General features: G+C 37.3%; 2 gene segments (V, D, J or C); both read right to left on the reverse strand.

The window, feature by feature from the left end:
* Nucleotides 1–24,758: 24,758 nt before the first annotated feature.
* Nucleotides 24,759–25,191, reverse strand: LOC119805771. The segment is given in 2 exon segments: nucleotides 24,759–25,042; nucleotides 25,146–25,191. Coding segments are annotated over 2 exon segments (330 nt in total).
* Nucleotides 25,192–70,955: 45,764 nt separating this feature from the next.
* On the reverse strand, nucleotides 70,956–71,492 carry LOC119805776. The segment is given in 2 exon segments: nucleotides 70,956–71,287; nucleotides 71,391–71,492. Coding segments are annotated over 2 exon segments (378 nt in total).
* Nucleotides 71,493–72,089: the final 597 nt, after the last annotated feature.

Raw genomic sequence — 72,089 nt, forward strand, 5'->3', positions numbered from 1 at the left:
TTATATACATGGATACTAAGAATAAAGGAAAGAAAACATCTGAGTAGTAGAGAAAGATTAAATAATTATAGATTATTTATATCATATTTGTGATATAATTCAAACTTTTATTTTATTGTGTTTTTGACCAGAGATACCACTCTACCCCATTGCTCCACAGAAGACATTATAATATAATATCAATGATTTAGAAGGATTAGCAAATTTTTATGAATGGTGAATCCAGATATGAAATTGAAGAATGGTTTTCAATGGAGCAGCTTAGTGTTGATTCTTGAAAATGCCTGGAATTTGATATCCAGTATAAAAAACAGTGATATGTATGTTACGTATGCTATGATTTTTCTGTAAATAATTTCTAAAATTTGAACTCATCTCTCAATATTTATTGCTAGTCTGATATTGGCTGTGTACGATGTACCATTACTGTATTCAGGTCAGTGTTTTTAAACTATTTGATAGTAAAAACGAAAACATAACTGAGTTCCAAAAGGTTAAGAGTATTCTATACCCTAAACTATAGGGTCCTGATCTGACTAACTTCCATCTAACAAGTACTAAACCCTCCCTGGGACATGACACTCTATATTGACTGGGGTTGAATCTCAGCATGAATATTTAAAAATTAGCTCTATAAGATACAAGAGAGTCGGGACTTAGTTCTATAATAGACCAATTTTACATTGAGATAAACTTTCTTCATGGTGACTGAGAGAGACTTTAACTGGATTGTTTCCATCATTGTAACATTCCCAGGGGAGTGTCATAGATTCTAGGAACTAACTAAACTTCTCTATTTCAGATCTTGTGTCATTATAGGAGAGGGTACTAACTGCCATAAGAGATGGTCTCCTGTTGGGGCAGCTGGCCCAATCCCTGTGTTCAGGGGCGTGGCTGCCCCAGCGGAGTAGGATACCCCTTAAATAGGATCGGGGCGCCGGAAGGAGCCCCGTTTGCTATCCCCCGCGTTACCTTCTACTCCGCTGGACCCTTGGTTCTGTAAGTTCCCTTATTTCCCCTTTTATTAAAACTGATTTATTATAAAAGGACTATCTTGGTTATTTCCTAACCCCTCCGACCGCCGGTACACACCGGTACAGTCTCCTGGGACCTGTATGTAATTAAATGAGAGGAGCAAACTGTGACTAATGTCAGGAAACACCACTGCTGGCCTTTCTGACCCTGCACCTTAGGATGTGCATACTTAGTATATTTTGGGTTTACTTTTTGCTGCCTAATGGCAAAAATATTTAGCAATGCTATTTTTCATATGGACTTTATGCAATTTTAAATTCACAACATACAATATCTGAATGTGTTTCTCTTTTTTTTTTTTTTAGTTTGACAGAACAGGATCTGCAATTGATTAATTTCACTCACATGTAGTGATTGTTTTAAAATGTTTGTGGCCACGTTTATATTCTGCCCACAATCCTGTGTCCATCAGATAGGCTGTCCTAGAAATCTTGTGTTACTGTGGTGCATCAGAGTATGCACAAGGCACAATTCTGTGAAGGATGGAAGCTTTGGCTCTTCTTGAGAATGCTAGCTTGTACCTGCAAAGGTCATCCCTATGAATCCTGCATGGGTCTACCTAGTTCAAATCTAACAAAAACCCTCCATTCATACCACTCTTATTCTTCCTGCTGACGGTTACCCAGAATTTCTAGATAAGAGAACTTGTCTTTAATTTCAGTCCTTACTTTGTATTTTATATTTGAACAGGAAAGTTCATGATGGTATTGACACATTATGTTTCACAGAAAGGCATTAGACTGTAAAAGATAAGAAATTTTTGTTAAGTTTTTCTTGGTGCAGGAGAAATTTTTTGAGTATCATGTGATCTACTAGAAAATGCCTGGAGGATAAAGAAGCATAATGATGAACTGTGAAAATATATTTCAGGAGGAAAATAAATACAGTGGCAGGAAAATAGACACTCCAATCTACAACCAACCTAGGGGTGCTCATGTATGTGAGAGAAACCATGTAAGCTGGAAAAGAAATTGGGTATTCTAGTTGCAGGTTCTTGTTTACAGAACAGTCTCTTATTTGAGATAATAAATAGATAATAATTGCATAAACACATAAATACATAAAAAGTGTTTATACCAGAGAATCCCATTGTCCACTGTGTTACTTTCATTTTTCTTTTTCTTTTAATTGTACTAATCAAAATAGCCAGATTGGGCTTGTGAACTATAGGCATAATGTCCTTGGTTTATTGCTAGAGTCCACAAATGAGTGAGTACATACCATATTCATCTTTTGGGGTCTGGGTTATCTCACTCAGGATAGTATTGTCTATTTCCATCAATTTCCATGCAAAATTCAAGATATCATTGTTTCTTACCACTGAGTAGTACTCTCATGCATATATATTCCACACTTTCTTTACCCATTCTTCCATTGAGGGACATATAGGTTGTTTCCAGATTCTGGCTATTACAAATAATGCTGCTATGGACATAGTTGAGGAAATGCTTTTGTAGTATGATTGGGCATCTCTTGGTTGTATTCCCAGGAGTGGTATTGCTGGATCCTGAGGTAGGTTGATTCACAATCCCAGAGAACCCAAATAACAAGGTGAACCAAAAGAAAAACATATATAGATCCTCCTGGAAATTGGAAGCAAACCAGATTGCCAGGCAAAAGTTGTGAGCATGGGGGTAGGGGTATGGGTGGGGGTGATGTTGAAAGAAGGGGAGAAGGGGAGAGGGAAGGGAGAAGGGAATTACCAGCAAGAATTTGGAGGAGTGGGAGGGTGGAGATGGAAGAAGGGTGCATATAGGAACAGGGAAGAAGATACCTACATTAAGGGGTCCATTTTAGGGTTGGTAAGAGACTTGGCTTTAGAAGGGTTCTTAGATGTCCTCGGGGATGTTCCCATCTAGGTCTTTGGACAGCAGAGGAGAGGGTGCTGGAACAGTTTTTGTCCCACTATCACACTGATGATTATCTCGAATATCACCATAAAATCTTAGTCTGGTGACAGATGGAGATAGAGACAGAGACCCTTATCAGAGCAACGGACTGAGCTTCCAAGATCCAGTTGAAAGGCAGAAGGAGGGATGAAGATGAGCAAGGAAGTCAGGACCATGAAGGGTTGGTCCACCAACTGAGACAGTGTACCTGTTCGAATGGGAGCTCACAGAAACCAGCAGGATTGGGTCTGAATGAGCATGTGATCAAAGTGGACTCTCAGATTGTGGCTGACAATGGGGGCTGACTGAGAATCGATTGATAAAGGCACTGGGACTTGTTTTTAAGGCATGTTCTGGCTTTTGGGGACCCTAGTCTATATGGATGCATAGTTCCCTAGGCCTGTATGTTGTGGGGAGGGCCTTGGACTTTCCAGAGGGCAGGGTTCCCTGCCCTCTGTCAAGCAGGTAGGGAGAGGGAAGAGGGGGTGTGGGGGAGTGGTAGGAGATTGGGAAGAGGGAAGGAAGTTTAAATAATTGAATGCAAACTTTAAAAAAATAATGGCAAAAAACAAGAAAGAAAACCATAAAAACAACAAAATAGCCAGATTTAGGCATGTTAACAATGGAAGTATGACTTCTGCTCCGGAATATCAGCCATTTTATAGCCAATGTATATGTGAATTCTCCTATTTAAAAAAATCAAACAAAATTTAAGAAACATACATTGTCAGAAATACTTGATTTCAGACATGTCATAGTTATGACAGAGTCAAATCAATAAAAGTCCCATGTTGATCCTGTATCTTTGTATGTGTATGTATATTTGTGTTTGTTTGTGAGACTAGTGCACTACACAATGATGTCCATTCAGTGTCAATCAATGTCAATCTAGTACTTGAGATAAAGACGATCTTATTCAGAAAACATGGTAATGAGCATGCAGGGCTCCTTATAACTTGAACAGTGCTTTACATTCCCAGTTTGGAATCCTACACCTCTGGCCCAATGTCTTCTGAGCAAGGGTAAAATGTGGTCAAAGTAGGAGACTCCACATGTGAACACTCCAGAGAATGACATGTAGGTATATTTTAATGATAAAACAATAAAAAATTTGATTAATGCTTCCAAAAGCAATTCAGGAATAGAATTAATTCTAAATAAATATATAGATTTATATTTATGAGGAAAGGTAAAATGACATCTCATAAAACTATGGAAAAAACCTCCAACAAAGAGTGTGGTATACAGGTACACCTACTGAATTTTGAAAGGGTTTTAGTTTGCCCTGATATTTTGATTTGTATTTTACTGGAGAAATTCATATTATAGTATATTCTCATTTACCCCAAATACAGTTCTAAACTCTTAGCTTTAAAGGATATATTGATAATATAATATTATAGTATGATGTCAAAGTTTGCTATGTCAGAGTTTGCTATTTTTTTGTTTCTCTAAATCAGAAGCATGTCCAAGACATTAACTGATAAAGATCTTGTCAAAGTATGGTGGACTGCATGGGACATCCAGAATCAGCATATCTTCATTTTCTGATGTTCTTTTGAAATGTTAAGAAACACTGTACAGGAATGTAAAGAAATGGTTGACAAATAGACACTCAGAATGTTTGCTTCTGATATAGTATCCAGGCTTATCTTCAATGTCATCTCAACTCCAGGGTTTTGACAGACTCACCATGTAGTTGCAACACTGTGTCTTGCACAGTAAGAGATCATAGAGTCCACAGATGTCAGGCTGTTGAGCTCTGTGTATGCTGTTCTGGACGATTTGTCTACAGTAAGGGTGGCTTTGTGTTGGAACTTCTGTTCATAAAGAATACTGCCATTTCAAGGATGAACTTCAAGCTCTGCCCGGGTCATTGATTCACACAGTGCATTTAGTAGCTAAAGTCTTGCCAGAAGTCTTGCAGGACAAATTTCCCGAGGTCCCAGGCCTCACAAGCTCAGCCCAAGATCACTGCAGATGGACCTGGGAGTGGAAACCTGTGAAGAGAAAGACAGAGTGGATATCACTGTTAACTGAGTGTGTGGATCATCTTCAAGTCTAGAACTGGGGAACCCCTTATCTTTAGCTGTTGCCATGAGAAAGAAGATAATCCAACTCCATTCCATGGTGAAGGCATGTGTACTCAGTGACTCTGGAGAAGACACTGATCAAAAGTTGTTGTAGGATGTGGACATTCCTGTATTTACCATCATAGACCCACATTTTTATATCCATGAGGTATGAATATTATTTCTTACATAAGTATCTAATCCAGATGAAGAAGAAGGAGGTACATGACCTGTATCAGGCAACAGAATGCTAAGGTCCAAATCCTCACCCTGTCTGAGTTAGTATATATTCTAGAAACCTGTGCAGACCCTGTGGACATAACACCAAGGCCTAATCTCTTAATTTAAAAATAAGTCACAACCTGAGACATTTGGTCTTCTTGGTGACAAAACTGATTTACAGGTGATGGTAGTGATGAGAATATTGTGATTGGAAATTCCCAAAACCCCTAAATTAGGAGAATTTCTAATTGTTTTTTCATGTATAAGAAATTAATATTTGCCTTTCCAGAAAGATTTAGCTATTAGTATCAGGTGACACTTTTTTCTTCTAGTCTATTTGTTTGCTTTCTATAGAAAGAAATAAAGATTGTGGAATTTAGTACTAGAAACATGGTAATGACCTAAGAGGAGTAGGGTATGGAATTTGTTCATAATACGTTTTTTGAAAAAAAAGTAAATATTCAAAAAATAAATAAATCTTAAATAAATGAGAAAACATCAGTGCAATATTTAACAATGAATTTTTACTGTGTTTGAAAATTTGATACATCACATATCAATTGTAGCATGTGTTTTTCAGCTAATAGACGTTAAGGAGTGAGTTAACAGAGTCTGTGGAATCCCCTGCATTCCTCATTTCTGTCTTGTCTATTGTTGGCTCTGTTGGGCCCTCTGCTGTTCTTGACCACCCTGCAGTTTGGCATGTCACTGTACTTACCAATACACTTTTAATATTCTTATTATTTAATACACTTATCATTCTAAAAATGAGTGTAAAAATTCATATTGTTAGCAATAAACTTGTCACAGCTTTAGTCCTTCTGTGGCTGCTTCATACTGAACTGGTTAAAATTCAGTACTCACAGACCATTCTCAGGAGACCCTGGCTTGGTAAGTAAGTACTGGCAGTCACAAGGATTGTATCAAATGTTGTAATCTCATTGTTGAAGAATTATTTTCCCTAATAATAGCCGAAAAATCTCATTTCACATTCATTAAACATGGATTATATGTTTATCTCTTCTCTTCAATTTTTGTGAAAGATATCAAGAAGTAATTCCATGGACTCCTGGAATCCAGAGTGTGTCCAACATTCAGGTTCACTGAGGCAATCATATGGCACTGGCACCAATGTGGGCTGATGTTTTTCCTCTTAGTTGGGAACAGACTGTAGATTCCTTGGTTTCACCTTACACTGTGTTGTTCATTGAGCTGTGTTTGTCTTCATCTCAGTAATTCCATATTATATAACCTCCTTGTTCTCCAAAATTTCTTTTTTTCTCATTTTTTTATTAAAGATTTCCATCTCCTCCCCTCCTCCTCTCCCTTCCCTCCCCTCCCTTCCACCCATACCCCCACTCCACCCCTCTCCAAAGACAAAGAGCCATCAGGGTTCCCTTCACTATGTTTAGTCCAAGGTCCTCCCAGCTCCCCCTAAAGTCCAGGAAGGTGAGCAACCAAACTGACAAGGCTCACAGTGAGCCTGTCCATGCTGTAGAGTTCATGTTCGTTGCAAAATTTCTTAATGTAAGTCTGAGATAACTATAATACTATCCAGAGAAGGCTCAGACCTGGACCAGGAACAAATTCCTAAAACATGTAATTCTTAATACTGGACCAACACACAACATCACTTCTCCACTAATGCTAATCTAACTGAGACAAAATACATTCCAGCTTTTCTATATTCAGCAGCAATAAAGAGTTCTACTTCAGCAATCATGCAGGAAATGTTTACAAAAAACACTAGCAAAAAGCAGAAAAATGTTGAAAGGAACACTGTTGTCATATCACCTGGCATATGCACATTGGTGACTCAGACTTCTCAACAAGATGGGGATACAAGAAACACCTCCAAACAGAAGAAGTTCAAATGGCCAAAAGACACTTAAGGTCATGCTCAACCTCATTAGAGATCAGGGAAATGCAAATCAAAACAACTTTGAGATACCATCTTACACCTGTCAGATTGGCTAAAATCAAAAACAACAATGATAGCCTTTGCTGGAGAGGTTGTGGAGTAAGGGGTTCACTCATCCATTGCTGGTGGGAATGCAAACTTGTGAAACCATTTTGGAAAGCAGTGTGGTGGTTTCTTAGGAAATTTGGAATCAAACTAATCCAAGACCGAGCAATTCTACTCTTGGGAATATACCCAAGAAATGCCTTATCATATTACAAAAGCATTTTTTCAACTATGTTCATAGCAGCATTATTTGTAATAGCCTGAACCTGGAACCAACCTAGATGCCTTTCAATGGAAGAACAGATGAATAAAATGTGGAATATATACATATTAGAGTACTACTCAGCGATAAAATACAATGACATCTTGAATTTTGCATGCAAATGGATGGAAATAGAAAACACTATTCTGAGTGAGGTAACCCAGACCCAAAAAGATGAACATGGGATGTACTCTCTCATGATTGGTTTCTAGCCATAAATAAAGGACATCTAGCCTATAATTTGTGATCCTAGAGAAGCTAAATAAGAAAGTGAACCCAAAGAAAAACATATAGTTATCCTCCTGGATATTGGAAGTAGAAAAGATTGCCAGACAAAAAATGGGAACTTGGGGGTGGGGTTGGATGGGGGTAAGGGGAGATGGGGAGTGAAAAGTGTGAATGGGGAGGATGGGGAGAGCTCGGGGGGAATGGGATGCTTGGGATATAGGAAGGGTGGATATGGGAGCAGGGAAGTATATATCTTAATTAAGGGAGCCATTTTAGGGTTGGCAAGAGACTTGAAACTAGAGGGGTTCCCAGGTGTCCAGAGAGATGCCCCCAGCTAGTTCCTTGGCCAGCTGAGGAGAGGGAGCCAGAAATGGCCAGATCCTATAGCCATACTGATGAATATCTTGCATATCACCATAGAACCTTCATCTGTTGATGGATGGAGATAGAGACAGAGCCCCCCATTGGAGCACCAGACTGAGCTCCCAAGGTCCAAATGAGGAGCAAAAGGAGGGAGACCATGAGCAAGGAAGTCAGGACCGCGAGGGGTGCACCCTCCCACCAAGATGGTGGGGCTGATCTAATGGGAGCTCACCAAGGCCAGCTGGATTGGGACTGAAAATGCACTGGATAAAACACGACTCCCTGAACATGGCAGACAATGAGGGTTGCTGAGAAGCCAAGGATAATGGCACTGGATTTTGATCCTACTACATATACTGTCTTTGGGGAGGCCTAGGCCGTTTGGATGCTCACCTTTCTAGACCTGGGTGGAGTGGGGAGGAACTTGGACTTCCTACAGGACAGGGAACCCTTACTGCTCTTCGGACAGGAGAGTTGAAGGGGAATGGAGGGGGGAGGGGGAGGTAAATGGGAGATGGTGAGGAGGTGGAAATTTTTAATAAAAAATAAATAAAATAAAATAAAATAAGAAAAATAAATAAAAAGATCATATTAAAGAAGAAGCCAAAAACAAAAAACAAAAAATAAGAAACACCTCCGGTGGAATCATTATATGGGAAATTGAGTTGTAATCTTTAGAAGCATGATAATTTTAAGTATGCATTGTGTGAAAATGTTTATTACTTCTATCTTGTTAGAGCATTAACACACTGGAATCTGGAAAAAAAGACAGCATATCTAATCACCTATCTGTGGTAATAGCATTCATTCATAGAAGATCTAAATTTTACTCACCATGAGATGAAATAAATAGAATGATTTTCAGATTTTTTAAATTTCCAAGTAGTTTCCTACTAAAACTATCATGACCAAGTCTTAAAATTATAGACATTGTAGAAAACCATGAAAAGAGATTTTTATGTTCATTTCATCTGATAACAGGTAAAAATGGTTATCTTAGATATTCCATTTGAAAATAATGATATGCTTGTTAGACATTAAGCAATTAGTAGTTGTCATAGAATATAACAAAGCAAATGTACTTTAGAAGGTTTTTTTTTTTTTTTTTTTTTTGGTTTTTTTTTCGAGACAGGGTTTCTCTGTGGCTTTGGAGCCTGTCCTGGAACTAGCTCTTGTAGACCAGGCTGGTCTCGAACTCACAGAGATCCACCTGCCTGCCGGTTTTTTTGAACAGGAAAGGAAAAACACATATTCTAAAATATAAACAGACATGTGCTTGTTTATAAGGAACCACATGATAGAAATTCAAAACTGCCTATAATATCAGTGGCACCTGTTCATTCCAAGTAGCTTCACTAGTTCTGAAAGGTCTATGCTGTTTCTGTGTTCCTGCCTATGAAGGTTTGTGTCTGAGTTCAAACTAAAATCTTCTGTCCTGTTCCTGGCACAGTAAGATATTGCACATGGTTCAAATGTAAAAAAACCTTAGCTATAGGAGTAACCCCTACTGAGAAGGATGCTTGAGTTGAAGTCCCAATTACAAACTGTCTCCAAAAGACCATAGTATGGTACCAGCATGTTCTAATAGTTCCTTTATAAAAAATATATGTGCTACTGTACATAATCAATGGGTTGCAAAAAATAATCTATAAACACAGGGAGCAGGAAAAATATTTGAAACTAATCCACTTATGTTGTGCAATATACACATATTATTCTATGGGTACATTTACCACTTCTCAATGTCTTGAGAAGATATACATCTATTATATTAATATTCTTCAGTTACTAACAGTATTTTCTTCATCTTTTATTGAAGATCAGTGGAAATTTTCATAAAAGCAAAACCAAAATGTGTTTTCCCTTCCCCAATATCTTACCCCTGTTCTCTGCTTACTTCTATTTACATGACACTTCTCTGAGACCAGTGTTTACACATTCCCCATATATATGCTGACATACAAAATGTCTGCTAGTGACCTTCTCCTCAGATTTGCCATTCATCTTGGGTACTAACTCTACTTTCCCAGAGAGGTTTCATGATACAGTCATAATATGTTATATGCAGTGGGTGCCTCACATTGAATATTTATTAACACTTGACTTATAAACAAAACTACTATCAGTTTTAACAATGTGAGAATGCTTTTAACACAGAGATTTTATGGAAAAGACATGGAGAATAGAAATATTTACTTGTCACTAGAAGCAAGGGAGCACATAAACATAGAAACCTAATTGGAAATGGCTGAAAATATCAAAAATCACAATGTGAAACAATGGGATGAACCTGCTTATGGGAAGGTTTGGTAAGAGAAGATGGAGTTGTTACAGACTCCAGTTGGAGGTGTGTTCACTCACTGGCATTAATTTTTCAGATTGTGGATTTTAGAAGACAAATTGAAAGGCATGTGTTCTGCTTTACAACCCAAAACAATGTTAGATAAAAGCATATTAAAGCTGAACTTTTACTGAATATGGATTCTATATAATCACAATCATAATGGAAGTCATTAAAAAAACAAATGATTCATTACATATGATGTCTGACTATATGGGTCTGGGTTGCCTGCTCAGGATGATTTTTAAGAGTACCCTACATTTGATTGCAAATTTCATGGTTTCTTTTTTTTTCAGCTGAGTAATATTTCATTGTATAAATATACCACATTTTCTTCATCCATTCTTTGGTTGAGAGAGATTGAGTTTGTTTCTAATTTCTTCCCATCTTGTTGTGTGTATGAATGGGAGCACAAATGATCAGGTCAGGGTAAGAAAGAGTACAGAGAAATATGACTGGAATTTGCAAACACTTAGGGGATGATGTGGAAAGAGTGAAGTGAAAATTTCCTGGAACATATGAGGGTGATGCTAGTGAAGAATCCTACTAATGGATGATGTGAAGCTTGAAATTGCCATCTTCTTTATCCAGGCAAGGCTCCCAATGTTAGATTGGGAGACCATCCCTGTCACAAAACCTCTAATACAGATGTGTCCTGCCTGTAAGATGTGCTAGGGTAATGGTGTTTCAGAGATTGAAGGAGTGACCAACCAATGGCTGGTCTAATTGAGGCCCAAGCACAAGATGAAGACCATGCAAAACAATGCCTGGATTGCCAGGAACTGGAAGGTGGATGAATCAGAGAATCTATAGTAGGATGAAATATGAGTATGGGGAAATGTCAATACAGTATTATTCTACTATTCTCATAGATTGGTATGTAACCCAGTCAATATCACAGAGGCTCTCCCTATTAGCTGATGTGAGCCTATGTAGGGACCCACAGCAAAACATTAGGCAAAATTTAGAGTGCCAAGCAGGAGGAAGGACTGTAGGAACTACTGGTTTCTAGTATTTCAGCAGAACATTGCCCATTGTATTAACTTAGTAGGGAGCATAAGGTTCACAGAGACTGACGAGACATTCATAAAATATACATGGCACTGCACTAGGTCCTCCGCATACATTCCATGGTGAACTTGGGGATTTTGTGGGAATCCTAACAGAGAGAACAGCAGTGTCTCTGACTCTTTCATCTGCTCTTGGAATTTTTTTCCTCCTAATCAGTAGCCTAGTTTAGCCTTGATAGGAGGTTTTGTACCTAGTCTTATTGAATCATGTTATACCCTAAACAGTTGATATCACCAGGAGGCCGATTTTTCTGAAGTGAAAAGGAGGAGTAGACACTGTGGAGGAAGCTGGAAGGAGGAATCTGGGAGAAATGCATGGAGAGAAAGCTGTAGTTGGTATGTATTTTATGAGAAAATTTAAATATAAAGAAAAAAGAAAAAAATGACAGTTTTTCAGAGTTATACAGAGAAGTGGCATCCTTTCTATAATGTGTATGAGTGTGCAAATTGCTCTATATGTACAGACACACACAGAAAAAATAAAATAGACTCTAAATCATAAATTCAGGTTTAACACATGACCTGGTTATTAAACCTTTGTATTTGCACCATTTGACTTTCAAGTTAATATATCACTGAAAAATTTTTGTAAGTCATTTTTATTTGGAATATTTATAGAAATAATATTGGCTCATACTAATATGAGAACACAGCATGATAACTCATGAATGTGGATGGAAATTTCCTCAGAATGTTCTAGAAAATTTTATGAATTACATTATCTAGTATTTTATTTACTACAATTTAAAGAGAATGACTTGAGGTTTGCTAACATGATTAAACATGGAAATGAACAATGTGATTGAACACCAAGGTAATATATATATATATATTATATATATATATATATATGTATATACATGTATACATATACATACACACACACACACACACACACACACACACATATATATATATATATCCAAGAATGTAGAACACATAATTCATAAAATTATACACTCAGTATAAAAACTACAAACATATTAGGAAGAAAGAAAGAAATGTATTAATGTATTTTACACTATGGGAAATTGGTGGCTGTTCTAGTTGTGCAAATATGAGGTCATGAATTAAGTTCTCCAGAAACTGTGGAAGACTTTGGTGGTGTCTTTTATCTGTAACGCTACCACTCATATTTTGAGATGACAGGTGGAGATAGGAGACTCTTGATATTCATCAGTTACCTGACCTGACATATCTAGTGATAGACAACTAGTGACCCTGTATCAAAGAAGGTGGAAAGTCTTCTAACCTCAACACACAGTATATACTTGTACCTCCATTTCCACCCTCATCCCTCTCTCTCTCCCCCTCTCTATGACACACACAAACAGAGAGACACACAGATAAATATGACTAAAATAACTTCAGAGAGAAATGATCACATGGTATAAAACAACTATAATCATAATGATCAAGAAATACCTAAAAGGATTTGTCTCTTTAATCTAGGACAATATACTTATGTCTACTTGAATAAAATTGCCTGATCATTATTTACAGAACAGAAGAGTAATCCAAAATAAAAAAATTTTCACAGATGTCATGAGTTTGTCACATAGATGACTTGTATTTTTGCACAAAAGTGTCATTCATAGATAAATCATTATTTAATAAAAGTACATGTATGTTGATCACTAGAGGATCAGGGAAGAACACATTATTTCTTTCCCACAAGAATGAATGTGGGCTTTATGAGATCAGTATTAGGGTTAGGAGTTAGCAGACCAAGGGCTCTGGGGCAGAAGAATGATTGTTTTGAATGAAAATGTGTCTTATAAGTTCAGTCCTTTGATCTTGGTCTCAGATGGTGGTTCTGTTTGGAAAGATTTGGGAGGGGTGACTTTCCTGCAGAAACAGCATCATTAAGGGTAGGTTTTGAGAGTTGATATCCTCATTCAACTTCTCTCTGCCTTATGCTTGAGATCTCTCAGATTTATGTCTACTACTTGCTACTATGGTTCCCCAATGCTGCTTTGGATTCTATCTCTGAAGTAATGAGGCAAAACAAAATTTCTTTTCTTAATTGTCTTTGGCCACAGTGTTCTATGAAAGGAAATGAAAAGTAATGAATAAACACAGACACCTTGTTCAGGCATCTACACCAGCAGAATTCAGTTATAAATTGCTAGTGATCACAAAGGGACACGATATCAAAACTCAGAGAAATCATCATTCTTACACAAACATGCACACACACACACAACACACACACACACACACACACACACACACACTTATTTGTAAAATAAGTCAACTTACTTAGGGCTAATATTTGTATATTTATCACCTATTATGGTAATTGTAGTTTGGAGAATAGTTATCCTTCACTGAACTACAATTAATTGTTTGTAACTTGATGTGGGATTTACCTCTGAATGCTGTGAATATAGTTTATTTCCATTGGTTGTTAAAAAAGCTGCTTTTTCCTATAGGAATGCAGAGTATAGTCAGATGGGAAATCCAAACACAAATATATATAGAGAGAGTAGGTGGTGACAAAGATACTATGTAGGTGCCAAAGGAAAAGCCACGAGAATCATACTGGTAAGCCACAGTTCCGTGTTTATTCATAGATTAATAGAAATGGGTTAATTTAAGTTGTAAGAGCTAACTAGGAATATGTCTGGAACATTGGCCAAACTGTGTTCAAATTAATATAGTTTCTCTGTGACAATTTGAGTCTGAATAGTCAGGAAACCAAAGCAGTTTCTCTGCTTACATGATAGCACCTAACATTCGGCAATGTACTTACACATAAAGCCTAAGAAAACTTAAAGAATAGGACTTCTAGACTCCCCTCCAAATGGAGTCAATTGGAGCATCTTCATAGTCACAGTTTTCCAGATAAACTCTTTTCTGGCCATAAGCAAAGGGTTAGCTTCTATAAAAGATAGCTTCCTGGTTCTTTCTGACAGTCCTTTCAGAAATCCCTGCTACACAGTACTTAAATAAGGTTTGTGAGCAGAGAGCTACAAGTTGCTTAATGGCAACATAGACCTGATGCATCCCTGGAACTGGGCTCCCAGAGCTGACAGTAAACATACTTCTACCATGTTGAGTGAGGTAGAATCAAAAAAGCAATGCTATAGTGTTATCCTAGTCATGCTGTTTGACATTTTAAAAGTGCTCTTGTACAAAAAAGCATTACAGATATAACAGAAATGCTGATTTAGACAGAAATAAAGCCTCTAAATGGGTCACAGTGTTGGATAAATGTACATGCCTTTAGGACTAAAGGTAATAAAATAAATATTAAAATGTAACTTAACTATCTTAATTTCTAACTGTACTATACATCTTGTCTTCATATATACAAATAGGCATAGTTATCTTTCCCCTCAAGGGAACTTCTCTTTGCAAAATTTGTAGACCATTACAGAAAAACAGATCAAAGTGCTATTTGTTAGGCAAACTGCAACTGGTATATCTACAACAAAACTGTATCATAGGCACAGAAGTTATTGTGGAAGAGGGAATGGAAAGGGGTGTGATCCAGGGTAAGTAATTTTTCTCTAATATTATATCTGTTATAAGTGTTAGAGAATCAAGATGCCTAACTGACAATGCTCCAGAAACATGACCTAATGCAGAATGAAACCAATAAACAGGCTAACATGGAAGAAGAAGTGTTTACTGTGCCTCAACTCTAGTCAAAGGATTATAGGCAGTTAAGGAGCCATGAGTAGGAGAAATAGTCTTCAAGTGATAAGAGTATACTAATACATTTTCCAATACTGTACAGTCCTGAAAACATACTTACAAGTAACATTATATGGAGTGATGGGAATGGATTTTCATAATTAGTGATGCATACATACATACACATACAGACATACACACACATTACAGGGAGAGAGGGAATCATACACATTTTCAAGGTAAAGAAAAGGCAAAGAACTTGAATGAGAACATGAGTCTACAAAGGAATCTTAGTACAGAAGAAAGAAAAGAGAAAAAAGAAGAATATTATGATCACAAAAATATTAACATGTATTTCACAATAGAAACCAAACAATTTGGTGCCTGCATGGCCAACCAAAATCACTTAAATACCTAAGAGAGCTTGAAAAGGAATTTGAGACACAAAAAATACAGAGTTTAATACAGCTTCTTGCTGTTTGCTGGTGGCACGCCAAAGCCTCTTTAAAATGTTTTCCTGTTTTAGCAGTAGCAAAAGTCAAACAAAAGGAGCCACACAGTTTTGAAATGCTGGTTTCCTGGATGATGCTGCCATCATAAACTCTCTTTTTCGGGCATTCTGGCTACTGAACATTTAGTGGGATTGAGAGAAGACCGCTGCATCTTGCTTAATGGCAGCATGAACTGGCTGTATGCTTGAGAATGGGGTTGTGGGCATGGCTATCAGAGGCAGCAAACAGCTCTGCCATGCTGAGCTGGGTGGGGCAAGCAGAAGGAACCATATATAACATAGTAATGCTGCAGCTTATGTTTTTAAGAGGCACTCAGCATTTTAAGAAGTTCTCCTGGAAAGTAAAGAATTATACATACACACAGGACAGATGTAGACATAATAGATCTCTAAATAGGTCACATTGTTGGATAAACATAAATAGGCTTAGGATAGAGAAGAAAAAGAATACAGATAGTTGTAAGAAAGAAATAGATTAAAAGGAATAAAAAATAAGCCAGTTAAAGACAGAAAATTCACAGTGAGTCTGGATTATGTATATTACTGTGTTTTCTTTGAAATTTTTGACTGTGAAGGAGCTAATTAGCCAACATACATACCTTAAAAGTATCATGACCTGGCTGGAGAGATGGCTCAGCAGTTTAGAGAATTGCCTCCTCTTCCAAAGGTCCTGAGTTCAATTCCCAGCAAGCACATGGTGGCTCACAACCATCTGTAATGAGGCCTGCAGGAAGAATATTGTATACATAATAAAAAATAAATATTTTTTAAAAAAAGTATCATGACCTCAGAATTTGAGTCAAAAGATGTTTGCTCTGTAATGAGGTTCTTCTTTTGTTTTTACAGAGGATGAGAACTTATGGAATCAGTCCAGACTAATGTAGTTTGATGAACCAAGACCTCTTGAAATGTTGCCTTAAATTCCCCTCAAAAAATGAAAAGTGACAGCTTGTTTTTTTAAGAAAAAAATGAATATGACACCAATATTCGCAAAAGTTGAAGTGGCTGCTTTTTGGTTGTTTAATGGGTTATGGGTTGGTTATATGTTGTTCTTTTCATGGTCAGGAAGAAAGTTCAACAAAGGAGATGAAATTTAGAATTCTTGTTTGAAAAAAAAAGATACTGACATTACAGAATAAAAGGGTAGATTACTGAATCTATTCTTGAAAGTAAAAAGGAAGGATATAGTTATGTTAATATAAATTGGTAGATTATTGAATATACTTTTTTTATTAAAGATTTCCATCTCCTTCCCTCCTCCTCCCCCTTCCCTCCCCTCCCCTTCACCCATACTCCCACTCCACCCCTCTCCAAGACAAAGAGCCATCAGGGTTCCCTTCACTATGTTAAGTCCAAGGTCCTCCCAGATCCCCCTAAGTCCAGGAAGGTGAGCAACCAAACTGACAAGGCTCACAGTGAGCCCGTCCATGCGAGGGGATTTTTTTTTTTTTGATCCAGTCTATTTGGTGTTCTGTAAGCTTCTTGAACCTTAATAGGAATATCTTTCTTTAGGTTTGGGAAGTTTTCTTCTATAATTTTATTAAATATGTTTTCTGGACCATTGAGCTCTAATTCTTCTCCTTCTTCTATGCCTATTATTCTTAGGTTTGGTCTTTTTATTGTGTCCCAGATTTCCTGAATGTTTTGTGATGAGAATTTGTTGGATTTGCTGTTTTCTTTGATCAGTGCCTTTATTTTCTCTATGCTATCTTCAGAATCTGAGATTCTTTCTTCTATCTCTTGTATTCTGTTGGTTATGCTTGTTTCTGTAGTCTCTGTTCGTTTACATAGATTTTCCAAATCCAGCTGGCCCTTGGGTTGTGTTTTCTTCCTTGCCTCCATTTCAGTTTTCAAGTCTTGCACTGTTTCCATTATCTGTTTGATTGCTTTTTCTTGGTTTCCTAGGATATCATTTACAGATTTACTCAATTCTTCAAACTTTTTGATATTCTTCTTGTCCATTTCCTTAAGGGAGTTTTTCACCTCCTGTTTAAGGGACTCTATTACTTTCATAAAGTCAATTTTTTCTACTTCTTCTTGATTAGTGTGTTCAAGTCCTCCTGTTATAAGTTCGCTGGGTTCTGGTGCTTTCATGTTGTTTTTCAAATTGTTAGAGGAATTCTTGCATTGGCGCCTGCCCATTTGTTCCTCTGAATAATCCCCTTTGGGTCTTCTTTTAGAAGTTCAATTCACCCCAATGAATTAAATTCACTCACCCCAATGAATGATGGATCCTCTGGCAGACTGTCAGGTCTCCTTGCAGGCCAAGCAGCTCACTGACAAAGGGCCTACCTTGCTGCAGGCAGACTAATGAAGGAGGGGACCTCCCACCGGCCTGGGTGCACTCAATTCCAGGTCCCCAGCGCCCAAACAGGCTGAGCTGTGGGATTTTGTAGCCCCAAAGACAGGAGGATGAGGGGGGTGGTTCTGGGTGCAAGCTGGGAAGGGACAGGAAGAGAGAGGCAGTATCCGGGGAGAATAACCCCTGCAGGAAGAGCAGGAAGTGTGCCGGTGGCGGGGGGAGTTGGGGAATGTCGGTGGTCCCTCTCTGGGCAGCTTCCGCAGTTCAGGCACTCACTCCTCACTCACCCCAATGAATGATGGATCCTCTGGCAGACTGTCAGGTCCCCTTGCAGGCCAAGCAGCTCGCTGACAAAGGGCCTACCTTGCTGCAGGCAGGCTAATGAAGGAGGGGACCTCCCACCGGCCTGGGTGCACTCAATTCCAGGTCCCCAGTGCCCAAACAGGCTGAGCTGTGGGATTTTGTGGCCCCAAAGACGGGAGGATGAGGCAGGGGGGGTGTTCTGGGTGCAAGCTGGGAAGGGACAGGAAGAGAGAGGCAGTATCCGGGGAAAATAACCCCTGCAGGAAGAGCAGGAAGTGTGCGGGTGACGGGGAGGGGGGAGTTGGGGAATGTCGGTGGTCCCTCTCCGGGCAGCTGCCGTGGTTCGGGCACTCACTCCTCACTCACCCCAATGAATGATGGATCCTCTGGCAGACTGTCAGGTCCCCTTGCAGGCCAAGCAGCTCGCTGACAAAGGGCCTACCTTGCCGCAGGCAGACTAATGAAGCTTGAATATACTTTTAAGAGCAACTACTAGTTTAATTGTTTAACATTGGATTTGACTTCTGTATGTTATCTACAAATTTTGTATATTGATATAAGAATGAGATTAATTTGTTAGAAAATATAGTACATACATTTATACTCTTGTTTAGAGTATGCCTATACAACTATACCTATACAACTCATTTAATAATATATAGAAACTGTTTGGGATAATAAGGAAATGTTGGTTAATAATTAATCACCTATTACAATAGAATTTGTAGTAGAATTAGGTAGGTTTTGGAGGTCAACTAAAAATATATTTTAGACAGACAGGTATCTTCCTATATTTCAGTGCTTACAGAATATAACATTAAAGATATTTTAAAGATATAGGTTTATTGTTTATGATAATGAGACCTATCTTTTCCTGGTAGCACCAATCTACATCCAAGAAGATGATAGATATTGAATAAGCTCCACACAGATATTATTTTCTTTATGATAAAAATAAGTCATTGGGCAAGAAATTGCTATTTCCTTGACTATTGACAGTATGCTGTTCTAATTGGATAAGGGAGACACACACACACAAAATGTCACTGTCAAACACTCTAAGATGAGGGACAGACCTTCAGTATATCTTGCTTCACAGAAAAGTCTTTTGGCTATGTTAGGATTTAGATTGAAGCAGGATGCCTCAATGATGCCATCAGTATCTATGTGCCTTAGGTGATCATCATGTCTCACGCAAACTTTAATGGTATTCTCTTCTCATTAATGCTCTTTCTTTTCTTGTGCACAGATCAGGGAATATAGAGATTATTTGTTTTTGGTTTAGTCAGTATTCTCATTGTTATTATTCTACTGTCTGCTCACCAGCAGCTGACAAAAATGTGACATTTATATTAAATGTGAATCTTCCCTTCTCCATTACACCTCTGGAAAAATTCTCACATCTGTTGAGTAAGAGGCTTAGGTGATCTCAAATTAAGGAAAGCTATTAGGAATGCTAATCTTCAGCAATGTTACAATAGCATCTTATACCTTCAGTTTTGATCAAAAGCAATGGAAAACTGATTTTTACAAAGTAACGGAAAACATTAAAATAAACAAAAGCTATTTTCATCAGTATGCATAGTTGTGAATTTGTTTATTCACAGAAAAAATCATATAAAATAATATAACATTAATGAACACTCACTCCACTATTGTGAATGACTGAGACATATCAAATAAAATTGTAAAGTATTTGTAGCCATGGACAGATCGCAGAATTATAGATGTTGTTTTGGAAAATAATTTTATTGCTAGACAAAGTTATAGGAAAAAATGTCAGTATTCATAACTGAGATAATTTCTGCAAGCAAGTTTCTGCACAACAGAAAGTTCATTTAAAAAGTAAAGAATATACAAAACCTTGGGAAAATGTTCTTAATTAATGTTTATTAAAATATAACTATATCCTTCTCCTTCCTCTTACAAATCCAATGTCTCTTTCATCTTTCACTTTAAAACTCATCGGCTCCTCCTTCCTAATTGCTGTTATCATTCATGTAGATATATGCATGCATAATCATGTATGCATAAATACAGACATACAGCATAGTCTGTTCAGATTAGTATGTTCATGATTTTGGGACTGCCCGCTGGGTATTGGATATTTTTAAAAGATTACACAGCATAAGTATGATTTTGAGTTTATATGCAAATGAACAGGAAACTCAAATTGTTATCATATAAGAAAAATTCACGTAAGTAGTTAAACATATTATAGAGAATTATTTTCTGAACAACATTTATACATCCTCAAAAATATATAAAATTACCCAAATTTTTAATCATCATTGAAACATAAAAGGAAATGTTCATCACACATCTTACAATAAAACAAGAATATGTCATTGATTTTACTCTATATAAGAGTGGCCACATGAAGTGTACATTTGACCAAGCAAAAACTTCATCACCATAAATTCTGCAGTCTCCAATGGCTATGTGTATCAGAAAGGAACTTGTATCAATGAGATATTTATACCAACTGACAAAATCATTACATGATTATTTACAGGAGACAAGATACAATATTTATTTCCTTAAGAAATAGGTATAGATTTGTGGGGTGTAGGAAGCCAAGAGTTTGCCAGAACAATGGCTGATGATTATTATACAAATAGATGGTATAAGTTATAAGGTAGTCAAAAGTGCAGTATAATAATTATGGAGAAATTAATCATTGTTTATGATTGAAGGGATGGATGAAGAAATACTGTTATGTGGCCATAACGGATATGAAAGAATAGAATGGACCGTAGTAAGTTACAGCAAGTGCAATAGCATAAGTAAATGAAAAGAAATCATGCCTGATTGGTTAGATGAAGTATGAAAAGGTGCGCATCCTGGAAAGGGGAACATTTTTCTAAATCGCAGAGGATGACGTGCAAAGAGGAGGTGATATTGCATGTGTGAAACTCCCAGTTTTACAGTTCACACAATACAGGTGATATTTAAATTTCAAAAGTTTTCAATAATATATATTACATATTTGAACTAGACATAATGATATGAAACAGCATATTAATTGGTTTTGCTTACGTTTCCTTACTGTGTTCATAAATTAAAACAAGATTATAACTTATATATAAGAAATTATTATTTAATAATTAATAATATTTTAAAACTAAATGTCTGACACAGGTTATAGTGTGGGAAGTCATTGTTGATATCTACTGTATTTTCTCATTTATTAAACTTGAATAGGATACATGAACATAATTCCTGATGTGTGATACGGGATTCTCTCTGTATGCTGTGAATATATTTTATTACCATTTGTTAATCAACAAGGTGATTTGGCCCACAGCCAGGCAGAATAAAGCCAGGTGGGTAATCCAAACAGGCCTCCTGGGAAAAAAATAAAAGAGTTAGGGAGATGCCACCAGAGAAGCAACATGTGTGGTAACAATTCATGTGCCTGACGGTTAAATATAAACTAATAGAAATTGCTTAATTTAAAATTAACCTGGGCAGAACTATACCCAAGTCCTGGGTCAAACAATTATAATTAATATTAAACCTCTGAATGGTTATTTTAAAAGCATTTGCAGGATTAGGTGGGATAAGAATCCTCCAGCTACAAATGGCACCCAACCTGGGGAATGGATCCACATAAGACCTTTAAATAAGAAATGATTACAGATATGCAGTAAGAGAGATACATAAAAATCCTCTAAACAGGTCACAATGTGTTTGATAAATATGTATTCCTGGGAGACAGAGGCTACAGGATAGACAGAGTCATAGATTAAAAGTGTAATTTATGTTGTTTCTAGTTTTTGGCTAAAAGAAACAATGCTGTTATGAACATAGTTTAGCACATGTCTTTGGGGCATGATTGAGCATCATTTGGATATATATCTAAAGGTTATATTACTTGCTGATGGAGGACTCTCATTGGCTAATAAAGAAACTGCCTTGGCTTTTTGATAGGGCAGGATTTAGATTGGTGGAGTAGACAGAACAGGAAGAAGGAAGTGAGGTATATGGCTCAGACAATTGACCTGCCTCTGCTCTCTGGGACAGTCACCATGAAGCCAGCCACCAGGACAGACATGCTGAATCTTTCTCATAAGACACCAATCGTGGTGTTACACAAATTATTAGATATGGGTTAGTCAAGATGTGAGTAAGAGGCTGAAACTAATGGGCCAGGCAGTGTTTAAATGAATACAGTTTGTGTGTTGTCATTTCGGGGCATAAGCTAGTCAGGCAGCCAGGAACAGGGCGGCAGGAACGCAGCCTGCTGCTCCGCACTACAACTGGCTTTTAAAGAAGGCTGTTTCCTATTTATCTATGAAATCGCCACAGCTGCACTGATATTCAAAGGGCTGTACCAGCTTGCCTTCCCACCAGTAATGAAGGAGTGTTCCCTTTACCCAATAACCACTCCAGCATAAGTTGTCATCAGTGTTTTTTATCTTGGCCATTCTTACAGATGTAAAATGGAATCTCAGGGTGTACTATGGAGTACTACACAGAAGAAAAAAATGACTTCTTGAATTTCGCAGGAAAATGGATGGAGTAAGGAAACATCATTTTGAGTGAGGTAACCCAGAGACAGAAAGACAATTATCACATGTAGCTACAGAGAGATATTTCATTGTGAGGGCTGCAAAGCTAAACCAACATAAAGGCATCTTGACTTCAAAATTTGGGTCTGAGGATATATCGCTTTGGAAAAACATTTTTGCTTTTGTTTAAACAGAAAATGAGAAACTGTGGGTTCCTTCGAGGTTAATATGGTTTGATCACATTAAAACACCGGAGATGTCTCCATAGGATCAATAGCCCAGGTGATTTAGCATCCAATACAGCTTAAAGGCAACTGACTTAGACATTCTATTCACACAGACCTACATCAAATATTTAGCCATAATTCTACATTTTCTTAGAATCAGTGTAAGACTACCAGTACCTCCAAGAAAAATAAAATATAGAAAACTACATTTCCTTCAAAAAAACTACACAGAATTTCCAATATACTATTTAGAAAGGTTTGTTTTCATTTAAATGAGGTTGGTTATAAATGGTGAGTTGTCATAGTCAATTTCCTTCTAAAGAAAACGGTGGCTGTGATGTAAAATGATAAAAATGTAGATTATTAAATCTATTTTAATCCAAAACCAACTATTAATCTCAAAATACTTTATAATAGTATAAATTTTGTTTGTTTGATACAAATTCATGACCAATTTTTATACTATATGTATATATCTACTCTAGTTTATGGTATTGTGTTTATGCAGCTCATTTAAAATGCAATATATAGTGTAGAAACACAAATCAATAGTCATTTATAATAGTGAAACATAGAGACATCTTAATTTGTCTAACTATACAAAGATAAATTTCATAAGGATAGGAAATCTTAATGCACTTCAAAGGTTTACAGAATATATCTTTTAAAAATTTAGTAACTGAGAATTCTTTGGACATGAAACTTCTGATTCTGGCAGCAACAATTACTTCAAGAGCATAATGGGCATCAAAGAAGCACCTTATGAGTCTGCCTTCAATATGGCAAGGTTAGCCATTTGGGCAAGAATCTTTTGTTGCCTGCACAGCTTTACAAAATTTTGTATAATCTTGAATGCAGGACCCATAAAACGAGGAATGTGGAACTTGCCAAAAAAGGTGAGACAATACTTCAATGATCCTGCTTCAAGGAAGAGAATGCCAGACATTCTTCAAGACACAAAAGAAAGTGACAAATTTTACATGGTAAAGATAGTACTTCAGATTCCTGCATCACCGAGAAATCTACCAGACACTGTCTCTTCTTATCCCACCCAGTCTGTACCCAGAAAAACCATCCCTTTTTCCTCCTCTCTTCGGGTTCATAACATCTCCAAATTTTGTGTTTTTGATTTTCTAGGCAGGTAGATCTCACTTCTCATGAAGTTTTCTTAACTGGATGTGTTTATATTAATTTCTATTATGAACTGAGATGAAAGACATGGAGTAATAAACCAAATGAACTAAAAGCACACCTGGGTCTCATTTGAACCTGAGTGCACCATCATCAAAAAAGAAGAGAGGAAATTCCAAATATGCTAGGATTTTTTATCTAATGATCATGGTTCCATCTTCCTTTTGGTTTTCCTTCAAACATTCATGGGGCTATAATAAAAAATGACATAACTTATTCCTAAAATATGATAATACTCAGAAATGTCCATTGTACTTTCTTCTCTTTAAATTTCAATGACTAATGTAGGGTACTTTGTGTCCCCATAGTTGTCAGTTTACAGTTTTTTCATGGGAGACTGTGCCTCATATGATAAAATAGCACAAGAAGAATATATAATGTATTGAGGAAATTGGATCCCTTCAGAAAGTACATGTGGAGAGAATTCCAGCGAAAGTGTAAAAAAAAATGCTGGTCAAACACCTGAGAGGAATGCTTAACCTAATATGTCTGCATAAATTCCTGTGATGAGCCTGTATTCTGTCAGTTTTGCACCCCCTGGTGGCCCTGAGTGGCCTAACAGTGAGGTTTATGTCTGAGTTAACACTGTGTGTATAGCACAGTAATAAGTGGCCGTGTCCTCAGATCTCACATTGATTATTTTGCAGGTACAGGTACAGAGTGTTCTTGGAATTGTCTCTGGAGATGGTGAATCGATCCATTACAGATGGTGCATATCTTATAGTATTGCTGTCTTTATTAATCTCCCCAACCCACTCCAGCCCCTTCCCTGGAGCTTGGCGAGCCCAGTCCATCCAGTAGTCACTGAAAGTGAATCCAGAGGCTAGACAGGATAGCCTCAGGGATCCCCCAGGCTTCACCAGGCCTCCTCCAGACTCCACAAGCTGCTCCTCAGTCTGGACACCTGCAAACACAAAGAATGTTGTTAGTAAATTGCCACAGAAGCTCTATCTTTTATATATCTTGTTCATGTTCACTAACACACTCAGTATCTCTTCATAAATTACCTTTTAAAAAAGCAACAAGGAAAACCCAAATCAGCACCAAATCCATTGTGTGTTTTGTTTTCAGTGCTGATCACTGAATGGAAAGAGCTGGGCATCCAAGACTGATTCCTTTGTCTGAGCTTCAGGGTCAGGGTTTATCTGGTTTTCATGAGCACAGATGGGCCTTATTTGCATACCTTCCTGCTCTATAAGTTCTGTTGTTGGAGCTAAGAGATAGCGTGTTCTAATATGTTTGTAAATGTTCTGGGGAAGTCTAGCAGTAAAGACTCTAGGATTCTAATAACAAAAGTGGACTTTAGTGTGTAAATTTGTAATAAAATATGTAAATTTAATACAAGAATAAATAAAAATATCAGCTACCATAACAAAGTAAGACTCATTCCAGAGAAGCAAGGTTTTACAAATGTAAAGTTACAAATGTAATCCATAACACAATCAGACTAAAAGACAAAATCCACATAATCATATCCTTCGACTAAAAAATGAGTTTAGCAAAATCTAATACTTCTTCATGGTAAATGCCCTGGTACTCTAGGGACACAAGGAATATACTTCACCAAAATAAATGAAATACACTGGAAGCTCTCAACAAATATCAACTGAAATTTAAAGAATTTCTAATCATTTCCTCCAAAATCAGTAACAAGTCAAGGTTATCCACTCTCTATATTCCAATTCAAAATACTACTTGAAATCTTACCTAGAACGTTAAGATTACAAAGGAGATAAAGTGAACAAAATTAAAAACGGAAGAACTGAAAGTTTCTATCCTTGTAGATGATATGATTGAATATACAAGTGACCATAAAATGCCCTCTGAAAACTTTTACAACTAAGAAATACATTTAGTAAATATTAGGACATGATATAAACGCACAAAGTTCAGTGACCTTTCTATATACATATGATAATGAAATTGAGATAGACCTCTCCAAGGAAACAATACATTCACAAGAGCCTCAAAAATATATTGTATCTCTAACTAAGTATAATATTTGTTCAATAAAATCTTTAATATACTAAAAAATAAAATTAAAAAACTAATAGAGATGTAAAGATCACCCACACACATGAATTGATAGGATTAATACAGCTAAAATTTTCGTTTTATAAATAGAATCCTACAGATTCAATACAAGCTTCAGCAAAATTCCACCACACATATTCATAATTGAAAGGACAATGTTAAGATTCATATGAAAATATCAATAACAAAAATTCAAGAAGTTAAAATAATCCTAATTAATACAATACCTATTGAAGGTATTACCATCCCTTACATCAAATAATACTATAGAGTTGTAGTAATAAAAATAGCATGGTCTTGGCATAAAACTGGCATGTTGATCAATGGAAAAAAAAATTGAAGTCCATTACTTAAGTCCAAACACCTATGGATACTTGACTTTTTTATAGAAAGAAGCCAAAATTCCAAGTAGAAATAAAAGGGCATCATCTTTAACAAATGAAGCTGGCCAAATTGTTTGGATGCATATAGAAGGATGTATAAAAATATATATTATACACACAAACACACACATGCACACAAATACATATAGATCAGGCTACAAAATGGAAAATAATTTTTACCAACTTCTCATTTATTATGAGGATAATTTCTTGAATATCTTAAAAACCCACAAAAACAGGGTATCAAGAACAGAAACAAATCAATTAAAATAGGATAGATTCAAAGTGAGCATTCTCAAAAAGGTTAAGAAGGATGAAAAGAAATATTCAAAATTCACCAACATGTAGGAAAGGCAAGTCAAATATGCTTTGAGACTTAAATATACACTATTCAGAATGTCCTAGGTCAATAAAGCAAATAACAGCTCATTATTGGGTCAAGTGGAGTAAGGAACACATAGGTTGGAATACAAATTTGTACAGCCATTATAGAATTCATAGCAGAGATTCCTTAGGAGTGCAAGGAGATCTGCCTCAAGTTTCAGCTTATTCATATATGTAGAAGATTTTGCAACCTAAGGTGAAGACACTTGCTCAAACATATTTATTTCTGCCTAGATGTCCTTCAGTGGATGGATGGAAAAAGAAAATATGGTTTGTTAACACAGTGGAAAATTAGCCAGATATTTAAATTTCATAGTCAGGAAATTTGAAGACAGAGGACTGGATCTAGGGAAAAATCCTACTGAGTGAGGTAACCCAGACCCCCAAAATACAAACATGGTATACATGCACTTACATGAGGATGGTTGCTCTTGAGGTATAGTAAATATGTTTTATTCCACATAATCACATATGTTAGGCTTAAATTATGGGATTAGGCAGTCAGGTTAAATCTATCTAGGAACAGAATGGAATGCAGAGTTATGGATTGGGATGTTGTACAATGGACTAGGATCAAAGTCTAAAGGGGTTAGAATAGGGGAACATAGAGGGTTTATGGGTATGGGAAAGTAAATCCAAAGTTCAATTGGAAGTTTATATGGAAAACAATGAAACAGAAGCTGCCTGCATACATAATAAGAAGGCAATCTAAACAGAATTCCATATAACAGGGTAGATGAAGATGTAGATGGATATTTCTCATAATCAAATGATGCCTCCAAGTCTAAGAATAAGTTATATTTAATTGGATTATTGGCCAAGCAAATCCCACACAACACACAAACAACCAAGTCTACTGCTAAATATATTACTTGGTGTCCACATAGATAAGGTCCTGTTAGTCGTGAAGAATTAGAAAATTTTATCCAAAAACTCCCTACCAAAAAGAGTCCAGGACCAGATGGTTTCAATGCTGAATTCTACCAGAACTTCCAAGAACACCTAATACCTATACTCCTTAATGTATTTCATAATATAGAAACAGAACAGTAACTCCCAATTCCTTTTATGAAGCTACAAATACTCTGATACCTAAACCACACAAAGACTCAACCAAGAAAGATATTACAGCCAATCTCACTCATGAACATCAATGCAAAAATTCTCAATAAAATACTGGCTAACAGAATCCAAGAACACATTAGAAAAATTATCCACTACAATCAGGTAGGCTTTATCCCAGAGATGCAGGGTTGGTTCAACATACGAAAATCTATCAATGTAACCCATCATATAAATAAACTGAAGTAAACAAACCACATGGTTATCTCATGATATGATGAAAAAGCATTTGACAAAATTCAAAACCCCTTTATGATAAAGGTCTTGGAGAGATTAGAGATACAAGGGTCATTCCTAAATATAATAAAGGCTATTTACAGCAAGCCGAGAGATAACATCAAATTAAATGGAGAGAAACTCAAGGCCATCCCACTAAATTCAGGAACGTGACAAGGCTGTCCACTCTCTCCTTATCTCTTCAATATAGTGCTTGAAGTTCTAGCAATAGCAATAAGACAACACAAGGGGATCAAGGGGATTCGAACTGGAAAGGAAGAAGTTAAACTTTCATTATTTGCAGATGATATGATAGTGTACATAAGTGACCCGAAAAACTCCACCAAAGAACTCGTACACCTGATAAACTCCTTTAGTATCATGGCCGGATACAATATCAACTCCAAATAATCAGTTGCCCTCCTATATACAAAGGATAAGGAAGCAGAGAAAGAAATCAGAGAAGCGTCACCTTTTACGATAGCCACAAATAGCAAAAAATATCTTGGGGTAACCCTTACCAAGGAAGTGAAAGACCTATATGACAAGAAATTTAAGTCTTTGAAGAAAGAAATTGAAGGGGATACCAGAAAATAGAAAGATCTCCCTTGCTCTTGGATTGGGAGGATCAACATAGTAAAAATGGCAATATTACCAAAGGCAGTCTATAGATTTAATGCAATCCCCTTATAGATCACATCAAAATTCTTCACAGATCTTGAGAGGACAATAATCAACTTTATATGGAAGAACAAGAAACCCAAGATTGACAAAAACAATCTTATACAATAAAGGAACTTCTGGAGGCATTACCATCCCTGACTTCAAACTATATTACAGAGCTATAGTATTGAAATCAGCTTGGTACTGGCATAAAAACAGAGAAGTTGACCAATGGAATTGAATAGAAGACACGGATCTTAACCCACAAACCTATGAACACCTGATTTTCGATAAAGGAGCTAAATATACACAATGGAAGAAAGAAAGCATCTTCAACAAATGGTGCTGGCATAACTGGATGTCAACATGTAGAAGAATGAAAGTAGATCTGTGTCTATCACCATGCACAAAACTCAAGTCCAAATGGATTAAAGACCTCAATATCAATGTGAACACACTGAACCTGTTAGAGGAAAAAGTGGGAAGTACCCTACAACATTTGGGCACAGGAGACGACTTCCTACATATAGCCCCAGCAGCACAGACATTAAGGGCAACATTGAATAAATGTGACCTCCTGAAGCTGAGCAGCTTCAGTAAAGCAAATGACACTGTCACTAAGACAAAAAGGCAGCCTACTGACTGGGAAAAGATCTTCACCATCCCCGCAACAGACAAAGGTCTGATCTCCAAAATATATAAGTAACTCAAGAGACTAGACTTTAAAATATTAATTAACCCATTTAAAAATTGGGGCACTGAACTGAACAGACAATTCTCAACAGAGGAATTTCGAATGGCCAAAAGACACTTAAGGGCATGCTCAACCTCCTTAGCAATCAGGGAAATGCAAATCAAAACAACGTTGAGATACAATCTTACACCTGTAAGATTGGCTAAAATCAAAAACACCAATGATAGCCTTTGCTGGAGAGGATGTGGAGTAAGGGGTACACTCATCCATTGCTGGTTGGAATGCAAACTTGTGCAACCGCTTTGGAAAGCAGTGTGGCAGTTTCTCAGGAAATTTGGGATCAACCTACTCCAGGACCCAGCAATTCCACTGTTGGGAATTTACCCAAGAGATGCCCAATCATATTACAAAAGCATTTGTTCAACTATGTTCATAGCAGCATTATTTGTAATAGCCAGAACCTGGAAACAACCTAGATTCCCTTCAGTGGAAGAATGGATGAAGAAAATGTGGAATATATACATATTAGAGTACTAGTCGGCAGTAAAAAACAATGACATCTTGCATTTTGCATGCAAATGGATGGAAATAGAAAACACCATCCTGAGTGAGGTAACCCAGGCCCAAAAAGATGAACATGGGATGTCCTCACTCATAATTGGTTTCTAGCAATAAATAAAGGACATTGAGCCTATAATTCGTGATCCTAGAGAAGCTAAATAGGAAGTGAATCCAAAGAAAATCATATAGTTCTCCTCCTGGATATTGGAAGTAGACAGATTGTTGGACAAAAATGGCAACTTGGGGTTGGGGTGGGATGGGGGAATGGGGGGATCGGGAGAGAAAAGTGTGAAGTGGAGAATGGGGAGAGCTTGGGGGAATAGGATGGTTGGGATATAGGAAGGGTGGATATGGGAACAATTATTTATATATCTTCATTAAGGGAGCCATTCTAGGTTGGCAGAGACTTGACTCTAGAGGGGGTCCCAGGTGTCCATGAAGTTTACCCCAGCTATTTCCTTCGGCAGCTGAGGAGAGGGAGCCAGAAATGTCCAGATTCTTTTTCCATACTCATGAATATCTTGCATATCACCATAGAACCATCACCTGGTGTTGGATGGAGAAAATGACATAGCCCCACATTAGAGCACCGGACTGAGCTCCCAAAGTCTTGATGAGGAGCAAAAGGAGGGATATCATGAGCAAGGAAGTCAGGACATGAGGGGTGCGTTCACCCATTGAAACGGTGGGACAGAACTAACGGGAGACCAAGAAGTCCAGTTGAAATTAGACTGATGGAACAGGCGACCAAACCTGATTCTCTGAACGTGGCCGATGGTGTAGCAAGACTGAGAAACCAAAGACAATGGCGATGGGCTTGGACTCTACAGCATGGACGGGCTCACTGTGAGCCTTGTCAGTTTGGTTGCTCACCTTCCTGGACTTAAACGGGAGTTGGGAGGACCTTGGACTTAACATAGTGAAGGGAACCCTGATGCCTTTGGCCTGGAGAGGGAGGAAGTGGGGGTATGGGTGGAAGGGAGGAGAAGGAAGGGGGAGGAAGAAAGGAGGAGCTGGAAATTTTTAATAAAATTAAGGAAAAAAGTCATGGCACTTATTACCTAAATGTATGTTCCTTTGAAACTATCTCATATTCTAGAAAAAAGAAAAATACCATCTTTCTGCAATTCTTTTAAGTATAAAAGCAATGTTCCAAGAATTTAGTGTGATATTGATTTATCAAGAAAGAGGTAAGGGAGAATCTTCAGAGGATGGCATACTTGGCTAAAGAACCCTATTCTATCAGTACTGAAAATCAACACTAAGGAATTTGGATAAACCAAGAGAGGTCCTAATAACTATAATCCAGAGCTCATAGCAGTATTGGTCTGCTCTTTTAATGATTTTCTCAAATCCAAATTTAGAGTAGCTTTTACTGTGGAAAATATACAAACAAGGGCAGTTATTAAACATGTTCCATGTTAAGCAAACTCCAGGTATTCTCTTATCAATAACATGTACCAGCCTTTCTTAAAGTATTACAGCACGTCATGGGAAATGGAAATAAATAATTCATGTAAGGAATAATGAGGCTAGCAGAAGTCCTGTGTAACAGAGAGGACATATCAGTGATACCATGGATATATTGAAACATCCTAGGACAGGACTGTATGGCAGAATGATATACTAATTCAATCCATGAGTAATATTGGGTGTCAAGTGAACATCTTGTTCACAGATGATGCACTGTAGACAGTGCCAGTCATCCAACATCAATGGAATATTTTACCAAAGAGGATGAAAAAGTAGCCCTATTCAACATTAATATTTTATGTATTAAACTTTATTGTAATATCCATTTAAGTATAAACACATACTCTGTTTGCTTTCAGGGTCTTATTTTCTCACTTAGGTTGGTTTTTTATAGTTCTATCCATTTGCCTATAATTTTCAGAATTTCATGTGTATTTTTACTGATGAGCAGTTCTTCATTGTATAAATGTACATTTTCTTTACTCATTCTATGGTTGAGGGTCATCTAGTTGTTTCCATATTCTTTCTATTACAGAATGCTGCTATGAACATAGGTGAGTAGATATCCTTATGGTGTGATCAGTTTGGTTGTATCCCAGAGATTCAGGGATGGTTCAACATACACACTTAATAAAGTCAACTTATAACAAAAATCCATGTCACATTATTATGAGCTGAGAAAAACTAGAAGTAATTCCAATTTCTAATTAAATTCAATAACTTCCAATAAACTTGAGATATGTGAAAATGGCTCTGTGAAAATATTTTCTGCTGTTAGGGAGGATAATGATTCTGTTTCCAGAACACAGATAACAGCCAATTCCAGAAGGAATTATAGTTCCTAGTGGTCAGAAGACCCACTTCTGTCAGATGCATACACCAGACACATATGTGATGTGTAAAAACAAATACAGAAATACACACATATACACACATACACACACACACACACACACACACACACACACACACACACACACACATATATAATCTAATTTTAAAATGTTAGAAATCAGACAGGCCTATAAATTACATGAAATATTTTCAAGATAATGTTTGTAATCTTATATACAGGAAAATAGTTGACAAAGAAATTAAAAGGATATTCTAGAAAAAATTCAAATTGATACTATTTTCATAATGAAAGACATTATGCCTAGAAATATATTTTTGCAAGAAAATTTTAGAAATAATAAACACATTAAGCAAAATAACATGAAATAAACTGAACTTAAAAAAAATAGTTGTCTTTCTGTGTGTTAATAATAAGCCTATTGAAGAAGGATAATAGAATAGTCTCATTGACAATATTCTTCCAAAACTTAAGAACACCTATGACTAATCCTAACAAAGAGGTCATGATAAAAACACTAAGCTCTGGAAAAGTGTAGGAAAACTTAGAAAATTGAATGATCCTCCATATTAATAGTTTGGTAGAACTAACTAATACTATAAAGATGGCCATTCTATCAAAGAAATTCAGAGATTAAGTACAATCCCATTCTAAATCATCATTACATTCTCTATATAATAGAAAAACAGATATTGTCTAAAGTTTAGCTTGGAATCACAATTGAACCAAGGTAGCATAAGCAATCTTGAATAAACAGAATGTTGGAGGGATTACGGTATCATTTTTCACATCATAATTTGCTATGGTAATAAAGAAAATTGGTACTGGCACAAAAATTGATGTAGATAAAAAACAAGCAAACTGGAAAATACAAATATGAATTCTGTTAACTATAATCACATGATACTCAACAGAGGCTTCAAAATTACACATTATGAAAAGATATCATTCCCAAAAATGATACTTTAAAAACAATACAGATAGAGAAGAAGAGAAATTAGACTCAGGAAAAATGTATAAGAGAAATAATTATTAAACCTGAAATATTGAACTGTTGGAAGAAACAGGCAATAATCAACAAATTGTGTGGGTTTTTTTGTTTACTTTCCATTTATTTATTTATTTATTTATTTATTTATTTAAAATTTCCATCTCCTCCCATCTTCCCATTTCTCTCCCACTCTTCCCCTCCCCCTCCCCCTCGCTGTAAAGACATAAGAGAAGTCAGGGTGCCCTGCCTTGTGGGAAGTCCAAGCCACCCCATTCATCCAGATCTAGGAAGGTGTACATCCAAACAGACTAGGCTCCCAAAAAGCCAGTACATTCAGTAGAATCAAAATCCAGTGCCATAATCATTGGGTTCTTAGTCAGCCCTCAATGTCAGCCACATTCAGGGAGTCCCGTCTGATCACGTGCTCTTTCTGTCCCAGTCCAGCTGGCCTTGGTGAGCTCCCATTAGATCAGTCCTACTGTCTCCGTGGGTGGATGCACTCCTCGCGGTCCTGACTTCCTTGCTCATGTTCTCCCTCCTTCTGCTCTTCATCTGAGCTTTCGGAGATCAGTCCAGTGCTCCAATGTGGGTCTCTGTCTCTATCTCCATCCCTTTCCAGATGAAGGTTCTATGGTGATATGCAAGATATTCATCACTGTGTCTATGGTAGAAGGCCAGTTCAGGCACCCTCTCCTATGCTGCCCAAGGACCTAGCTGGAAAAATCCCTTTGGACACCTGGGAACCCCTCTAGAGCCAAGACTCTTGCTAATCCTAAAATGGCTCCTTAAGTTAAGATATCTTTTCCCATTCAGTAGGTTGCCTTTCTGTTTTAATGACAGTGTCCTTTGCATTACAAAAGCTTCTCAGTTTCAGGAATTGCCATTTATTCATTGTTGTTCTTATTGTTTGTGCTACTGGGTTATACGTAGGAAGTTGTCTCCTGTGCCCATGTGTTCCAGACTACTTCCCACTTTCTCTTCTATCAGTTTCAGTGTAGTCAGATTTATATTGAGTTCTTTAATCCATTTGGACTTCAGTTTTGTGAATGGTAATAGATATGGATCTTTTATCATTCTTCTACAGGTTGACTTCCACTTATGCATTGTTATGTTGTCAATAAGCTCATAATACTTTTCTTTATATTTATTCTTTACAGATTTTCTTAAGGTATGCTATTTGTAACTGAAACATATTAAGCTTTTAAACATGATATTAATAGTCCTATAGAGTAATAACTAATTTTAGAAAAAGGCCTTATTAAGCTTCTTGTTCATGATTTGGGATTGAGTCTCTATTGCTTTTCAGCCATGAACCATAAGCATGTAAAACAGTGACCTTTGAATATACAAAAGGAGGATAGGGTCCCACAACTGTGATTTCCTCCAGGACTACGGTAACACCAACAAGCTGAAAAACATGACCTAAAGATCGTCTTTGAATTACAAACTTGCTCTGAACAATTTTGAAGTGGCTAGGTGTGATGATTCAGCCTAAAAGACTACTATAGCCAGGACTTGAGACAAGCACTGCACTTCCGATTACGCAAACCAGACAAAATATAGTACAGCTACCTCTATCAGGACTTGATAATTAAACAAAGTTTTTCTTTTCAGGATCCCCTAAAGACACCATTGAACCTAGGCACCAAGAGGCAAATTTAAGAATATGATGCCTGCCATGTTCAAAGCAGCATTATTTGAAATAACAAGAACATGGAAACAACCTGGATGCCCCTCAACTGAAGAATAGATAAAGAAAATGTGATACATTTACACAATAGAATACTACTCAGTGGTAAAATACAATGACATCTTGAAATTTGCATGCAAATTGATGGAACTAGAAAAAAAAATATGAGTGAGGTTACCCAGACACAGAGAGATGAACATGGTATATACTCACTCATAAATGTACACTAGCTGTAAAACAAAGGATGACAAGCCTATAATCTGTTACCCTAGAGAATCTAGGTAACAAGGTTAACCCTAAGAAAAAAACAGATATAGATCTACCTGGAAATGGGGAATAAACAAAATCTCCTGAAAAAAATGAGAACATGGAGTGGGGGGTATAGAAGGGTCAAAAGGGAAGAGTAGAGGAGAAGAGGAAGGGTGAAGAAAACTTGAGGGAAAGGGATAGTTGAGATGGAGGAAGGAGAGAGATGGAAATCAAAGAAAGGGATATTTTAATTGAGCATGCCATTGACAGGCTGGCAAGAAACCTGCCACTACAGAAATTCCAAGGAATCCGCAATGATGACCCCAGCTAAGACCCCAAGCAAAAGAGGAAGGGTACCTAAAGTAGTCTTGGGCTGTAGTCAGATTGATGAATATCATAAATATAACCATAAAAACTTCATCCAGCAATTAATTGAAACAAAGTCAGAGACTTGCAGCAGTCCAAAAGTCCAAAGTCCAGTATAAAAGAGTAGAAGGAGTGATAATATGAGCAAAGAGGTCAAGATCACAATGGGGACATCAATTGCAACAGTTTACCTGAGCTAATAGATGCTCACCAATACCAGTCAGACAGTAAAGGAACCAGCATAGTACCAAACTGAACCATCTGAATGTGAGACAGAGTTGCATGGCTGGGGCAGATTGTGGGGCCACTAGAAGTGGCAGCAGAATTTATCCCTACTTCTTATAGTGTCTTTTTGGGAACCTATTCCTTTTAGAAGGATATCTTACTCAGTTTAGATATAGTATGAAGAGCCTTGATCAATATGTCTTACTCTCTCTAAGTAGTTGATATCCAGTTATGCCAGCACCATTTGTTAAATATGCTTTCTTTTTCCATTTGATGTTTTTGTTTTTTTGTCAAAAATCAGGTGTTCAAAGATGTGTGAATTAATATCTGGGTCTTCTATTGAGTTCCATTGGTCCTCTGTGTTCTTATGCCAATACCAGGCTGTTTTAGGTACTGTAGCTCTATAGTAGAATTTTAAGTCAGAGAATGAGATGCCTCCAGAATTCTTTTTTTCAGGATTGTTTTGTCTTCTCTGGGTATCTTGCTTATCAATATAAAGTTGAGTATTGTTCTTTTATGGTCTGTGAAGTATTTTGTTGGGAGTTGGGTGGACATTGCACTGAATCTGTACATGGCTTTTATAGGACTGATATTTTTACTATGCTAATTCTAATTACCCAAGAACATAGGAGATATTTTCATTTTCTGGTGTCTTCTCCAATTTCTTACTTTAAAGATTTAAAATATGTGTTATACAAGTCTTCTACTTGTTTGGATAAATTAATCCAATATATTTTATGTTAATTGTGGCTATTTTGAAGAGTGATGTTTCTCTAACTTGTTTCTCAGCCCATTTATCATCTGTTTAAAGGAGGGCTACTAATTTTTTAGTTAATCTTGTATCCTGCTACATTACTGAAGTTGTGCTTATGAGTTGTAGAAATTCCTTGGTAGAAGTTTGGGGTCACTTATGTAAATTATAACATGAACAGCAAATGTTGAGAATTTGATTTCTTCTTTTCGGATCTGTATCCCCTTGATCTCCTTTTGTTGTCTTATTGTTCTAGTTAGAACCTCAAATACTATAATGAATAGATATGGAGAGAGTAGACAAACTTGTCTTGTTCCTGATTTCAGTGGGATTACTTTGAGTTTATTTTTATTTAGTTTGATGTTGGCTGTTGGCCTGCTGTATATTGCCTTTATTATGTTAAGTTATGTTTCTTGTATTGCTGCTTTCTCCAAAACCTTTATCAAGAAGAGATGTTGTGCCGGGCGGCGGTGGCGCACGCCTTTAATCCCAGCACTCGGGAGGCAGAGGCAGGCGGATCTCTGTGAGTTCGAGAGCAGCCTGGTCTACAAGAGCTAGTTCCAGGACAGGCTCCAAAGCTACAGAGAAACCCTGTCTCGAAAAACCAAAAAAAAAAAAAAAAAAGAGATGTATTTTATGGAAAGCCTTTACAACTTTTAATGAGATGATTATGTGATTTTGTTTCAGGTTGTGTATATGGTAGATTATACTGACATATTTTTGTATCTTGAACCATCCTTAAACTCTGGAATGAAGACTGCCATGTCATAGTGTATGATTTTTTGATATGTTCTCAAAATCAGTTTATATTATTTTATTGAGTATTTTTGCATGTATGTTTATAAGTGAGATTAGTCTGTAATTCTCTTTCTTAGTAATGTCTTTATGTGGTTTGGGTATCAAGATAATTTTAGCCTCATAAAAAGAGTTTAGCAATGTTTCCTCTATTTTTATTATGTGGAACAATTTGAGAAGTACTGATCCTAGTTCTTCATTGAAAATCATATAGAATTCTGTTCTGAAACCATCTGTTCCAGTACTTTTTTGCATGGGAAACATTTGATGACTGTTTATATTTCTTTAGCACTTAGAAGTCTGTTTAATTTGCTTATATGGCCTTGATTTAATTTTGATAAGATATATTTATCAAGGAAAGATTCCTTTTAAGTTTTATATTTTTGTTGAATACAGGTATTTAATATATGACCTGATGATTCTCTGGATTTCCTCTATGTCTGTTGTTATATCCCACTTCTCATTTCTGATTTTGTTAATATGAATATTCTCTCTCTGCTTTTTGGCTCATTTATATAATTGCTTGTCTATTTTGGTGATTTTCTTTAAAGAACAAACTCTTTGTCTCATTGGCTCTTCTCATTGTTTTCTTTATTTCTATTTTGTTGATTTCAACTCTAAATTTGATTACTTCATGTTGTCCAATCATCATGGAAGTGTTTGCTTCTTTTTGTTCTATAGTTCTCAGATATTCTGATAATTCACTAATGTAGGATGTTTCCAGCTCCTTTATAAATTTTGGTGCTATTAAATTTCCTCTAAACATTACGTTAACTGTGGCCCATAAATTTGGGTATGTTGTGTGGTCAGTTTCATTGGATTTTATGATGTCTTCAATTCATTTCTTTATTTCTTTCTTGACCCCTTGGTGATTTGAGTGACAACTGTGAACTTTCTATGTGTTTGTGGGCTTTCTAAAATTAGTGCTGCTGTTGAACTCTAATTTTAAGCCCTGGTGATCCAATAAGATACATGGGGTTTCCACTTTCTCTTTTATGAGGTACAATGTTGTTGATTTATGTAAAATTTTTGATCCATTTGGTCTCGAGTTTTGTGCATAATGATAGATATGAATCTATTTTAATTTTTCTACATGGTTATATTCAGTTATGCCAGCACTTTTATTGAATATGCTTCCTTTTTTCCATTCGACATTTTTTGCTTCTTTATCAAAAATCAGGTATTCATAGGTGTATGGATTAATATCTGGCACTTTGATTTGTTTTCATTGGTATTCCTTTCTCTATTAATGACAAAAACAAGCTGTTTGTAGTTACTGTAGCTCTGTAGTTGAGTTTGAAGTCAGTGATTGTGATACCTTCAGAAGTTCCTTTGTTTTACAGGATTAATTTGGCTAGTCTGGGTTTTTTGCTTTTGCATATGAAGATGAGTACTGCTCCTTCAAGGACTGTGAAGAATTTTGCAGGAATTTCATTGGGCATTGCATTGAATCTTTAAATTGCTTTTGGTAAGATTGCCACTTTTACTAACATAATTCTACCTAACCAAAAGCACTGGAGATCTTTCCAATTTCTGGTGTCTTCATTCAATTATTTTCTTCAAAGATTTATAGGTCTTGTCATACAGGTCTTTCACTTGTATGTTTAAAGTTGATCGAAAATATGTTATGTTGTTTGTGGCTATTGTGAAGGGTGATGTTTCTCTGATTTCATTCTCAGCTCATTGGTGCGGGAGAGCACTTCCTAAATGTAACCCTAGTAACACAGACACTGATGGGAGCTCCTGAAACTGAGAAGCTTCTGTAAAGCAAAGGACATAGTTAACAAGATAAAATAGCAGCATACAGAATGGGAAAAGATCTTCAACAACCTCATGTCAGACATAGGACTGATCTTCAAAACATACAAAGAAATCAAGAAAATCGTCATCAAAAGAACAAATAATCCAATAAAAATGGGGTACAGATCTACAGAGAGAACTCTCAACAGAGGAATCTAAAATGCCTTAAGGAAATGCTCAGAATCCTTAGCCACCAGAGAAATACAAAGCAGAAGAATTCTGAGAGTCTAAAATATACCTGAAAGATTGACCAAAATCAAAAACACTGATAACAACTTATGCTGGAGAGGATGTTGGGGGAAGGGAACATTCCTGCATTACTGGAGGCAGTGCAAACCGATACAGCCCCATTAAATATCAATATGGCATTGTCTGAGAAGATTAGGAAACAACCTTCCTCAAGACCCAGGAATACCACTTTTGGTTATATATGCAAAGAATGCTCAATTTGTACCACAAGGTCATGTACTCTACTATGTTCACAGCAACATTGTTTGTCATATCCAGAACATGGAATCAACCTCAATGCCGCTTGAGCAAGGAATGGATAAGGAAAATGTGATACCTTTACACAATAGAGAACTATATAGCAAAAAAAAAATGACATCTTGAAATTTCAAGGCAAATTGATGGATCTAGAAAACATCATATTGAATGAGGTAACCCAGACCAAGAAAGACAAATATCATATTTACTCAAAGGTGGCTTTTAGACATAAAGCAAATCAGCCTATAATTCACAATCCCAGAGAACCTAGACAACAATGAGGACCATAAGAGAGACATACGTCGATCTAATGTACAAGGGATGGAAATCAATTTTCCAGGTGACATTGAATCTAAGGCTCAGACTGCTGCTCCTTGTAGTGCAGGCAGGACCACAGTTCCAATCATCGCAGAAGTTTCATGGCACTCCCAGAGGTCACTCAGAATTACCATAGGATGGTCTGCAATCCTAGATGTCATCTGGGACTGCTTCCCCAGAGGTTTCTTGCTTGGACCTGATCCTACAGAGTTCACTGTCTTGGGTCTCCTCCTTACTCTGGCCTGTTCCTGGGAAACTGAACCCTTGTACTTGCTCCCGTGGAGGTTTCTGGTTCTGACCTGGTCCAACAGACATTACTCATTCTGTCCTGCTCACATGGAGGTGACTGGCTAGGTCCTTTTCCTACAAATGTCACTGGCTCAGGCCTGCTTCTGTAGAGGTTGCTGGCTCAGTCCTCCTTCCCCATGTTTCTATCTCAGGCCTGCAACAGCAGACAGATGTCACTGGCTAGGGCCTACTCTGCTGGAAGTTGCTGACTTGGGCTGCCTACTACATATATCCCTGGCTAGGGCCTGCTCCTACTGTGGATGCTGGCTTTGACCCAGTCACACAGAGGCCTCTGGCTCAGGCCTTCTCCCTCAGCAGTCACACAGTCATTCCTCTTCCTGCAAGGTCACTGGTTTTGGTCAAGTCCTTAGGAAGTCAATGTCTCTCTCTTGCTCTGTCAGAGGTTGCTGGCTTGGGTCAGCTATTGCAGATGTTCCTGGCTCATGACTGCTCTGGCATAGTACACTGGCTCACCCCACAGGGGTCTTTTTGTCTCAGGCTTGCTCCTTTGGTCGTTTCTCCCCCATACCTGCTGCTGTGAGGGTCCCTGCCTCAGGCCTGCTCCCAGTGATGTTTCTCCCTTGTACCTGTTTGGGCAGAGATTGCTGACTCAGGCCTTGAGCACAGTTCTAATATTAAATTGGATGCTCTTCAATGCTTTTGACTAAAGGCTATTGAATATGATTTTGTTTGTGTTATGTCAACCATTTATCATGAACACAAACAATAAGTTTGAAAAAATCTAAAATGAATATCAAAATTTGTTGATGAAATCATACAGATAATGTTTTTTAAACAGTAATGTTTGTTATAGTATTTATTACTTGAATCATTTGGAATCAGTAACAAGGGACCACCCTTGTACAACTGGTTTAAGATTTATGTAAATACCCCTCAATTTTTCCAAGAGATGCTTTCTGTGCTGTTTAATAAATACAGAGAAAAAGACTTTTGTTAAGATTTTACCCCCAATACACACATGAATATATGAACTCACTTACTCACATACACACACAGATAGGGGGAGGGAGGAAGGAAGGTGAAATAGAGGTGGGTAAATGGAAAAAGAGATTCAGATTCATGCATTAGAAAAATGTAATAAAAGTAGACACAGGGAGAATAAAGTAGAAAGTTCAAGTTGGCCTTGCTGTATGTTAAATGACATCAATGGAAAGTTTTTGACTTATTTCCTTAATGTGATATGGAAGAAGTTTTGCTTAATATGTGTTTATTATTAGTGTGTTTGAATTTTTACATTTAGAAACTTGTGTGAGGAACCATTAATGGAATAAACCTGCTTATTTGGTTGGGAATATTTAAGGTATTAGTGAAATATTTTGGAGCACTAATGGGAGTAAAGGATAGACTGAACTATTAATAAGTATGATCCTTTGTGGGAGATACTGATTTTGGTCATAATTGTCATCAAAAGCTATGATATTCTAAATATTTTCCAAAGGTTCCTCCTTCATCTTTCTGAGCTGTAGAGAGTTTCCACAGAAAGGGAAATTTGTTACTTCTCAGGTCTAAAGTATGTGGATCTATGCCCTAAAAGCCCTCTTCTTTTATTTCCTTGTTTCCCTTCTTGTAAATGGTTCTGTTGGATCCTCTTTCAACTTCAAACACAAGGAACAAGCATTTTCTATGGGATTATTTCAGAAGTCTGAGCACATGGGAAATAAATAAGCAGCCACCTACAACAAATTGGTACAATGACATGAGGCTGACTACATCCACATAAAACCTGAGAAAGCTTGGAAAGAAATTCTCGACACAGAAAAACAAAGTTTAGCCACATTTTTTGTTTGCTGTCAGCATTTGGCAGTTCCTTTAAGAGAGGTTTTCCTAATTGAACAGTAGCAGAAAAAAAGCTATGCAGTTTTGAAATGATGGCTTTCTGGGCCACGCGACCAGCACAAACTCTGACTCTTTCAGCAGGTCAAGCATTTAAAGACAGTTTGTGTGCAGCGTGATGCAAGTTACTTGTTGGCAGCATGGGCCAACTGGCTATCAGAGTTGAGGTGTTGAGGACTTCTACCTAGCAGTCTCAGAGGCAGTTAACAGACTTCCATCATGTTGGACTGGGTGGAGCAAGCAGGCAGGGTCTTGTTTGTCTCAGCAATGCCACCTCTAGGATTTTAAGAAGCACTTAGCATTTTAAGCAGCATTCCTTGACAGAAAATGATTAAAAATATACAATAAAGACAGATTAAGACTTAAAAAAGACCTCTAAATGGGTCACAGTGCTGATTAAATGCACATAGGCTTGAGAGAGAGAAGAAAAAGAATATAGACAGTTATAAAGAAAGTAAATATTTTTTAAAAAGGTTAAATCTTTAAAGAGACAGAGTACAGTCAGCCATAGATTAAAGGAGTAAAGAAAAATAAGCCTCATAAAGATGGAATATACACAGAGATTCTGGATTATGTATAGTTGTGCTTTCTTTGAATATTTTGACTGCAGAGAGACAGTTTTGGAAACTACCAAGCTAAGCAAACATATAAACTTTAAAGCTAACTTGATATCAAAGTTTGAGTCTAAGGATATGTTGCTTTGGAAAAGTGTTTTTCTTTTGTTTCCACAGAGGATGAGGACATGCGGATTAATTACTGACTAATATGGCTTGATGAAACCCCCAAAAGTTCACCATGAACACCCACAAAAATACTTCACCCCCAAAGAAGCAGGAAGTAGTTTAGAGAGAACTATGCACAGATTTCCTCATATTGTTTATAAGTGTTTGCTTTCATTTAAAGGAGGATATGCTATAGAGATTTGCATTGGTATGGATCTTAGTTTATTGATCCAAATATAAGGTGAATTTTGTTTTGTTGTGCATAGTGTATTTCTGGTCTTGATTAAGGTATTGTGTTTGTCTAGCTAATTTATAACTGTAATGCATAATTAAGAAATATAGGTTAATAGATAACCATGTTAAAACTCAAACTTGTAGTTATGTTAGTTAGGTTTTCTAGATGGATATTAATTCTTACATAAGTACCTAGTCCAGGTGGGGAAGAAGGAAATAGATGAGACCTGTGTCAAGCAACAGAATGCTGAGGTCCAAATCCTCACCCTGTGTGGGAAGTATATATTCTGGAGACCTGTCCAGACCCTGTGAACATAACACCAAGGCCTAGTCACTTAATTTAAAAATAGAATCACAACCTGAGACATTTGGGTTTCTTGGTACAAAACTGATTTACAGGTGATGGTAGTGATGAGAATAAAGTGATTGGAAATTCCCAAATCCCCTAAATTAGGAGAATTTCTAATCGTTTTTCATGTATAAGATATTAATATTTGCTTTTCCAGAAGGTTTTAGCTATTAGTATCTGGTGACTTTTTTCTTTTAGACTATTTGTTTGCTTTCTATAGAGAGAAAGAAAGATTGTGGAATTTAGTGATAGAAACATGGTAATGTCTAAGAGGAGTTGGGCATGAAATTTGTTCATAATATATTTTTTAAAAAAAAACTTGTAAATATTCAAAATATAAATAAATCTTAATGGAAGAAATGAGAAAACATTGGTGCAATATTTAACAATGAATTTTTACTGGGTTTGAAAATTTGAGACACCACATCAATTGTAGCATGTGTTGTTCAGCTAATAAACTTTAAGGAATGAGTTCACAGAGTCTATGTAATCCCTCCATTCCTTATTTCTTTGGTGATTGTTGGCTCTATTGTGCCCTCTGCTGGTCTTAAGCACCCTGCAGGTTGGCATGTCACTGAACTTACCAATACACTTTTAATATTCTTATTGTTTGATACACTTATCATTCTAAAAATGAGTGTAAAAATTCCGATTGTTAGCAATAAACTTGTCACAGCTTCAGTATTGCTGTGGCTGCTTCAGACTGAACTGCTTAAAATTCAGTACTGACAGACCATACTCAGGAAACCCTGGCTTGGTAAGTAAGTACAGGCAGTTACAAGTATTGTGTCAAATGTAGTAATATCATTGTTGAAGAATTATTTTCCCAAATACTAGCCAAAAATCTCATTTCACATTCATTAAACTTGGATCATAAGTTTATCTCCTTTCTTTAAAATACCTGGAAAATATCAGGAAGTAATTCCATGGACTCCTGGAATCCAGAATGTGCCCAACATTCAGGTTCTCTGTGGTCATCATACGTCACTGGCACCCATGTGGGCTGCTCTTTTTCCTGTCATTATGGAACAGACTGTAGATTCCTTGGTTTTCACCTTACCCTGTGTTGTTCATTGAGCTGTGTTTGTCTTCATCTCAGTAATCCCAAGTTCTAAGCCTCCTTGTTCTCCAAACTTTAATATAAATCTGAGATCACTATAATACTATCCATAGAAGGTTCAGGCCTGGACCAGGAGAGTCCCCTTTCCTTTTCCAAATTCCTAAAATGAGTAATCCTTAACACTGGACCTACACCAAACTTCACTTCTCCACTAATGCTAATCTAACTCAGACATAAAACATCCCAGCTATCCTATATTCAGCAGCAATAAAGAGTTCCACTTCATCAACCATACAGGAAATGTTTACAAAAACACTACCAAAAAGCAGAAAACTGTGATAAGAAACTCTGTCTCCATATCACCTGGCAGTTGCAATTTGGCCATTCAGACTTTTCAACAAGATGACAATGCAAAAAAAAAAAAAAAAAAAAAAAAAAAAAAACACCTCCAGTGGAATCATTATATGGGAAATTGGGTTGTAAAGTAATCTTGAGAAGGATGATAATTTTAAATATGCATTGTGTGAAAATGTTAATTACTTCTACCTTGTTAGAACCTTAACACACTGGAATCTGGAAAGAATAGACAACTTATCTTCCCACCTATCTGTGGTAATAACATTCATTCATGGAAGATCTGAATTTTCCTCAACATGAGAGGAAGTAATTAGAATGATTTTCAGATTATTTAAAATTTTCCAGTAGTTTCCAACTAAAACTATCATGACCAAGTCTTAAAATCATAGACATTGCGGAAAAACATGAAAAGTGATTTTAAGTTCATTTCATCTGAGAACAAGTAACAAATGGTTATCTTAGATGTTCCATTTGGAAATAATGATATGCTTGTTAGACATTAAACAAATAGTAATTGTCATAGAATGTAAGAAAGCAAATATACTCTAGAAGATTTCTTGAACAGGAAGGGAAAAACACAGACTCTATAATGTAAACAGACATGTACTTGATTATGAGGAATCACATGATAGAAATTCAAAACTGCCTCTAATATCAGTGGCACCTGTTCATTCCGCGTATCTTCAGTAGATGTTAAGGTTCTCTGCTGTATGAGAGCTCCTGTCTATGAAGGTTTGTGTCTGAGTTCACACTAAAATCTCCTCCCATGTTCCTGGCACAATAAGATGTGACACATGGTTCAGATTTAAGAAAACTTAGCTATAGGAGTTATCCCTTCTGAGAATGGTCCTGGAGTTGAAGTCCCAATTCAACTTTTGTGTCTGCAAAAGTCCATAGTATGGTACAGCAAATTCTAACAATTCCTTTGTAAAAATTGTATGTGCTTCTGTACAAAATCAGTGGGCTGTAAGAAATAATCTATAAACACAGGGAGAGGAAAACAAAATATTTGAAACTTCTAATCCACTTATTTTGTACAATTTACAAATATTGTTCTATGGGCACATTTACTACTTACTTGTCAATGTCTTGAAAAGATATACATCTATTATATTAATATTGTTCTGTTACTAACAGTATTTGCTTCATCTTTTATTGAAGATCAGTGGAAATTTTCATAAAAGCAAAAATGAAATGTATTTTCTTTCTTTTTTTTTTTTTTTTTTTTGGTTTTTCGAGACAGGGATTCCCTATAGTTTCTAGAGCCTGTCCTGGAACTAGCTCTTATAGATCATGCTGGCCTTGAACTCAGATATCTGCCTGCCTCTGCCTCCCGAGTGCTGGGATTAAAGGCGTGCCCCACCACCACCCGGCTGAAATGTATTTTCTTTTCCCCAATATCTTACCCCTGTTCTCTACTTACTTCTATTTACATGACTCTTCTCTGAGACTAATGTGTATACATTCCCCACAGATGTGCTGACTTATGAAATGTCTGCTGCTGACCTTCTCCTCCTATTTCCCATTCATGGTGGGTACTAACTCTACTTTTTCAAAGAGGTTTATGGTAAAGTCATAATATGTTTTATACAGATGGATGCCTCACATTGAATATTTATTAACACTTAGCTTATGAAAAATACTACTATCAGTTTTACCAGTGCGACAATGCTTTTAACAGAGAGAGTTTATGGAAAAGACTTGGAGAATGGAAATATTTCCTTGTCACTAGAAGCAAGGGAGAACATAAACATTGAAACCTAATTGGAAATGACTGAAAATATCAAAAATCACAACAGTGAAACAATAGGTTGAAGCTGTTTATGGGAAGGCTTGGTAAGAGAAGATGGAGTTGTTGCAGACTCCAGTTGGAGGTGTGCTCACTCACTGACTTTAATTTTTCACATTGTGGATGTTAGAAGACAAATTGAAAGCCATGTGTACATCTTTAAACCCAAAATAATGTTAGAAAAAAGAATATTAAAGCTGAACTTTTACTGAATATAGATTCTATACAATCACAATCACAATCAGAATGAAAGTCATTAAGAAAACAAATGATTCATTACATATGATGTATGACTATATGGGTCTGGGTTGCCTGCTCAGGGTGATCTTTAAGAGTTCTCTCCATTTGTCTGCAAATTTCATGGTTTCTTCTTTTTTTCAGCTGAGTAATAATCCATTGGTTGAATATACCACATTTTCTTTATCCATTCTTTGGTTGATGGACATCTAGGTTATTTCTAATTTTTGCCTATCTGCTTCTGGGCCTGAATGGGAACACAAATGATCAGGTCAGGGTGAGAAAGAGTACAGAGAAATATGACTGGAATTTGCAGACAGTTAGGGGATGATGTGGAAAGAGTGAAGTGAAAATTTCCTGGAACATATGAGAGTGATCTTAGTGAAGAATCCTAGTAATGGGTGATGCGAAGCCTGAAATTGCCATCTTCTTTATCCAGGCAAGGCTCCCATTGGTTAAATTGGGAAACTATCCCAGTCACAAAACCTCCAACACAGATGTGTCCTGCCTGCAAATTGTGCTAGGGTAATGGTGGTTCAGAGATTAAGGGAGTGACCAACCAATGGCTGGTCTATCTTGAGGCCCAAGCACAAGAGGAAGATCATGCAGGACAATGCCTGGACTGCCAGGAACTGGAAGATGAATGAATCAGAGAATCTATGGTAGGATGAAATATGAGTGGGGAAAATGTCAATGAAATTATTTCTAGTGATATTCTGCTATTCTCAAAGACTTGTTTGTAACCCAGAGGCTTTCCCTATTAGCTGATGTGAGCAGATGTAGAGAACCACAGCAAAATATTAGGCAAAATTTAGAGAGCCAAGCAGGAGGAAGGATTGTAAGAACCAGTAGTTTCTAGGATTTCAACAGAACATTGCCCATTGTATCAACTTAGTAGAAAGAATAAGGTTCACAGAGACTGAGGTGACATTCATGAAACATACATGGGACTGTGCTAGGTCTTCCACAAACATTCCATGGTTGTTTTACTTGGGGTTTTGTGGGACTCCTAACAGAGAAAACAGGAATGTCTCTGACTCTTTCGTCTGCTCTTGGAATCTTTTTTCTCCTACTGCATTGCCTAGTTCAGCCTTGATATGAGGTTTTGTGCCTAGTCTTATTGAATCACCAGGAGGCCTGCTCTTTTCTGAAGTGAAAAGGAGGAGTAGAGAATGTGGAGGAAACTGGAAGGAGGGAACTGGGAGAAATGCAGGGAGAGAAAGCTGTTGTTGGTACATATTTTGTGAGAAAATTTAAATACAAAAAAGAAGAAAGGAAATGACAGGTTTTGAAAGTTATTCAGAGAAGTGGCATCCTTTCTATAATGTGTATGAGAATGCAAATTGCTCTATGTACAAACACACACAGATAAAACTAAAATAGAGTCTAAATCATAAATACAGGTTTAACACATGACCTGGTTATTAAACATTTGTATTTACACCATTAGACTTTGAAGTTAATGTATCACCAAAATATTTTGTAAAATATTTTTATTTGAAATATTTATAGAAATAATATAGGCTCATATTAATATGAAACACAGCATGATAACTCATGAATGTGGATGTAAATTTTCTCAGAATTTTCTAGAAATTTTATGAATTACATTCTCAAGAATTTATTTACCACAATCCAAAGAGAACCACTTGAGGTTTGCTAACATGATTAAACATGGAAATAAACAATGTGATGGAACACCAAGGTGAAATATGTATGTATAATAATGCAGAACATGTAATTCATAAATTGAATTACTTTCAGTCTAAAAACTACAAACACATTAGGAAAAAAGAAAGAAAACAGATTAATGTAATTTACACTATTGGAAATAGGTGGCTGTTCTAGTTGGGCAAATGTGAGATCCTAAATTAAGTTCTCCAGAAACTGTGTAAGACTTTGGTGGTGTCTTTTATCTGCAACACTACCACTCCTATTTTGAGATAATAGGAGAATCTTGATATTCATCAGTCACCTAACCTGACATATATAGTGATAGACAACTAGTGACCCTGTGTCAAGAAGGTGGAAAGTCTTCTAACCTCAACATACACTATATACTTGTACCTACATTTCCACCATCACTCTCACTTCTCTCCCCCTCTCTATGACACACACAGACAGAGAGAAACACAAATACATATGACTAATATATCTTCAGAGAGAAAGGATCACAGGGTATAAAACAACTATAATCACAATGATTAAAAATACATAAAAGTATTTGTCTCTTTAATCTAGGACAATATAACTATGTCCAATTGAATCAAGTTGCCTGATTATCATTCATGGAACAGAAGTGTAATCTAAAATATAAAATTATACACAGATGACATGAGTTTGTAGAACAGATGAATTGTAGTTTTGTACAAAATTGTCATTCACAGATAAATCATTATTTAATAAAAGTTCATGTTGTTTATTGATCACTAGAGGATCAGGAAAGAACAGATTATTTCTTTCCCACAAGAATGAATGTGGGCTTTATGAGATCAGTATTAGGGTGTAGGGGTTAGCAGAACAAAGGCTCTGGGAGAGAATAATATTTGATTAGAATGAAAATGTGTATTATAAGGTCATTCCTATGATCTTGGTCTCAGATGATGGTTCTGTTTGGAAAGATTTGGGAGTGGTGACTTTCCTGTAGCAACAGCATCATTAATGGTGGGCTTTGGGAGATCACACCCTCATTCAACATCTCTCTGCCTTTTGCTTAAGATCTCTTAAATTTCTGTCCACTATTTGCTACTATGGTTCCTCTATGCTGCTTTCGATTCTATCTCTTAAGTAATGAGGCAAAACAAAATACTTTTCTTAAATTGTCTTTGGCCACATAGTTCTATGAAAGGAAATGAAAAGTAATACATAAAAACAGACATCTCGTTCATGCATCTACACCAGCAGAATTCAGTTATAAATTGCTAGTGATCACAAAGGTACATGACATTACAACTCAGAGATATCTTCAATTCTTACACACATACACACACACACTTTATTTGTAAAATGTACTGAGTCAACTTATTTAGGGCTAATATTTGGGTATGTATCACCTATCATGGTAATTGTAGTTCCAAGAATAGTTATCCTTCACTCAACAACAACTCATTGTTTGTAACTTGATGTGGGATTTCCCTCTGAATGCTGTGAATATAGTTTAGTACCAATGGTTGATAAGAAAGCTGTTTTGGCCTATGGGAAGGCAGAGTATAGTCAGATGGAAAATCCAAACACAAATATATAGAGAGAGTAGGTGGAATCAAAGAGACACTATGTAGCTGCCAACGCAGAAAGACACCAAAATCATACTGGTAAGTCACAGCTCCGTGTTTATAAATAGATTAATAGAAATGTGTTAATTTAAGTTGTAAGAGCTAACTAGGAATCTGTCTGGAACATTGGCCAAAATGTGTTTAAATTAATACAGTTTCTCTGTGACAATTTGGGTCTGAGTATTCAGGAAACCAAAGTAAGTTCTCTGCTTATATAATAGCATCTAATGTTCAGCAATGTACATCCCCATAAAGCCTAAGCAAACTTAAAGAAAAGGACTTCTAGACCCCCCTCCAAACTGAGACAATTGGAGCATCTTGGTAGTCACAGTTTTCCAGAAGATCTTTTTGCTAACCACAAGCAGAGGCATAACTTCTTTAAGAGATAGCTTCCTGGTTCTTTCTGACAGCCCATTCAGAAAGGCCTGCTACAGAGTACTTAAATGGGGTTTCAGAGAAGAGAGCTACAAGTTGCTTAATGGCAACACAAACCTGCGGCATCCCTGTAACTGTGGTAGTGTGCATGGCTCACAGAGCTGACAGTAAACATAATTCTACCATGTTGATTAAGGCAGAGCCAAAAAGCAATACCACAGTGTTATCCTAGCCATGCTATTTGACATTTTGAAATTGCTCTTGTACAAAAATCATTATAGATATAATAGAAATGCTAATTTGACAGAAATAAAACCTCTAAATATGTCACAGTGTTGGATAAATGTACAAGAGTTTAGGACTAAAGGTAATAAAATAAATATTAAAATGTAACTCACCTACCTTAAATTCTAAATGTACTATATTTAAATCCTGTCTTAATATTTACAAAGATGCAAAGTTATCTCTCCCCTTAAAGAAACTCCTCTTTGCAACTTTTGAGGCCATTACAGAAAAATAGATCAACATGCATATTTGTTAGGCAAACTGCAACTGATATATCTACAACATAATTTATGCATCATAGACACAGAAGTTATTGTGGAAGAGGGAATGGAAAGGGGGTGTGAGCCAGAGTAACTAATTTTCCCCTAATATTATGTCTGTTTTAAGTGTTAGAGAAGATACAATCAAGAAGCCTAACTGACAAAGCTCTAGAAAAATGACCTAATGCAGAATGAAACGAATAAACATGCTAACATGGAAGAAGGAGAGTTACTCTGCCTCAACTCTAGTCAAAGGATTATAGACAATTAAGGTGCCAGGAGAAGGAGAAATAGTCTTCCAGTCATAGGAGTATACTAATACATTTTCCAATACTGTACAGTCCTAAAAACAAACTTACAAGTAACATTATATGGAGTGATAGGATTGGATGTTCATAATTAGGGATGCATATATACATACACATACAGACACACACACACACACACACACACACACACACATGGCAGGGAGAGAGGGAAGCATACATATTTACAAAGTAAAGGAAAAGGCAAATAACTTGAATGAGAACAGGAGTCTACAAAGGAATCTTAGGACAGAAGAAAGAAAAGATGAAAATGAAGAATATTATAATCACAAAAATATTTACACGAAGAAAGAAAAGAGGAAAATGAAGAATATTATAATCACAAAAATATTTACACGTATTTCAAAATAGAAAACAAATTCTTTGTTCATTAGTTTCTTTACTTTTCATGTAGAAATCAAAATAATAGAAAGTCAGTGATATGTAGTTCAGAAGTAGAGCAATTGCCTAGTATGTACAAAACCCTGGATTCATTCCCACACAGCATAACAATCCCCAGTTATAATGTTTTCATCACAACTGGAAGTCTTGGGGTGATATGTTATGAGCTGCTGACCTGGTCTGTCACCAGTGTACCCTGTCCCTTTAAGAACAAGCCCTTATTAATTGCATGCTTTTAAAAAGATGATATCAATGTAAATTTGAGACTAGTTTGTTTATATTAGGGTAAACAGATGATAAGGAGGGTGATAGAGAAGTCAGGATTTCAAAGATTTGTAAATACATACATTGAAAGTAGAAAATTAAAACTCTTACATTACATGATTAACATATATTAATAAAATATAAGCATATATTTTCAGCTAATCTTTGTCAAATAGTTCCATAAGCATCAACTCAACTCATAATAGAAATCCCATATGCACATGATGGTGGTGAGCCCACAGGTATTATACAGTAAATGTATAGCTTACAGATATAGTAGTCTATTCCATGGGAGTATGAATACTCCACATTGATAACCTGTTCAGCAGAGCTGAGAGTACAATTTTCTTTTGGATAAGTCACTGTCAGTTCCATAGAAACATTGTGAAATCATGGATTTTCTCCCTTCAAAATAGGATTCATTTCCAAAACACCTCAGCAGTATAACTTCCTCCTCCTGCATGGGCAATGGAATGACTTTCCATGAGTCAATACCCCACAATTATCCTTGATAAAAGACAGCATATGAACTTCAAAGGGATGGGAATTTAGTGCCCTGACTAGTCATGGATGAGTCCAGGGTTCATAGATATTGAGTAAATTTATCTAATGATTTGGAATGTCAGATATTTCTCTTTGGATGCTAGCCCCTCCTAGTTCGTGTCACCCTTACCTAGAGCACTGGTTTATCAGGTACTACCTAATTGTTTTGTGATTGTGAAATGTATATTGATATCATTGTTTGGGCCTTTGGAATTTTTTAAACATGCTTGTAAAAATTAAAAACCTAGTGGAGATTGTCCCTCTTTTCCTTCTCTCTGCTTCATCATCCAAAGGAATAAAGAACATGTAGTGGTAACATATGTGAGATGATTTATTTTGTTTTGCACTTAGATTCAATTAACAAGATCATTGCTTATCATAGACATCTATCTCTTAGCCTACAGGTGTGCTAAGGATAGTACTCAAGGCCACCAATATTATGATTTTTGAAGACAGAAGTTCAGATAGGTAATTTTCAAGACTACCTGCCAAAGAAGTAACTTTTGGAAGAAACTGTTCTCAAAGAAAGTGTTTTTCCTAGGAGAACATGTTTTGACGTCTCCCTAACCATCTAGTCTACCAGGAGGTCTCCCAGAGAAGGTTATTGCAGAAACCAAGATGCCAGAATCTCACTTTGTGGTGAGTGATGAGAAAAAAAGTCCAACCTCTTCAAAATTCCAGTGGACAAGGTGAATCTACAGGAAAAAAAAAAAACTTCTTGCAGAAGTTATCTGTCATATGCTTAAGAAGAAAGGCCTTAAACTTAATTCTAACCAACTTTCTGAATTACTTAAATTTGTGAAAACAGTAAAGTCCTTGACTCCCAGACTGAGACTTTGGATTCTGAGTCTGTAGTCTTTTAGGAGAAATTTTTTAAATATTATTTTTTATTAAAAATTTCCACCTCCTCCTTGCCTTCTCCCCGCCTCCATTTCCTTCCCTCTCCCTCACTCACCTCCCCCTCTCTCTTCAATCGAAAGAGTAGTAAGGGTTCCATGCCCTGTGGGAAGTCCAGGTCTAGGAAGGTGAGCATCCAAACAGGCTAGCCCCCCCCAAAGCAAATATATGTAGTAGGATCAAAATCCAATGCCATTGTCCTTGGCTTCTCAGCAGCCCTCATTGTCTGCCAATTTTCAGGGAGTCTGGTTTTATCCTATGCTTTTTCAGTCCCAGTCCAGCTGGCCTTGGTGAGCTCCTATTAGATCAGCCCCACCATCTCTGTGGGTGGGTGCACCCCTCACGGTCCTGACTTCCTAGCTCATGGTCTCCCTCCTTCTGCTCCTCATTTGGAACTTGGGAGCTCAGTCTGGTGCTCCAATGGGGGGCTCTGTCTCTATCTCCATCCATCACCAGATGAAGGTTCTATGGTGATATGCAAGATATTCATCAGTATGGCTATAGGATTTGGCTCCCTCTCCTCAGCTGCCCAAGGAACTAGGTGGGGGCTTCTCCCAGTGATAGCCTTTGCTGGAGATGATGTGGAATAAAGGGAACACTCATTCATTGCTGGTGGGAATACAAACTTGTGCAACCACGTTGGAAAGCAGTGTGGCTGTTTCTCAGGAAATTCGGGATCAACCTACCCCAGGACCCAGCAATTCCACTCTTGGGAATATACCCAAGAGATGCCCAATCATATTACAAAAGCATTTGCTCAACTATGTTCATAGCAGCATTATTTGTAATAGCCAGAACCTGGAAACAACCTAGATGTCTTCAGTGGAAGAATGGATAAAGAAAGTGTGGAATATATACATATTAGTGTACTACTCAGCGGTAAAAAACAATGACATCTTGAATTTTGCATGCAAATGGATGGAAATAGAAAACACTATTCTGAGTGAGGTAACCCAGACCCAAAAAGATGAACATGGGATGTACTCACTCATAATTGGTTTCTATCCATAAATAAAGGACATCGAGCCTATAATTCTTGATCCTAGAGAAGCTAAATAAGAAGGTGAACCCAAAGAAAAACATATAGTTATACTCCTGGATATTAGAAGTAGACAAGGTTGCCGGGCAAATATTGGGAACTTGGGGGTGGGGTGGGATGGGGGTAATGGGATATGGGGAGAGAAAAGTGTGAATGGAAGGATGGGGAGAGCTTGGATTAATGGGATGGTTGGGATATAGGAAGGGTGGATATGGGTGCACGGAAGTATATGGAAGTATATATCTCAATTAAGGGAGCCATTTTAAGGTTGGCAAGAGATTTGACTCTAGAGGGGTTCCCAGGTGTCCAGGGAAAGATTTTTAAGAATGAATTGTGAAAAATGCAAAATAGCAAGTGCCTCCCATGAGCAGTTCTGTGTGGAATATGCTTAAATAAGCTCTGGTAACTGATCAAGAACTTAAATTAGCCTTCCAATCTTTAAATAAACAAAAAGACCAAGCTGGCATTGTATCTAGATGCTTCTCATTTGAACAGTTTGGCCATAATTTTAAATTTTGCTCCTCTCATGGAGGGAGTAAGAGAAGTCCAAATGTCCCAGGTTCAACTCTAAATTGAAATCAAAAATGCCACTTGAACTCTGCCCCTGATGCCAGAAGGGCTTTCACTGGAAATGGGATTGTTAACTTCTTTAATAGGGATGGCACTCTCTCTCTTAACTGATGTAAGAACCCCTGCTGCTTATGTGATAATCCAGACTAATTTGGGAAAATTCAAAAGGACTTTGCCTCCCATCTCCACTGGCCATTTCCAAAACTTCTCATATATTTTAATAGATCTGCAGAATTGTTTCTTTACCATACCTGATGTGGGAGAGTCTTCTGTTTGTGTTGATTTCATTCATTAATAAAGAAACTGCCTTGGCCCATTTAATAGGCCAGACCTTAGTTGGGTGGAGTAGACAGAACAGGAAGAAGGAAGTGAGGTAGATGGCACAGTCAGATGCCATACCTCTCCTCTCTGAGCCAGACATGATGAAGCTCCGGCCCAAGATGGACATACACTACAATCTTCCTGGTAAGGAATCACTTTGTGGTGCTACACAGATTATTAGATACGGGTTAATCAAGATGTGAGTAAGAGGCTGAAACTAATGGGCCAGGCAGTGTTTAAATGAATACAGTTTATGTGTTGTTATTTCGGGTGTAAAGCTAGCCGTATGGGATCTGGGCGGGAATGAAGCCCGGTGCTCCTCACTACACATACCTTTACAACCCAGCAATTTTCAGAATTTTGCATTTAGTTTTCCTCCACCTAATTTCCAGAGAACTTATCAACAGTGGAAAACCTTGCCACATGGCAGTAAAACCAACTGAAACTTGTTTCAGAAGTTTGTAAATGCAGTTCTCTTACAGTCTGTATAAAGTCCTCTGATGTATAACTTATTCACTGTATGGATAATATATGTGTAAGAGTCTATTTGTAACAGGTGTTACGATTTCTGATTCAACACTTAATCCTCCTGAATATTGGATGGAGACAAGATTGCCAGGCAAAAATTGAGAGCTTAGGGGTGGGGGTGGAATGGGGATAAGGAGACATGGGGAGAGAGAAGTGAGAAGGGGAGGATGGAGAGAGCTTGGGGGAATGGGACAGTTTAGATGGAGGAAGAGGGGATATGGGACCAGGGAAGTATATATCTTAATTAAGGGAGAGATTTGAGGGTTGGCAAGAGATTGGACTCTAGAGGGGTTCCCAGGTTCCAAGGAGATGTCCTCAGCTTGTTTCTTGAGCAGCTGAGGAGAGAGTGCCTGAATTGGCACTATACTATAGCCACACTGATGAATATCTTGTGATGGAGGAGGGTCATCTGTCTATGTGTTACTTCATTGGTTAATAAAGAAATTGTTTTGGCCCTTTTATAGGACAGAAAATTAGGTAGGTGGAGTAAACAGAACAGAATGTTGGGTAAAAGGCAATGAGGCAGTCGCCATGATTCTTCAACCCAAGACAGATGTAGGCTAGAATCTTTCCCGGTAAGCCACCACCTTGTGGTGCTACACAGATTATTAAAAATGGGTTAATAAAGATGTGACAGTTAGCCAATAAGAGGCTAAAACTAATGGGCCAAGCAGTATTTAAATAAATACAGTTTCAGTGTAATTATTTTGGGTAAAGCAAGCCGGTGGCTGGGAGCCAGGAGGGACAAAACACAGGCCTGCCTGCAGCTCCTCACTACAATCTTGCATATCACCAGAGAACCTTCATCTGGTGATGGATGGAGATAGAGACAGAGACCCACATTGGAGCATTGGACTGAGCTCCCAAGGTCCAAATGAGGAGCAGAAGCAGAGAGAACATGAGCAAGGAAGTCAGGGCCACAAGGGGTGTGCCCATCCACTGTGATGGTGGGGCTAATCTAATGGGAACTCACCAAGTTCAGCTGGACTGGGAATGATGGAGTATGTGATCAAACCGGACTCTCTGAACATGGCTGACAAGGAGGGATGAGTGAGAAGCCAAGGACAATGGCACTGGGTTTTGATTCTACTGCATGTAATGGCTTTGTGGGAACCTAGTCTGTTTGTATCCTCACCTTCCTAGACCTGAATGGAGGGGGAGGACCTTGGACTTCCCACAGGACAGGGAACTCTGACTGCTCTTTGGACTGGAGAGGGAGGGGAGGGGAAACGGGGGCAGGGGGAAGGAAATGAGAAGAGGGGTAGAGGGGAAAATTTGTAATAATCATAATAATAGTGATAATAATAATAATGAAATAATAAAAAGACAACAGAAAATTGAAATTGGTAGAATTGAGACTGAATTACAACTAAGAAATTATAAACAGTTAAGACAGAAGAATTAGAACAGAATACAAGAAAGAAAACAGAATAAAGAGACATATGGAGGAAAAACTGCCTGTAACTGAATTGTTTTCCCTCAGATCTCCTTAGTTATTGGATTAAAGGTGTGTGTTGTCAACCCACATGTATTTCTTTTTTAAGGAGTTTCTCTAACCTTTTCCCATTCTCTCCCAAATCTACATATATTTTAAAACTCATTGTAAACCATTTAGAGGAGGTTTCTTTTTTCAAAATGTATTTGTCCTTACTGTATATCTCTATCTTTTTCTGACCACATCGGTCTCTAATCTGCTAAACTTCATGACTAGAATTGATATCCTGGCTTTGGCAGATTCACTGCCCCACCCCTTAACTTCCTGAGAATGTAGCTTTATGGTCGAGGACTTGGCAGGAGCCAGGTTTTTTGGAATTCTATGAAATATCTATGTTCATGCCACCACCAAGAACAATGCCATGAAGTTTTTGCTGCTAAGGATGAAACAGCAGCCTCTCTTAAAGGAGTTGTGCTTATGTTTGCTGAGACCACCTGAGAAAATGTTGCTACCAAGAAGCCATTCTTACTTCTGTTTTACCTGGCTAGGATGTAGGGCTCAAACCAATGACCTGAGTCTCATGTTGTACAGACTGAGCTAGCCAGGCACTAACTAGCAGCCCTCCACTAACAAATTGGTGCCCACATGGCCAACCAAAATCCACTTAAATACCGGAGAGAGCTTGAAAAGAAATTTGAGACACAAAAATACAGAGCTTAATACAGCTTCTTGCTGTTTGCTGGAGGTATACTGCATCCCCTTTAAGAGAAGTTTTCCTGTTTAGTGGTAAAAAAAAAAAAAAAGGAGGCACACAATTTTGAAATGCTGGTTTTCTGAGCCATGCTGCCAGCATGAACTCTTTTTTTCAGACATTTAGGGATTGAGAGAAGACTGCTGCAGCTTGCTTAATGGCAGCATGGACTGGCTGTATGCCTGAGAATGGGTTTGTGGGCATAGCTATCAGAGGCAGCAAACAGATCTGCCATGCTGAGCTGGGTGAGGTAAGCAGGAAGTATTATATATACCCTAGTAATGCCACAGCTTAGGTTTTAAGAGCAACTAGCATTTTAAGAATTACTTCTCCACAGTAAAAAATTACAGATACACAACAGGACAGATTTATACATAAGAAATGTCTAAATAGGTCACGCTGTTGGATAATCATAAATAGGCTTGGAATAGAGAAGAAAAAAGAATACAGAGAGTTGTAGAAAAACAAATAGACAGATTAAAAGGAGTAAAGAAAAATAAGACACTCAAGGATAGAAAATTCACAGTCTGCATTATGTGTATTACTGTGTTTTCTTTAAAATTTTTGACTGTGAAAGAGCTAAGTAGCCAACATACACACTTTAAAAATATCATGGCCTCAGAATTTGAGTCTAAAGATGTGTCACTCTGTAATGACGTTCTTCTTTTGTTTCTACAGAGGATGAAAACCTATGGAATCAGTTCAGACTAATGTAGTTTGATGAATCAAGACCTCCTGAAAGGTTGCTTTGAATTTCCCTCAAAAAATGACAAACAATAGTAAAAAAAGAATATGATACCCATATTCTCAAAAGTTGAAGTGGCTGCTTTTGGTGGTTTAATAGGGTATGGGTTGGTTATATGTTGTTATTGTTCATGGTCAGGAAGAAAGTTCAACAAAGGAGATGAGATTTAGAATTCTTGTTTGAAAAAAAAAAAAGATACTGACATGACAAAATAAAAAGGTAGATTATTGAATCTACTCTTGAAAGTAAAAAGGAAGGATATAGTTATGGTAAGATAAATTGGTAGATTATTGAATCTACTTTTAAAAAGCAACTACTATTTTAATTGTTTAATATTGAATTTGACTTCTGTATATTATCTACAAATTTTGTATATTGATATACGTACGAGATTAGTTTTGTTAGAAAATTCAGTACATGCATTTCTACTCTTGTTCAAGATATACCTATACAACTATACCTATATGACTCATTTAAGAATCTATAGCAACTGTTTGAGATAATAAGAAAATGTTGGTTAGTAGTTAATCACCTATTATAATAGAATTTGTACTAGAATTAGGTAGGTTTTGGAGGTCAAATAAAGATATATTTTAGATAATCAGGTCATCTTCCTATACTTCAGAGCTTACAGAATATGACATTAAAGATGTTTTAATGATAAAGGGTTTTGTTTATGATAATGAGACATATCTTCTCCTGGTAGCACCAATCTACATCCAAGAAGATGATTGATATTGAGTAAGCTCCACACAGATATTATTTTCTTTATGAGAAAAATAAGTCACTGGACAAGAAATTGCTCTTTCCTCAACTGTTGACAGTATGCTGTTCTAATTGGATAAGGAAGACACACACACATAAAATGTGACTGTCAAACACTCTCTCAAGATGAGGGACAGACCTTCAGAATACCTTGCTTCACCGAAAAGTCTTTTTGCTATGTTAGGATTTAGGTTGAAGCAGGAAGCCCCAATGATGCCATCAGAATTTTTGTGCCTTAGGTGATCATCATGTCACATGCAAACTTTAATGGCATTCTATTATCATTTATGTTCTTTTCTTTCTTGTGCATATATCAGGGAATATAGGATTAAGTAATTGGGGATAGGCAATATTTCCATTTTTATTATTATACTGACTGCTGACCTGCAACCCACAAAATTGTGCCATCTATATTAAATGTGAAACTTCCCTTCTCCATTACACCTCTGTGGAAAAACACTCACATCTGTTGAGTAAGAGACTTAGGTGATCTCAAATTAGGCAAGCTACTAGGAATGTTAAACCTCACAACTTCAGCCCTGTTACAATAGCATCTAATACCTTCAGTTTTGATCAAAAGCAATGGAAAACCAATTTTTATAATGTAACAGAAAACATTAAAATAAACAAAATCTATTTTCATCAGTAGGCATTGTTGTGAATCTGTTTATTTGCAGAAAAAATCATATAAATTAATATAATATTAATGAACACAACTCTTTTGAATGAATGAGACATATCAAATAGGATTATAAAGTATTTGTAGACATGGACAGATGGCAGAATTATAGATGTTGCTTTGGGAAATAATTTTATTGAGAGACAAAGGTATAGGAACCAAAGTCAGTATTGATATCTGAGAAAATTTCTGTAACAAGTTTCTGCACAGCAAACAGTTCATTAGAAAAGTAAAGAATATACAAAACCTTGGGAAACTGTTCTCAATGTTTTATTAAAATATAACTATATACTTCTCTTTCCTCTAAAAAATCCAATGTCTCTGTCATCTTTCACTTTAAAACTCATCGGCTCCTCCTTCCTAATTGCTGTTATCACTCATGTAGATGTATGCATGCATAATTATGTACGCATAAATACAGACATACAGTATAGTCTGTTCAGATTTGATGGGGAAGCTCGGCCAATCACATTTGGCTAGGGTGTGGCCACCTGGGGCCAGGGAAAAAGGAGATAGAGGTGCCCACCGCTTGTTTACTCTCTCACTTGGTGGCACATGGTGGTCGCCTACCTATGGTAGTGTGAGTCTCTCTGTTTTCCAATTATTAAACTATATTCATTGTTTTTGAGCTGGTCTGGTTAATTCTAACTATCGGTTGACCACGCCCCTACACAGATTAGTATGTTCATGATTTTGGGGCTGCCCTTTGGGTATTGGATATTTTTAAATTTTTACATAGCATAAATAGGATACTGAGTTTATGTATGAATGAACAGAAAACTCAAATAGTTACAATAAATGAAAAATTCACATAAGTAGTTAAACATATTAGAGAGAATATTTTCTGAACAATATTTACACATCCTTAAAAATATATAAAAATGACCCAAATTTTTAATCATCACTGAAACATAAAATAAACATAAAAGGAAATGTTCATCCCATATCTTACGATAAAACAAGAATATGTCATTGATTTTACTGTAGATAAGAGTGGTCACATGAGTGTACATTTCTTTTTTTTTTTCTTTTTTCTTTTTTTGGTTTTTTTGAGACAGGGTTTCCCTGTAGTTTCTAGAGCCTGTCCTGGAACCAGCTCTTGTAGACCAGGCTGGCCTATAACTCAGAGATCCACCTGCCTCTGCCTCCCGAGTGCTGGGATTAAAGGCGTGTGCCACCACTGCCCGGCTATGAGTGTACATTTCAAAAAGCAAAAACAGCATCAACATCAATTTTCAGTCTCCAGTGGCTATGTGTATAAAAAGGGAATTTGTATCAACAAGATATTTTTATCAACTGACACAATCATTGCATGATTCTGTACAGGAGCCAAGATAAAATATTTACTTCCTTAAGAAATAGAGATAAAGATGAACATGGGATGTACTCACTCATATTCGGTTTCTAGCCATAATTAAAGGACATCGAGCCTATAAATTTGGGATCCTTGAGAAGATAATAAGAAGGTGAACTCCCAAAAAAAGATATAGTAATCCTCCTGGATATTGGAAGTAGACACGATCGCCAGGCAAAATTGGGAACTTGAGGGTTGGGCAAGACTGGGCCAAGGGAAGATGGGGAGAGAAAAGTGTGAAGGGGAGAACGGGGGGAGCTCAGAGGAATGGGGTGCTTGGGATATAGGAAGGGTGGATATGGGAGCAGGGAAGCATATATCTTAATTTAAGGAGCTACCTGAGGGTTGTCAAGAGACTTGACCCTAGAGGGGTTCCCAGGTTTCCAGGGAGACGCCCCCAGTTAGTTCCTTGGGCAGCTGAGGAGAGGGAGCCTGAAAAGGCCAGTTCCTATAGCCATACTGATGAATTTCTTGCATATCACCATAGAACCTCCACCTGACGATAGATGAAGAAAATGACAGAGCCCCACATTGGAGCACCGGACTGAGCTCCCAAGGTCCTGATGAGGAGCAGAAGGAGAGAGAATATGAGAAAGAAAGTCAGGACCGTGAGGGAACCTCCAGCTGGCGACAGATGGGGAAGGTGACTGAGCCCCACATTGGAGCACTGGACTGAGCTCCCAAGGTCCTGATGAGGAGCAGAAGGAGCGAGAACATGAGGGAGAAAGTCAGGAACGAGAGGGGTGCGTTCACTCATGGAGACGGTGGGACAGAACTAATGGGAGATCACCAACTCCAGTTGGAATGGGACTGATGGATCATGCGACCAAACCCGTCTCTCTGAATGTGGCCACCAGCGGGGGCTGACTGAGAAGCAAAGGACAATGGCGCTGGGCTCTGATTGTTCTTCATGGACGGGCTCTGTGGGAGCCTTCTCAGCTTGGTCGATCACCTTCCTGGACCTGGGGGGAGTTGGGAGGACCTTGGTCTTAGCATAGAGTGGGGAACCCTGATGGCTCCTTGGCCTTGAGAGGGAGGGAGGGGAGGTATGGGTGGAGGGGAGGGGAGGGAAGGGGGAGAAGGAGGGGAGGGAAGGGTGAGGAGGAGGGAAGGAAGGGGGGAGGAGGAGGGAAGGAGATGGAAATTTTTAAATATAAAAAAAAAACCATGAGGAAAAAAAAAAAAAAAGAAATAGAGATAGATTTTTTTGGTGTAGGAATCCAAGAGTTTGCCAGAGCAATGGCTGTTGATTATAATAAAAATAAAAGGTATAAGTTATAAGATAGTAAAAAATGCAGTATAATAATTACAGAGAAATTAATCATTGTTTATGTTTGAAGGAATGGATGAAGAAATAGTTATGAGGCCTTGAGTTGAAGAATGTGCTGTCCTATGAGAAAATAGAATGGAGCTTAGTAAGCTACAGCAAGTGTGATAACACAGATATGTGAAAAGAAATGATGCCTGATTGTTTAGAGGGAGTATGAAAAGGGGGACATCCTGGAAAGGAGAGCATTGTTCTAGACAGCAGAGGATGAAGAGCAAAGTGAAGGTGATACTGGATTTGTGAAACTCCCAGTTTTACAGTTCAGACAATACAGGTGATATTTAAATTTCAAAAGTTTTCAATGATATATATTACATATTTGAACTAGGAATAATGATATGAAACAGCATGTTAATTGGTTTTGCTTATGATTCCACATTCTTCATAAATTAAAATGAGATAATAACTTATTTATAAGAAATTATTATTTAACAATTAATAATAGTTTAAAACTAAATGTCTGACACAGGTGATAGAGTGGAAAGTCATTGTTGATATCTACTCTATTTTCTCATTATTATACTTGAATAGGATACATGAGCATAATTCCTGACATGTAATATGGGATTCTCTCTTTATGCTGTGAATATATTTTATTACCATTGTTTAAAAACAAGCTGATTTGGCCCACAGCCAGGCATAATAAAGAAGCCAGGTGGGAAATCCAAACAGGCCTAATGGGACAAACAGTCTAGAGTTAGGGAGATTCAAATAGCCATCAGAGAAGCAATATGTTTGGTAAAAAGTCATGAACCACATGGTTAAGCATACACTAATAGAAATGGGTTAATTTAAACATACTTGGACAGAACTATATTCAAGTCCTGTGTCAAACAATTATAATTAATATTAAACATCTGAGTGGTTATTTATTTATTTATTTATTTATCTATTTATTTGTTTATTTTGGTTTTTCGAGACAGGGTTTCCCTGTAGTTTCTAGAGCCTGTCCTGGAACTAGCTCTTGTAGACCAGACTGGCCTCGAACTCAGAGATCAGCCTGCCTCTGCCTACCAAGTGCTGGGATTAAAGGCGTGCACCACCACAGCCTGGCTTGAGTGATTATTTTAAAAGCAGGTGCAGGACCAGAAGGGTTGAGAAACCTCCAGCTGCAAATGGCACCTAACCTCGTTAATCGATCCACATAAGACTTTAAAAAGCTTTCTAAAGATTCTAAGTGCAAAAAAAAAAAAAAAAAAAAAAAGGAATCACATTGGGCAACCTAATCTCTCAGTGCTGGCCATTTCACATAGACACATGTCCAGACAACTGCCTGAGAAATAGAACTGGCATCCTATTATTACAGGCTGGAACAAATGGTAGATGCCTTCAGTCTCTTAGATGTGATAAAGTAAAGAGGATCCCATCAGCTGCCTGTGGGCTTGAGAGCACAATTGTACGGTGAAAAGCATAGCAAAGCTACAAGACATTTACTACTGCTTCCTAGAGTTGGAGCAGTAAACATGGCTCCAGGAGCTGATGCTGAACATAACTCCACCATGTTAGACCCAAATGGGTCAGAGTCAACAGCAAAAGTCTCAATTTTTGTCCTAGCCATAGCATCTTTATGTTCTAAAAACTCTTCAGGTAAAATAAGAAATGATGACAGATATGCAATAAGAGAGATTCATAAAAATCCTCAAAAAAGGTCAGAATGTGTTTGATAAATATGCAGTCTTGGGAGATAGAAGATACAGGATAGATAGAGTCATATATTAAAAGTATAATTTAAGCCGGGCGGTGGTGGCGCACGCCTTTAATCCCAGCACTCGGGAGGCAGAGGCAGGCGGATCTCTGTGAGTTCGAGACCAGCCTGGTCTACAAGAGCTAGTTCCAGGATAGGCTTCAAAGCTACAGAGAAACCCTGTCTCAAAAAACCAAAAAAAAAAAAAAAAAAAAAAGTATAATTTAGTTTGTCTCCAGTTTCTGGCTATAACAAACAATGCTGTTATGAACATAGTTGAGTACATGTTTTTGTGGCATGATTTGGCATCATTTGGATATATATATATATATATATATATATATATATATATATATGTATGTATATGTATGTATGTATGTGTGTGTGTGTATATATATATATATATATATATATATATATATATATATACACACACACACACAAAAGTGGTATTACTGGGTTTTGAGGAAGTTTGTTTCCTAATTTTCTGAGAAATAGCCACAGCCACACTGATATCCAAAGGGCTGTACCAGCTTGCATTCCCACCAGCAATGAAGGAGTGTTCCCTTTACCTCATAACCACTCAAGTTTAAGCTGTCATCAGTGTTTTGGATCTTGGCCATTCTCACAGGTATTAGATGGAATCTCAGAGTGCAATAATTACACAATGGAGTGCTACACAGAAGAAAAAAATAATGACACCTTGAATTTTGCAGGAAAATGGATGGAGCTAGAAAACATTGTTTGAGTGAAGTAACCCAAACACAGAAAGACAACTATCACATATACTCACTCATAAGTGGGTTTTAAACATAAAACAAAGAAAACCAGCCCATAAATCACAATCCCAGAGAACCTAGACAATAATGAGGACCCCAAGAAAGACATACATAGATCTAATCTACATGAGAAGTACAAAAAAATAAGATCTCCTGAGTAAATTGGGAGTATGGGGATCTTGGGAGATGAAAGACAGGGAGGGGAAGATAAGGAGGAAAGCAGAGAAAAATGTTGAGCTCAATAGAGATAATAGAAATAAAAATATAATTTAACGGGGAAAATAAGTTTCATAAAAAGAAAATAGAGCAAAATATTATAATGAGACACATAAAGATGAAAAATACCCAGAGAGTCTGAATTAAATATACTATTGTGTTTTCTTTAAAATTTTGACTATTCTCCTCCTCCATTTGACTGCCCGGGCCAAGGTAGGCCTTTGTCTGAGAGCTGCTTGGCCTGCAAGGGGACCTGACAGTCTGCCGGAGGATCCATCATTCTTTGGGAACCTCCACCTGACGATAGATGAAGAAAATGACAGAGCCCCACATTGGAGCACCGGACTGAGCTCCCAAGGTCCTGATGAGGAGCAGAAGGAGAGAGAATATGAGAAAGAAAGTCAGGACCGTGAGGGAACCTCCAGCTGGCGACAGATGGGGAAGGTGACTGAGCCCCACATTGGAGCACTGGACTGAGCTCCCAAGGTCCTGATGAGGAGCAGAAGGAGCAAGAACATGAGGGAGAAAGTCAGGAACGAGAGGGGTGCGTTCACTCATGGAGACGGTGGGACAGAACTAATGGGAGATCACCAACTCCAGTTGGAATGGGACTGATGGATCATGCGACCAAACCCGTCTCTCTGAATGTGGCCACCAGCAGGGGCTGACTGAGAAGCAAAGGACAATGGCGCTGGGCTCTGATTCTTCTGCATGGACGGGCTCTGTGCGAGCCTTCTCAGCTTGGTCGATCACCTTCCTGCACCTGGGGGGAGTTGGGAGGACCTTGTTCTTAGCATAGAGTAGGGAACCCTGATGGCTCCTTGGCCTTGAGAGGGAGGAAGGGGAGGTATGGGTGGAGGGGAGGGGAGGGAAGGGGGAGAAGGAGGGGAGGGAAGGGTGAGGAGGAGGGGAGGGAGGGGGAGGAGGAGGGAAGGAGATGGAAATTTTTAAATATAAAAAAAAATAAACCATGAGGAAAAATAAATAAATAAATAAAATTTTGACTATTAATGAACTAGCTACAGAGAGACTTTTCATTGTGAGTGCTGCCTAGCTAAACCAACATAAACGCATCTTGACTTCAAAATTTGTGTCTGAGAAAATGTTGATTTGGAAAAATATTCATGCTTTTTTTTCCACTAAAATGAGGAACTATGGGTTCCTTCTAGGTTAATGTGGTTCGATCAAGTTAAGACACCTGAGATGTCTCCACAGGAGCAATAGCCCAGGTGATATAACATCCAAAACAGCTTAAAGGCGAAGGACTTAGACTTTCGATCCACACAGAATACTATAGCAAATATTTAGCAATAATTCTATATTTTTTCAGAATCAGTGTAAGATTACCAGTACCTCCAATCAAGAGGAAGTAGTATAGAAAACTACCTTCCCCAAAATAAATCTACACCCAAATTTCCAATATACAAATTTCAAATAAATAAAGGTTTATTTTTATTTAAAGGAGGTTGTTTATAATTGGTGAGTGGTCATGGTCAATCTCTTTCTAAGGAAAAAAGGTGACTGTGATGTAAAACAATAAAAATGTAGATTAGTAAATCTATTTTAATCCAAAATCAACTATTAATCCCAAAATGCATTACATGGGTATATATATTGTTTGTTTGATACAAATTTATGGTCAAATTTTATACTATATGTATATTTCTATTCTTGTTTAAGGTATTGTATTTATGTAGCTCTTTTGAAATTCAATATATAGTGTAGAACCCAAATCTATAGTCATCTATAATACTGAAACATGTAGACATATTAATTTCTCTAACTATATAAAATATATTTCATAAGGATAGGTAATCTTCAAACACTTCATAAGGTCTTCAAAATATGACTTTTAAGTAGTTTTAATAACAGAGAATTCTTTGGACATGAAATGTCTGCTTCTGGCAGCAACAATTACTTCAAGAGCATAATGGGCATCAAAGAAGCCCCTTATGGAGTTTGCTTTCAATATGGCAAGGCTAGCCATTTGGGCAAGAATCTTTTGTTGCCTGCACAGCTTTACAAAATTTTGTATAATCTTGGACACCTGGGAACCCCTCTAGAGTCAAGTCTCTGCCAACCCTAGAATGGCTCCCTTAATTAAGATATATAATTCCTTGTTCCCATATCCACTTTTCCTATATCCCAACCATCCTATTCCCCCAAGCTCTTCCCATCCTCCACTTCACACTTTTCTCTCCCCATCCCCCTCTCCCCCCATCCCACCCCACCCCCATGTTCCCATTTTTTTGTCCGGCAATCTTGTCTACTTCCAGTATCCAGGAGGATAACTATATGTTTTTCTTTGGGTTCACCTTCTTATATAGCTTCTCTAGGATTTTTTATGAATTATAGGCTCGATGTCCTTTATTTATGGCTAGAAACCAATTATGAGTGAGTACATCCCATGTTCATCTTTTTGGGCCTGGGTTACCTCACTCAGGATGGTGTTTTCTATTTGCATCCATTTGCATGCAAAATTCAAGATGTCATTGTTTTTTACCGCCGAATAGTACTCTAATATGTATATATTCCACACTTTCTTCATCCAGGAAGACGCCCCCAGCTAGGTCCTTGGGCAGCTGAGGAGAGGATGCCAGAAATGGCCAGATCCCATTGCCATACTCATGAATATCTTGCATATCACCATAGAACCTTCACCTGGCATTGGATGGAGAAAATGACAGAGCCCCACATAGGAGCACTGGACTGAGATCCCAAGGTCCCGATGAGGAGCAAAAGGAGGGAGATCATGAGCAAGGAAATCAGGACCGTGAGGAGTGTGTTTACCCATTGAGACAGTGGGACAGATCTAACGGGAGACCACCAAGTCCAGTTGGAATGGGACTGATGGAACAGGGGACCAAACCGGACTCTCTGAATGTGGCTGACGGTGGAGGAGGACTGAGAAACCAAGGACAACGGCAATGAACATGAACTCTACAGCATGGACGGGCTCACTGTGAACCTTGTCAGTTTGGTTGCTAACCTTCCTGGACTTAGGGGGAGCTGGGAGGACCTTGGACTTAACATAGTGAAGGGAACCCTGATGGCTCTTTGTCTTGGAGAGGGGTGGAGTGGGGGTATGGGTGGAAGGGAGGGGAGGGAAGGGGGAGGAGATGGAAATCTTTAATAAAAAAATGAGAAAAAAATGTATAATCTTGATTGCAGGACCCATAAAACGAGAAATGTGGAACTTGCCAAAAAAGGTGAGACAATACTTCAATGATCCTGCTTCAAGGAAGAGACTGTCAGACATTCTTCAAGACACAAAAGAAAGTGACAGACAAATTTTACCAAAATATTAAAGATAGTACTTCAGATTCCTGCATCACTGAGAAACCTACCAGACACTGTCTGTGTATAAGTTGAAAATGGATACCCCAACATTTCTTATGAACTTTTAGTGACTGTCAAGGCAGCCTAATGTCTCTGGCATTTCTAGAGTTTAGTCATTTATTTACAATAAATTTCCTTTTTAATTACATAATACTGTATCTTTCTGGGATCTTTGATTTAGTTGAAGAGTAGATAGTTATAATTATTTTTTTTCCATATTTGGGAAAAATAATAAATTAGATATGAAACTTTAGACTCATTAAAAATAAGATGGATGGTAGAATATTTTATTTAATTTTGTCAGATACAAAGAGACTACATCTTGTAACTGCAATCCTTGCTTAATAACTGTTTTGGCGTATGTGATTTTACAATAATGAAGTTAAAACCTTCCTTTTTGATTAGATACAAAAGGGATAATCATGTGGAATGTCTTGCTGTATGCTATGAATGTGTTTTATATAGAGGCTGAAAAAGAAGGGGACTGTTCTTCTCAGGGACAACAAGACATGAGGAATAATGTTAACAGAATTTATGAAGGTTGAGAAAGGTGTTCCTGAGAACAGTCCCCTTCTTTTCCAACTTCTATACTTCTATGCTGTAGTCCCTTCATTGGATATGTAAGTTTGAATTTGAAAGCCTCACATAGACTCATATATTTAAATAATGATTTCTCACTTGGAGAAAATTTTTGGGAAAGATTAGGAGGTGTGATCTTGGAGGAGAAAGTGTGTCATTTTGAAAAGTTAGATTATACTAAAGACTCATGCTATTTTGGGGACTTCTTCCTGTTTGCAGATTGAACTTGGGATCCTCAGTTGATCCTTCAGCCACCAAGCCTTGACTCATTCATAATCCACTCTAATAGTATGAGGCTGTAAGCATAATAAATGTGATAATTTTATGTTGCCTTCATAATAGTGTATTTTCATAGCAATAGAAAAAAATAACCAAGATAAATATCCTTAGTGTTTTTCATGGTATGGTAAAGATTTCTGTGGATCAAAGAGAAATGAACTTGCTCGGCCAGGGATGAGATTTTACCTTAAAGACCCTATGTACCTATGGCAGATTCATATAACAATGACAAATTGTGTGGTTTTGATTTTCTAGGAAGGTAGATGTCACTTCTCATAAATTTTTCTTGACAGGATCTATTTATACAAATTTCTATTATGAACCAAGATGAAAGTCATGGAATAATAAACTGAATGAACTAGAAACACAGCTGGGTCTCATTTGAACATGAGTGCACCACCTCAAGGATAAGAGAGGAAATTCCAATTATGCTAGGATTATCTTAATCTAATGTTCATGGTGTCATCTTTCTTTTGGTTTTCCCTCATTCATGCTGCTATAATAAAAAAAATGATATGACATCTGCCTAAAATATGAAAATACTCAGAAATGTCCATCTACTTTCTTCTTATGAAATTTTAATGACTAATGTAGGGTACTTTGTATCCCCATAGTTGTCAGTTTATACTTTGTTCATGGGAGACTGTGCCTCATATGATAAAATAACACAAAAAAGAACATATAATGTATTCAGCAAAAGTACTTCAGAAAGTACATGTGGAGAATTCCAGAGAATGTGGAAAAAAAATGCAGGTCAAACATCTGAGAAGAGTGCTTAATCTAATTATGTCTGCATAAATTCCTGGGATGAACCTGTATTCTGTAACTTTTGCACCCCCTGGTGGCCCTGAGTGGCCTAACAGTGAGGTTTATGTTTGAGTTAACACTGAAGTCCCATCACTGTGTCTCTAGCACAGTAATAAGTGGCTGTGTCCTCAGATCTCACACTGTTCATTTGCAGGTACAGAGTGTTCTTGGCATTGTCTCTGGAGATGGTGAATCGATCCTTCACAGATGGTGCATATCTTATAGTACTGCTGTCTTTATTAATCTCTCCAACCCACTCCAGCCCCTTCCCTGGAGCTTGGCGAACCCAGTGCATCCAGTAGTCACTGAAAGTGAATCCAGAGGCTACACAGGATAGTCTAAGGGATCCGCCAGGCTTCACCAGGCCTCCCCCAGACTCCACAAGCTTCACCTCTGACTGGACACCTGCAAACACAGAGAATGTTGTTAGTAAATTTCCACAGAGACTCTTTTTATATATCTTGTTCATGTTCACTAACACATTCATTATCTCTTCTTCATAAATTACCTTTTATAAAAGCAAGAAGAAAAACCCAAATCAGCACCAAATCCATTGTCTGTTTTGTTTTCCGTGCTGATCAGTGAATGGGAAGACCTGGGCATCTAGGACTGATTCCTTAGTCTGAGCACAGAGTCAGGGTTTATCTGGTTTCATGAGAAGAGATGGGCATTATTTGCATACCTTCCTGCTCTATAAGTTCTGTTGTTGGAGCTAAGAGATAGCGTGTTCTAATATGTTTGTAAATGTTCTGGGGAAGTCTAGCAGGAAAGACTCTAGGATTCTGTTTACAGAAGGGGATTTTAGTGTGTAAATTTATAATAAAATATGTAAATTTAATATAAGGATAAATGAATAATATCATCTACCATGAGCAAGTAGGACTCATTTCAGAGATGAAGTAAATTTTTACATATGTAAAATTACAAATGTAATCCATAACACAATCAGACTAAAAGACAAAATCCACATGACCATATCATAGGACTGAAAAATGAGTTTAACAAAATTTAATGCCTTTTGTTATAAATGTTGTGAGACTCTAGGGACACAAGGAATATATTCACCATAATAAATGCAATACACTGGAAGCTCTCAACAAACGCCAACTGAAATTTAAAGAATTTGTAAGCATTTCCACCAAAATCAGGAAAAAGTCAAGTTTATCCACTCTCTATATATCAATTCAAAATAGTGCTTGAAGTCTTA

This window comes from Arvicola amphibius, unplaced genomic scaffold (assembly GCF_903992535.2).
Source record: "Arvicola amphibius unplaced genomic scaffold, mArvAmp1.2, whole genome shotgun sequence".
Taxonomy (NCBI): domain Eukaryota; kingdom Metazoa; phylum Chordata; class Mammalia; order Rodentia; family Cricetidae; genus Arvicola; species Arvicola amphibius.